Source organism: Pangasianodon hypophthalmus, chromosome 3 (genome assembly GCF_027358585.1).
Source record: "Pangasianodon hypophthalmus isolate fPanHyp1 chromosome 3, fPanHyp1.pri, whole genome shotgun sequence".
Lineage (NCBI taxonomy): Eukaryota > Metazoa > Chordata > Actinopteri > Siluriformes > Pangasiidae > Pangasianodon > Pangasianodon hypophthalmus.
The window spans coordinates 13807406-13879494 of record NC_069712.1 but is presented as its reverse complement, the minus strand read 5'-3'; the positions used below and the strand labels follow the sequence as shown (position 1 = coordinate 13879494).

Below are 72089 nucleotides of genomic sequence, written 5' to 3'. Positions count from 1 at the left end.
GAAGACGCATCCATACAAGATGAATCTGGCATCAGAATCGCAGGTATAGTTAATTATGGCTTGCACTAGTTAACATTCCATGGGATTGAAAAGAACTTTGACCAGGCCTGGACTTTCACAATGACCTGCGGTGAGAATGAGAGAGTCATAGAGAGCAGAGCCTTTTTACATAGCAAGGAAAGAAAAAAACAAACAAAGGCAGGGTACAAAGTGAAGTCATTATTTACATCCTAACAAACCATATCCATGGAGACAAAGGTTTATGAGCCAGACCAAGACGTAATCCAGAGTTTCTGCCAGTTCCTGCAGGCTAACCTAAAATTAAAGGTCATCGAGTGAGCAAATGCCGGAAGCATGCACTTTGTGGGAGAGTTAGTGATACTGGGAATGTTTTAAAAGTTAAATCATATGTCATGTTGAAGAGAACTTCATACAGTTTTGTAGATCTGATGTGCATGAAGGATGCATTTGCTTCTTGGCTTTCCTGAAAGCTTTATTCTTTTTTTTTTTTGGTGTATTATTAGACATACTCTAAGGCAGAGATATTGACTGAGTTATTAGATATATTAAGCCATTAGTAGACACATTATTATTCCATGCATTCTTATATTCTATGATTTTTATTTTGTAGAAGTTGTGGGTATGAAGACACATTTAATTTAGAGCTGTTAGAGACATTTAATGTTTCAGGTTCACACATAACCAAAAATGGATAAATAGTGTGTGTTAAGGTATTAATAATGAAAAAATTATCAGTTAAAGCATTTGCATTTCCCTTTCCTGGTCTGCTGGAAACTAAGAAACAAGAAACAAAACTATTTTTCCCTTTCTTTGTTATGGATTATTGACTTATTAAAGGATACACAGACATTTTTAAACATCATTTAGTGTGTATGCAGTTAAATCATAAAATAGTTTTTCAACCAGAAACAATGGGGGAATGCACTTTTTACATTGAACTATAATTTCGTGTTATGCTGTACCTAATGCAGTTGTCTTATCTTTATCATTTTCATGTTATTATATTTCATCTTCTTTTGAATGGATAAGTAGCTGTAGCAGAACCACTATTTATTTTTGGTTTGTCTTCATGTGGTTTCTAAGCCATGCAATTCATGTTGGTTGTACTTTCTCTTGGGACACTCTGACCTCTTCCTTCACTGTCTATAGGAGGTGAAACACATAGGTTCTGCTCACAACAGGAGTGCCCTCCCATTCAATTCGCCAGGTTCCAAGGTGGTTACAAGCCACTATAATAATCCAGCAGGCTTGTACTCTTCTGATAACATCAAGGACTTTAACAGCGCTGTTGGTGGTGCCAAGACCACTGTGACATCCAGCGAACCAAGTAATAAGTAAGAATTGCTCAGATTTAAGTCTCCGTGATCACATTTTTGACCACATTAGTAATAAGTTTAGTGGAAAAATTTCATGTCACTATTTTTATATAAATCTTTCTTTTTTTCCTTTTGTGTGTTGTTTTTCAGTGTCTCTGGTTACATTGCCAATTACACAATTTTTGCTCCATTTCAGTCCAGATCTCTCTAAACCTGTCCAGCCAAAACCATCAATTGCTGTTGACTCAGAGGTCTATAAAATGCTGAATGAGAACCAAGAGTCGTGTGAGCCTCCACGCCAGTCTGCATCATTCAAAGTCCTGCAGGAGATCCTTGAGACTGGTACTGCACCTTTTACACCACGTACCACCACTCACCATGTACCAAACACAGCCAGTGATTCATGTCATTTCTTGTACACAGATAATCTGTATACCACTGCTACTTTTTTGGGAAAGCAAACTTTTCTAGCTTTTCTTTTCTGAATCTTTGCACAGGTGATTCTGACAAACCCTCTGGGTTTAGAAGTGTGAAAGCACCCACTACAAAAATTGCTTCTTCTGTGGGCAGTACTGAGAAACTCTCCATCTGTGACAAATGTGGCTCAGGGATTGTGTAAGTTATCTCTTGTAAATTAAGATTGCGTTTGAGGGGAAAAATCATGTAATCTGAAATAAGAAGGATACTTAATGTTAAAAAAAAACAAAAACAAATCTCTTGCTTATGGTGTTATTGCCACCTAGTGGAAGGCTGTGGAACTCTCACCAGCTGTTTATCATTCAGTTTTCTACATGGCCTTGTTTCCTGGATATACAGTATCTTCTTCCCTCAATTTAATATTTTGTTTGATGTATGAAAATGCATGTAGTTTAAAGGTTAAATTGTCCTCTTTATTTTAGTTATTTGTTTTAACTTAATATCTTTATTCTTAAACATAGGGGCATGTTTGTCAAACTGCGAGATAAGTTCCGCCACCCTGAGTGCTACGTCTGCACTGACTGCGGCACAAATCTGAAACAGAAAGGACACTTTTTCGTCGATGAAAAGATTTACTGTGAGAAGCATGCACGTGAACGAGTGACGCCTCCTGAGGGTTATGATGTCGTCACTGTCTTCCCAAAATAGATGCTTCTCCAGTGATGCTTCAAAACTGCACATTTCCCTGTTGTGAGGAATTCTATACACATTATAAACACTTCATGTGGATAGTTTTTCATTGTGTTCTGGCAGAGTTAGCACCAAACAGTTACATCTTTCCAGTTAATACACTAGATTTGTCCATTCGAATATTTGCTTACTCATCGTATCAAGTAGACTATCCTCATGAAGTGCTTCTAATATAAGACATTCCAGTTTCATAGACATCCCATATGCGAGACGGTGAAACATAATTGCATTGGTGCTAGAATTCTGTCCAAGGCCTCGTGAAAATACTATTAAAAAGGACAAGGTGCCACATTGCCTAAATTTTGCACTTAGATATAAAGGAAAGTGTGAGTATGTTTCAGTGGTAAGCTCAGACATTTCTGGCACATTTACTGTAACTATAAAGGTTTTGACTTTTGGAACTGTCAAAGATTTAGGGACCAATGATTTCATCTCTCTGGAAAAGTGAAAAATCTCAGTTCTTCAGCTTTCTCTGGAAGCTCCATATATGAGCAATAATACCTGAACATTTCATAATCTCTAGTTTGGTTTCTTAAGGACTGTTTATTTCAAGTATTATGTCCTTGCTTCCAATAGCTTTTCTGTATCGGTGTAATAAATATGACTGTATCAAATACATTTTTTTAACGCCAACCTGTTTACCTTCTGCATAACTTGTTTAAACTCACAGCACAATGCATAAAATAAAATAATCCATGGACCCAACCTGTCTTGTCTCAACAGTTCAGGCCGGTGTGGGGAATGTTTTCTGGCACAGATTGAGATCTTTAATAGCAATCTCGCATCCTTTAAATGATAGAGCCTGTCTGAGTACTGCTGCTGAGTATGTGCGTCACTTTATGGCCACAACTTACCCATCTTATGTATGTCTAGCATGATAATGTGTTTTAATGTTATCTCGAACTAGTTCCATGATTATGACAATGAGTTCAGTGTACCTCCATGGCAACTTTGTAGAAAAAAGCAATTTGTAAATTACAGTAGAGAGTTATTATTAGGGAAAATATTAGCGTATCTAATATTTTACATCACATGGGCTATATGTGAACAAAAATATATAATTCTTTACTGAAAACTCTGAACTCTGGGTCTCCCTGACAATGGCTATATGTGATCTGGGAAGACACTCTCTCCTCTCTGTTTGAGACTTCATGTGTCTGACCGAGCTGCTCCAAGGAAATTCTTGTCCAGTCCATTTTGCCATCGTTCTGATCACTGGATTTCAAATCAAATGCAATGACTTTGTATAAACTATCTACTCCACCCTTAGTCTGACTGTTTTTTGACTTCTCTGTCACTCACACTTGCATCTTTATTTATTGTGCTGATCAGTGTGATCATTGATCATTGTACTTGGGGCAGTAGGACACAGGGGCATGGTGTCAATGAAAGCAAAGACAAGTAAAGTCACATTCCAGTGAGTTCTTTGGGAAGCTCTGGCTTGTTTTTTCTTACAAAATCATGAGCTTTCCTTTGCAATGGTTCCTCCCCATTGGTGACATGAAATTCATATTGTGACCCCAGAGTCCAGCAGTCAAATTCAGGATGACCCTCATGCCCTAGTTTCTCATGCACTGCAAATTTTGCAGAATTGTTGGGTATATATGATTGAAAGGGACTTCTTTTTTCTAAAAGCAACAAGACATTCATCAACAGGGCTTAGATTGCTGAACACATCTATCCCAAAAATCCCATATGGCATCCAGCTTAGCATGTTCCTTTCTACATATTTTTGCATCCCTGTTTTATAAGGGTATGTCATGGGTGAGGAAATGGAAAGTCTCACAAGTTGTTGTAGATGGAAATATTGCCCTACCAGTATCAGGATTCGAAAGACTTGCTGTTGATTCACTTTTAAACCTGTATACTCCTGCCAGAATTAGCAGTCCAAGGTAGGCTTGCAGGAGGGTCATAACTACATCGTTCAATTTTTATCTATACATCTGCCTCCCTTTTACGTTTGTCATCTCAAAAATGATGTTTTCGACTGGAGGTGAGACATACAACTCAAAAACTATGATGTGGTTGGCAGCATATCTGGTGAGACCTGGAAGCATTTTGATTGTATTTTCCACATTGTCCTGTCTTTCACATGGGGATAGAGACCAGGCCTTTTTTATTGTTATGAAGATGTCTAATATATGTACCTGAACCTCATGGGTTTCAGATCCTTCAAGCATCAACCTCAAAAAAACAACTCTCATTAGAGGAGGATCCCTCATAGTCACGTCCTCCACATACATCTTCATTACTTATACTGCTATAGAGGCAGGAGCCTCAGTAGCAGAAAATGTCTTACTGTCTGTAAAAAAAAAAAAGGCCAACTGCAGCAGAGAGAAAGAGAAATGACTCAGTGCAATGACACAATACAATGTACAAGAGAAAGAGGAATGACTCTGTACTCTCTTTTTATTCTGAGTGTGTCTGTGAGAGAGAGAGATAGAGAGAGACTGTCAGTTTTTCCATCAAGATAGAACATAAACTAAATTCACATGAACAATACTTGTGAAAGGGAGTATATATGTGCCATCTAGTGGCCAAAAACACCTGCGATGGAGTAGCCTATAAGTATGATTTTCTGTATAACCCTACAAAAATTATATTCATATCTCAATTATGTATTGATTCAAATTAGTAGACTTGTTTGTTTGTTTGCCTAATTAATATTGTGCTTCTGGGAATGCATCAACTTGACAACATCAACATGGCAGGTTGACTACCACAAATCACATTATAATGAGCAATAAGCATAACGTTGGTTAAGAAAGAAAATGAGGATGATCATAAAAAAATCAGAAAAGTGTTCTTTTGACAAACACAAAGACTCCCTTAGGTTTCACTGATTTTAAAGAGGTATGGATTGAATGATGAAAGGTTTCACTTTGTTTCTGTTTTCGTTTGACAGTTTCAGTCTCCTTGCTCTCAGAACTGTGTGGGAGGGAAAAAAGCTTCTTTTATGGTTACAAACTTATAAAGAATAAAGAATAAAGAAGTGAGAGTGTGATGCTCTAGTAGGGGATGGTGAGGTTAAACTCCTGATTGTATCTATTGACCTAATTACCCTAATTAGCCTCAATAGTTCTGTTATTCCATCAAAAGTGTTCACAGATAAACTGATTTTACTTTTCATCCTCATAACATCATGTGATTGTTAGTGTCCCAAAAATTATTTTTAATTTGACATTAGAAAGAGGAAGAATATCCCACTTTCTGCACTGGCTTTTTTACTTAAAAGAATCCTATCATTACACTTGGAGCAAAACAGAAGGTTATGTAGCTGTGGTTCTGATCCAAAGCTAATAATCAAATGCCCAGACACTTGGGGAATTCATTGCTTTCCTGTGGAGAAAGTGGTGCGCTTTGTGCGTCTCTCGGCTTTTACGCAGCGCCGCTGCGCTCACTTTCAATTCGCCACTGACGTTTTGAAGTTTAAATCACATAAACCACTGTATGAGACGTGGACAGAAGCAAACCACCTTGTCTTCACGTGCAAAAGAATCGATTTCTCATTGCTCTGCAGTACACACAGCATTAAACATTTACCATGTGACTGAGAGGCAAAAGATGATGCAGCAAGGAGCGCATCAGCAGTGAGAACCAGAGAGCAATGATGCGTTGATGACAGTGGCCAAATAAGTATTGTTTGTTGGGTTGCAAACTTGCTGATAATCTACTCTCTTAAAATATTTAAGAGTTCTTTAAGGGTTCTTTGGTTGTCCTTCTGGAGGAACCTTTAAATGTTCTATTTAAAACTCTGCAGCAAAGAGTCTTCCTATCAAAGGGGAAGAACCCTTAATCATCCAATAAGTTATCCAATGAGCAATGGGTGGCTGTCAGGCATTTTACAATTAGGCAAACTGTCTTGGTACAAGAGTTCTTTAAAGGTTTATTAAATAATTAATGAGTTCTTAGCCTCCTTTAAAAACATCTATTGTAGGGTTCTGCATACAACCCTTAAGGCTTCTGATTTTTTTGTTTGTTTGTTTTTTGTTTTTTAAGGAGTGTACAGTGAGTCTTGTGGTGAGATATGGTTTTGCACCATAATATACCCAAAATATGCATTTTCACAATAGATCAATATATTCACTGACGTTTGTTTTTCTTTTCTTTCCTTGAAAAATAATTACATTTCTCTGAGAGTGGGACAGGCCCTCTGTGTCTGTGATGCCCATGTCCACACTTGGGAGCGGTACAGAGCCCTCACTGGCTACTTCTTCTTTTGTATAGGCTATCCATGATATGACCTAACAGATATCAAACAGCCCGACCCTGCTGTGACTGAGTGGCCCCTAGATACCACTTTGTCAGATGCCTTTACTAGTATAGAAGACACCACACTCTGACTTGACATTCTGTATCCTGTAAAAATACAACACATTTTCTATGTAAAATTTCTTACAGTTGTTTTGCTCAAAAAAGTACATTCATAACAATGTCCAGATCTACAGCAGAGACCAAAAGTTTACATACACCTAGGCTAAAGATATTCAAACACATTTTATATTACCATACATTACTGTGTTAAGTCAACCAGGGTACCTACTTTATTTCCATAAAAGGTCATTTCAAAACAATAACTAAGAGGCAGATTTATTTCAGCTTTTATTTACTAAATCGGATTTTCAGTGAGTCAAAACTTTACATACATGTAGTTAGTATTTGATTGCCTTTTAGTTTTGCATACTTTGAATCAAATGCTTGGGGTAGGCTTCCACAAGCTTCTCACAATACTTGTCAATTCTTCCTGACAGAACTGGTGTAACTGAGTCAGGATTGTGGGCCTTGCTTGAACATGCATTTTCAGTTCATACAACACACTGAATGGGATTCAGGTTAGTGCTTTCTGATGAATGCTCCAATACTTTCACTTTGTTGTCTTTAAGTCATTTTGTTACAGTCATGGATGTATGCTTATGAGCATTGTCCTGCTGGAAGACTCAGTTGAAACCAAGTTTAAAATGTCCGGCTGATGTTTTGAGGTGTCTTCAGGCAATGATGATGTAGGTCTCTCTTAATCGTGGGTGTATATACGTTGGTACCTGATGCCTCCAACTCCTACACCAGTTCCTTTGCTGTCTTGGGGTTCAGTTGAACCTTTTGGATGAAAGTTTGTTCATGCCTAGGAGTTCATTTGTACCGCCTTCCTGAATGATGCAGTGTCTGTGTGTCTGTACTGTTTGTACAGATGCTTACAGTACTTTCAGTTGTTTGGAAATTGCTTCTAAGGCAGAAATGTGCTTGTGGAGGTCCACAATTTTTTTCTGAGATCTTGGATGAGTTACTTGGATTTTCCCATAGTAATCAAGGCCAAAATGGCATTGGCTCTAAATACAGCCACAGGTGAACTCTCAGTTAACTTCTAATTATGACAACTGACCAATCAGAAGCTTCTAAAAGTCATCACATCAGTTTCTGGAATCTTTCAGACTGTTTAAAGAGACAGTCAAATTAAAATAAATTACAAATACGGTATCATACTTAAATGTTAAAAGGGATACATTCTAAAACAAATTATACATCTTATATTGTGGGCAGTTGTATCAGTATCTTGTCCACTGTATGCAACACTGTGGTCCTAAGCTACTGACTATAATGTATAGCTATGTGCATCTATATGCAGTAGTTATGGAATATTTTATAATACACAGTGTTTTGAGCTATTAATTCCCTTACATTGTGTAAGAGTGTAAGAGTGTAAAGGGCAAACTTTAAATAAGATGTATGTGACGTCAAATAAAAAAGCATTATTATTTCACCTCAGAATTTATTGGAATGTGGATAGAAAATGTAGACACATCTAATCCTTGCAAAATGTTTTGGATGGGTATGTTTTCTCTCACAATATATCCATTAATTTGTCGTGGAATTATCTATTACAAGAATAAACACAACAAACTGAATATTACGCAGGAACCAATGCAGCACAAATGTTCATTTAAGGGTTGAAAAATTCCAGTCAAATCATTAGAGCTTCACAAAGTGCAGCTCCTAATGCTAGAGTTCTGTGAGTGTGAAAAAAGATCAACTGCTTTACTCATAAATGCATCATCTTTATCACATCCAAATGTCAGATGTTGTATAAAAGTGCAGTCAAACTCTTCCAGTAGCAGATCTGTGTAGTAGGTGTGCGCTCCGGGCCTGCTGGCTGAAGAGCTGCTTGCTGAAGAGCTGCTTGCTGAGCTGCAGTGTAGAGCGACGGAGCCGGATGCATGTGGATGCTCATCATTAATATCCAGACTCGGTGTGTGTCCCACGTGCTCGGTAATTCTGAGCGTTTCCGTCAGTGCCCAGATATAATTGTGCGCGAATCTTAAAGTCTCTATTTTTGTTAGCTTGGCGTCATCGGGGAAGGTGGGAAGCACTCTCCTCAGTGCGTCTAGGGCGGAATTTAAGTTGTGCATGCGATGCCTTTCCCTGTCGTTCGCTTTCGCCCTGCGATTTCCACACGCTGATAGCTTTGCCTTCAGGTGACTTCTTACTGATTTTCTTCTGCATGACGTGAGTGAATATGTATTGCTCCTTGGCGCTCTCCCCTCCTGGCCAGGTTCACTGACGGTCGTGATGACTGCTCTGTCTTTGGTCATGCTTAAAGGGAGTGAAGGTAAAACCCCTTTTGCGTGAACGTGAGATGCGCGTGCTCTGGTTCTCTCCACTGACGCGCGCGGCGACTTGGGGAACTCACTGTAAAGTTAAACAATGCGTCAATAGGATGGAAAAACAAACAAAACCCGGAACATCAAAATGAAAATCTGTGCAAACACAGCTCCATCTTACCTTATTAAGAGTAGCAAGTCTGCTTTAGTAAAGATTCTTATCACTGAACTGAGTGATGGACTCAGAGGGTACAGATCTTACCCTCTGTATATAAATGCACGTGGACAATAAGGACAAGACGCGCCCTCTGGTTCAGCTGTGATCCTTTTATCCAATCTGCACGTGTGGCTCGTGTATAGAGAGCGAGTGACCAATCAGACTTGTGCGAGCACTATCTTGTATTAGCCTACTAGCTTAGCTTTGTATTTTTGGAAGTCAGATCTTTTCTGACGCTGAAGTTCGCGTAATTTCAAGTTCATTTAATTGCAAACGTGCAAATACATTAGCCTTTACTGTAAAAATGATCAACAATGATATATTTTTTTTTGCTCAGAGTGTCAATAGTTTTCCAACATATATATTTAATGAAGATATATATCATACGAGCAGTAAAGCTGGCTTTAGGCTAATTATAGTCTCTAAGCATAATAGTCTCCAAATCAGAGCGCAATGGAGACCTGCGTTGTTTTACACTTTTGCTTTAGCATAAGTTATTATCTACATATATTAGCATTCAATGAATTAGCTTCTAATGGAAATGGTTGTACTTTAAGATTACCTGGACAACACATAAGTTTTATTTACGATTAACCACGTTCAAAACCTATTTTAAGATTTACTGTGGTCGTGCGCAAAAAACAGTTTCATTGTGCGCCTAGCCTGTTTTCTACGAAACAAAATAAGTTGCAGAAATATCTTTTGGTGAAGATGTTTTTAAAGAGATTGTGTCTATCAGCCATGCCATTGCTGATTAACACAATAAATACACTTCATTTCTAAATGGGTTGTATAAATTGGCGTGCGCCCTGTGGTCTCCAAATTGCTCCAAATTGTTTACTAAGGCCAGTGCGCAGTTTGTGTCTATTCGCAGTTGAGGATAAAAGAGCTTTAAATGTGAATGATTGGCCTAAGTTTACTCTCTCCTACAAGTCTTGATAAATCTTAGTTTATTGGAGAGACGTCAGTGTGTTACTGTGGACAAAAAATATTTGCCATTGTAGACGACATCTCCGCAAAAGCACTCATCTACAGTCTAACTAAATATGTATTTTGTAGGGTATCTGATAACCATATGCTTTCAATAAACTAGACAAATAAGTCAGGGAGATAGGGGATGTTGTCATGCTGTTATAAAAAGCCTTGAAATAATCCAAAGTAAACCAAATCTCACCGCTTTACAAATAGCAATTGATGCCAGATCCATGTTCGGATAACGCAGACAGGTGTGAGTTTGGGGCTGTCAGATTTGTCGTCCGATTTTTTATCAGTGTCGTGTAATATCCTGCTTGTTATGCAAAGTATGGGCAAACATAGGCGAGCAGTTGCTGTGGAAATCGGAGATATCGGCAAAGAGTTGGTCCGAACGCGATTTAACAATATTTAACAATAAACGAGAGTTACTCGAGAGCAGGTGATACCTGCCCTCAGCTCCTTGATTAATACTTCCTCAACTACTCCACTTTGCAATCTGTTGTAATTCTATATTAAATCTATTTATTATTATTTTAGCAAACAGAAGTACCAGGTGGGGCTTTATTTTCATCCTCAGCTTTTGTTTGAAGGAGGCCAATGAAGAGGCCAATGAAAGACTGAAAACTCGCTGACCAGCTTTTTGCCATCCATTTGTCCTAAACCGGCAGACAAGCTATTGAAATCTTCCCTCTTGTTCAGACACGGGAAAAGGCTGCATATAAAGAAGAAAAGGAAACTTCGCTCTGGAGGAAAAAAAACACACACAACTTAAAACATTTAATTGCAACCCGGATGCCATATGTACACCACTTGTACAAAAAAACTCAAACAATGTCAACTCCTTTGTGAGCTAAAACGTGCGCTTTTGGAGACGTGTGCGCTTTTGGAAAGGTGTGCGCATCGAGATCAGAATGACCTTGAGTACACTTCTTGGAAGAACTAATGCTAGTTTAATGTGCTGTCGAGCTTCCTTTTAGAGTCGCTCTATTGTACTATAACGCATATGCTTGTGATGACCGAATACACCAATTATGAGTGAATAGCTAAGAGCACTTTGGTAAACCTCTGTTTCGTTTAAGCACTCGGGGCTACACAGATTAATCAAGCTTTAACGCTGCAAATGATTGTTTATTCAAACCAGGGAGTTTCGAAATCGGGCCCCATTTGAGCAGCACATAGTACCTCTAATTAATTAGTATTTTCAAAATATTTATATTCTTATTGGGATTTGTTTTTCCATTTACAAATGTTATGCTACAGCATGCACTGGGAACACCGAGGAACTCAGGAATACACCATGGACGGAACTTAAAAACATAATTCTAAAAAGCAATTCACTTAAATCATTGATTACTTTTATTAATTTATGTTTTTCACTTTTAGCTTTCAATGTTAGTGGGGAAAATAAACAAATAGAATGCTTGGTACAGCAATCATTGTCGTCTTTTTAAAATAACAATAACAATAATAATAATAATAATAATAATAATAATAATAATAATAATAATAATAATAATAATAGGCTAATTAATATCAAATACTTTGCATTATGTTAGAAAAGAAAGTGCATAATCTTATTTACAACTTTACAAATTTATAGCCTATGCCAGGAACACTGAGTCTAAGGTAAGAATACATCCTGGATCACAGGGTACCATGCACACACACACACACACACAATGAACCCAAGAGGTGGCCAGACCACCTATCTGCATGGATTTGGGAGGTGGGAGGAAGCAGGAGAACCCAGTGGAAATCTATGTGGACATGGGGAGTACATGCACAGCACAGAAACTCAGTTACAGAGGTCATGAACTGGGGATCCTGCAGCTGTGAGGCAGCAGTTCTACCCTCACCATGCCACCAGGCTATTCTGTGATATTTCTCATTTCCAATTCTCATTGCACTGAGTGGTAATGTAATTCGCATACAGCCAGCTACAACATGCATAGTGTCCTGATTTTGTTTCTTTAACTCTGTACTATAGACCTACAAGGCCACAGCAAGTAGCTGATGAGAGCTTCTTATCACCAATCATCATCCTGCAAGCTTTCCACTGTAATGATCACACACTTGCCTCAAACTACACTGCATTTCATCAAATACCAGAGTGAATACCAGTTAAAACAGGCGTCAGACTCAAGGCCCGCCTGCCAAATACGACCTGCTCTCTTATTTCATTTGTGCCGAATAATACTAATATAGTCTACTACTGAACCCCGCTGGTGACATCACTACTTACAAAAATAATAACTCCTGGCCATAACTTAGTAACACGAGGGAACAAAATAAATAAACATATATATAATTGAAGTGCAGCCTGATATTAGTGTGGCGTGATCACTGCGTTGTGCCCGCGCGTATATGCGGGGTTTTACGGAAACCATCACGCGCTTGGGGAAAAGCTAATATAGACACTAATGAAGTTTACATGCCCAGTTTATTATTAATTACTGAACGTAACAGCTTTTTTCAAGAACAGAATGTTGCACAAGTGTGTTTAATTAAAATGATCGATTTTATATAAACAGTGAATCATATACAAACAAGGTCTCAGTTATATAATTTACAATAACTATTACTTTTATTAAATTAAGAAGCTAAAACTTGTTTTTAAATATGAAGTCCTATTTTAAAAATCTGCTTTTAGCTGCAGACCTGTAAAACAGCGACCTCACGTGTTCCTCACGCGCCACTGTACGACGCGCGAGATGCTCTGATCTCATCTCATCTCATCTCATACACACACACACACACACACACACACACACACACACACATATATATATATATATATATATATACACAGTACTGTGCAAAAGTCTTAGGCACCCTATTTTGTTTTTAGTACAAACTTTGTTATAGATTTTTATTTCATGACTTCTACATTATTGATTCAGTACAAAAATATTTTAGATTTCCAAACATTAGTTTTCCAGCACAAAATTAAATGTTACAGAAAAATGTTTGTATGTCAGTAAAGAAAGCAGCATATTACATAAGAGACACTTTTCAGACAAAAAACATAATGAAGGCTGCTGGGTTTTGCTGCAAAAATAAGAAGCAACTGCGACAGTCAAAGTCTCCAGAAGAACTGTGGCTGGTTCTGCAACATGCTCAGTAACACTTACAGCTCATTTCCTTATAAAACTGCACACACTGTACCTGAGACTACATTTTTTTTTAAAAGCAAAGGAATGTCACACCAAATATTGACTTTGTTTCATTTATTACTGTTAACTGCTCTTTATAGTATTTTTTATGTAGAAACATTTAATTCCATTATTTTTGAAGGCATCTTTGCTCTACAGCATTTCTTTGCATATGTCTAAGACTTTTGCACAGTACTGTATGTATGTATATATATATATATATATATATATATATATATATATATATATATATATATATATATGGAGTGCAGATACCAGTGTCCTGCACATTTTAGTGTTTTCCCTGCTCCCAACACACCTGGTTGAACTAGGCAGCTAATTAACAGCCTTTCCTGAGTTGAAGTGGGTGTGTTAGGGCAGGGAAAACACTAAAATGTGCAGGACAGGGGGTACTCCAGGACCAGGGTTGGGAACCTGCGCTCTAGAGGGACAAGAAGAAAGAAAGAAAGGAAGAGGGAAAGAAAGAAAGAAAGAACAAAAAATCTTTCCCAGCTTCGTTTTCCATAATGTGCAGAGTTTGCTGTAGAGTGTAAAATGACTGTAGAGTTTGCTTCATCTAGTCTGAAATACCCATTTGACTTTTTTTAGCAACTGCCTGCGATCTTCTTTACCATACTGTATTCATCACTGTATTTTCCACCACCCCGACTAGTCAACAACCTCACAGTGCTGACTAGCAAATGTATTATTCAAATCGAATAGTTTATACAACCCCTACTATACATTTGAAAAAAAAAAAAAAAACTAATTCAGTATTTAAAAATGTTGGTAATAGTGCATGCAATAGAATAGCTTCTGTAAGCCATTCTTTTTCCCAGAATCATCCTATCTTTGGTGTTAATAGAATAGATGATAGTAAAAAAAAAAAAAAAAAAAAAAAAAAGACTAGCTTATTTTATGGCCCTTGAAAAACTCACAAAAATGCTGATGTGGCTCAGGCCTACTTTGATTTTGACACTCCTAACTTAAAATGTATATACCAAATCAGTTGGGTTCAAAATCGTGACTATTAAAATACTTTATAATTTTTTATGGGTTAGTGATAACTGTAGGCCAGAAAGTGTGGATTATTGTTTGCAATGTTAGTCTTACAGCACTAGCAGGACATAAAGTCCCTAAACATGTTTGGACTGAGATTCTGTGGTTTCCCAGAGCCATTCCTCAAAAAAAAAAAAAATAGATGAATTGATTCACCAGAGAGCCAGTCATTCATGTTATAGCTATGTAAACACTATCACTTATCACTTTTCTCACATGATGGACAAGAACTCCTTCCATTCAGACAAACCATTCCATGTGTGTGTGTGTGTGTGTGTGTGAAAAGCAAAAAACAAGATTTTAAAAGACATGTTTTCTTATTACTCCAAATGTCCTAATCTGTTAATGGTCCTGTTGGCCCTAGTTATGTATGTCACTGTGATTTGATAAACATAGATATCTGCCATGGATGGTAAGAATCACTACAAGAAGCACGCTGCAAAACATGACATCTTGGCAAGCGAAAATATCTTGACTACAGTCAAATTTATGTAGTATTTCCTATTGCAAGATTATAATACATCAAATATATGATTATTTCTAGACAATTTCTACTAATTACAAACTTGAAATAGTCTTATTCTACTGGCAGATTTTTTTCTCATTTTAAGCATCTATTTCTAAAAATAAGTAAAATTATCAGGCAAAAGAATAAGAAAATTTAAATTGTGAAATGAGTAAAAACATATAAAAAAGACAGGATAATCTTATATTTCATCTCATAATAAAAAATTAGGAAACACCCATACTCAAGGTATTTTCACTTGTTACGATATCGTTTTTTGCTACGAAATGGCAAGGAAGTGAGAATAGTAGCAAGAATCCTTGGTAGTGAGAATCATATATATGGACAACATATGTGACAAATAGTCTAAAGAGTGCCATAGGGTGCGTACCAGGCACAACAAGGTACACTCGGCAAGATCACCTTCATGGAATGCTGCAAGATCAATCGATCAATCTAGCCAGGCAAGGGTGTATATGGTAACTGTCTCTCTCTGAAGGGGCACTGCTTTCAAGCTGCCCCGTTTCATGAGAAAAGCTTTGCAGTTCCAGCAGATGAGAGAGTGTGCCCCTCTTGTTGAGACAAAGACATGACTCTGTTGTGAAGTGCGCTGTTGCAGCCATAGGCTAATAACCCATTTATGAAAAACTTGTAGTTCCAGCAAGCCCAAAGGGACTACCACTGTAGCTTCCATCAACAATCCTATCAACCTTAACAGGAGCCGGTACCACACACAGTGACCTGGTAGAATCTGATTTGGCAAGCATAATAATGTCTGCCACACAGACATTATTATTATAATATAATGTTATAATAATATTATAATAAGAGTGTGGTGACAAGATGGCTATAATTGTCAGTATCTCTCAAAAACAAAGTGGCTCTTAAAAAAAGAGTGGCTCTCAAAAACAAGTGTGGTGCTAGAGCGAGGAAGAGGGTAGGACTTTGAATCTGAAGCCTATTAAAGGCAAACCCTAAAAAGCACCTGTTTTATGGGGTAATTGGCGTATTAACATAGCAGATCTTGCTACATGGCATGTAAATTAAATTAAATTAAATTAAATCTAATAACCTATTAATATGGATATGATAAAATATAGAAACTAATTCTACCCTCAGGTAGAAAGAAACAAGGAAGCACATTAAGTAAAACCCTTGTTTCTGGAGCCATGTGATCTACATTTATGATCATTTCTGTGTCCAAGAGAGAACAAACTTCTTGGGACAGAACAACACCTTCATTGGGGTCTGATATTAATCAGGCCCTGAGCCCCAAGAAGCCATGTAACATTGTCATTAACTTACTAATCTGATACAGTCACTGCATAATGAGCAATATTTCTGGATTTAAGCATCCTGTCACTAGCCCCTGCCCTTCAAGGGCATGCTCCATGGAACTCTTTAGTGGTGGTGTGCATTGTTTAAGGCCCACCACACGAGACTGAAGGGGGGGGGGGATAGGGTGCTGGGGGTCAAGCACCTGCTAGGGGCCTGAGGGCATGACTCTCTCTGCCTAGGATTTGCGTGAGGAAGACAGAATCTTTTCAGACGTTGGCATACTGAAGCAGATTGCGGTGATCTAATAGTGTTGCATGGATGGTCCATTTGGCCTTGCAGATTTCATGATTTTTAAACCTGTGCTTTCCTCTCCAGGGCCTTGTTGGCAGCAGGCCCAAAGGCTGACCTTGGTACCCAGGGCAGATTTCACACAGTTGTTTTGAACGCCCAGCAAAGCAGATTATATTAACCACACTTGGCGGTGTGTGGAAACCAGGGTGGCAGACAGTCGCCCCATATCCTGACCTATCCCCCCAGAGGAATCTACTTCCTTAGAATGGGTTGATTGTTTCAATGCCAGCAACAAAATGGCTAAAGTATTGTAAGTGTGTGGCACAAGCGATGCAACATCACATGTTCTTATTAGAATTAGACTGCCTTCGGCAGTTCATCCACTAGGTCATTATCAGCCCAGAAGAATCTGGACATGGCTGTAGACCTAGCTTCCTTGTTCTCAGCTTATGACTAGTCTTTGGTCTACAAAAAGGGTTCAGTTGAAAGACATTAGTCTTGGAGTTGTAATCCAGCTAATGTAGCAGGCTTAGTAGTGAACAGTGTATGGTACAGCCAAGGAAAACCACGCAACTACGCCTGCAGTGCTTCGCCACAGGCCTGCTGTTCGTTAGACGGCACAGTATGTGGAATTCTCTGAACATTTGAGGCTGACATAGAACCCGATCTGATGGGGAGAACGAAGGGTGACTGGAAAGAAACCTGACTCCAACAGTGAGTTAGCAGAATCCAGCTTAGCAGGCTTGGTAATGAAACCAGTCAACAGCTCTAGCAGCACATAGTATAGGGCAAATAAACCAAGAGCTAAGACAACAAATATTTTGCCAATTATAGATCTTTTATTTAGTTTATTAATACATTTAAAATCAGAACAAAGACATTTTAATCCAGTGAAAGGGTGAGTTCAGTCCAATTTTATTGCTGAGAGGAATAACAGGCTATACTTGTCTCAGGTGAATGACACAGATGAATGGAACCAGACCCTATTCTACAGACTTGTACCACCATTTATGAAGGCGTTGTATAGAAGTTTCAGCTCGAGTTTGTTCAAAACTCCACACAGAAGAGACTGCACATCTTGCAGCCACAGTTTCTGGAGGTTATATAGAGTCTGTACTCTGAGCACACAAACGGAGCCCCTGAAAGCAGCCAATCAGTGAAAAGAGCTCGTGCAGTCTTCCGGGATAACGTCACTCGCGACCAGAGTGATTCTGTAGCCTTGCAGATGGTCGAGACACTACACTGATCTTTAGCTCATGTTCTAGCGTGAGCTTGCGCTCCTGAGGAAATCCTGTGGATTATAGATCTGTGCAAAGCGGATCCGCGAACCGGTGTGCACTTCCGGAGGTCGAGCCCGTGATTGTTGTGTAGCTCAATCGCCCGTCGCTCTTTCTACAACGCAAACAAAAGACCTCACCAGTTGACTTTTCGCTAATACTGCATAGGCGTCTCTTCTCTCTCGAGCTGCCCTTGAGGAGCAACATGGACTACACTGTAAGTGCCATTTCAGCTCATTAGCTTCAAAACACCACATCTAAACAAACCTGAGTATGGATAATAACTTCTCTAATAACTAAATCATTTATTGTGGTTTGACTTGTCGACTTATATAGTCAAAGAAATGAGATATGCCTGGTGTTAAGTTCTTACAGAGCAGTGAAAAGAATCCTAATTTATTGCATGATCTAATAAGCTTGCAGCTGATAAGTCAGTGCCTGACACACTGCAGCTCATCAAGTGAAGCATAAGATCTGGCTTTTCACTTTGAGTAACAATCAAAATAAGTTTTTGTTATTGTTGGAGCTTCATCATGAGCCATCTCTTCCTAGCTGTCAACCAGACAATACACTTCTCACTGTACACTCTTAGGAAAAAAAAGGGTAGTAAACTGTACATTTCCTTGTTGATGGAGTGCTACAACTTTTGTACCTTTATTGTGTGTCATTTAACTTTAAAGGTGCATATAGTCAATCTTTAGTCTAAAAATTAATTATGGTCCTTTCATTTACTTTAAATTATGGTACACTATATCCACGTACATACATACATGTTTCATTAGAGTAGATTAGATTCAGCTTTGTCATTGTGCAGAGTACAAGTACAGAGCCAATGAAATGCAGGGTTTTTTTTTTTTTTTTTTTTTTTTTGTATATCTTTTTCGTATTGCTAGCAAGCTGGGGTCAGAGAACAGGGTCAGCCATGATTCGGCACCCCGGAGCAGATATGGTTAAGGGCCTTGCCCAAGTGCCCAACAGAGGCAGCTTGACAGTGCTGGGGCTTGAACCCCCGACCTTCTGATCAGTAATCCAGAGCCTTAACCGTTCGGACACCACTGCTCATATGCACTAGGTTTAAAGGTAACCTTGAGGGTACTACCCCAATGACAAGTAAAGGTAAAGTTTAGTATTATTTATTCTGAACATGTATTGTAGAGGTCCTCTATACAAACAAGTTGTTATAGCAGGAGCTATCCTAGTTCAGAAAGCCTGCATGTTAGTTGTGCAAAGGCTGCTAGGACCATTATATCAACATCACACTGTTTATTTGTGTTTTGTCATATTTTTATTCAATTTTAGTCATTTCTGCAGGTGTGGTGAGGGAAATTTCCCACTGAAACTCTTCATTGTGTGCTTCTCCATCAGGAAACTCCCTGTGTATGCCACAAACATACAGGAAGTGCTATTATGACCAGTATACAATGTAGTCAGTGGGCACATCTACTTTTACTTCACTGTTGCACAGTTTCACAGGCTAGGTCAGGCCCTCGTGATCTGTTATGAAATGCAGTGGTTTTGACCATCATGGTTTACAACACTGACTCGTGTCTACCATAATATATAGAAATGAACCAGCACTCTATCATGTAACTCAAATAGGAATAGACACAAAGGGCTTCTGTGATATTCTTGTTTTGAGCAAAGAAAAATTATAAAGTGTTCTTGTGTACATTAAGCCTGAAATTTTAGCTCATTCAAACAGGAACAAACCATGGTGTTAAATTAACAGTTTGTTCATTGTCTTCCTAGAAATATGATCTCCTTTAAGACTCAACAAAGACTTTCTTGCAAAGCTCCCCAAGCAAGGGTGAAATTAAGCAATGGTGTTTGTGTCTGTCACACAACAGGAGAAAATTTGGATCTTGTAAATTTTCCCAACTTGTGTAGTTGTCCAAAATACAAAATACATATGTGTGTATAAACTGTGTTACCTTTTTATTAGTTATACCAATACACTGATTAAAAAAATAGCATAACAAATTAGACATGTATAGTGTTTTTTTCATGTGTTGATCTTCATTATCTGATCTTCAGTATCTGATCTTCAGTATCAGGCAACGTCATGGTTGCCTATCCTGTGCGCAAATTAGACATGTATAGTGTTTTTTTCATGTGTTGATCTTCATTATCTGATCTTCAGTATCTGATCTTCAGTATCAGGCAACGTCATGGTTGCCTATCCTGTGCGCAAAGCAGACATGTATAGTGTCTTGAAAAACACTGCTGTTCTCTTTACCTTTTGGTTTATTACCAGTGACACTACAGTGTCTGAGCTGATATGTTTTGTGAACCAAAGGTTATGTGACAAATCTGCTTTTTTGGTATAGATAATTGTGTCTTACAAATATGGACATGTTTAATTGGATATTTTAAAAGCCTGTTTGAGGAAATGTTTTAGGAAATTGTGCCACAGCCAACCCAAAAACTAGCTCTGTGACTAGCTCTGTGACAGTATGTTAAATTTCACTACAGAAGGTCTCTGCCGGGTTTCATCTCCTCTGATGTTCAGTTCTGGCTTGAAGACTAAGAATGTTGATTTTGTGGGGAATGAATATTAAACCTACACATATAAACAGTTATCCAGGGACTTGTGGTTACCGCATGTTCATACGTTGCCTCTGTGTTATGTTAGGAGATTTCTTGAAGTCCCAATGGCAATTCATCTCAGCCAAGAGTTTCTGTTGTTTTCTGTGACCTGTTTAACTGCTTTCTAGTCAAACTTGTCATAGCTTGGAGTTTAAACTTCTGTTCACTGGGCGTGGTCTTGGGCAGGGACTACAACAACTTCAGGATTATTTATCCCTTATACAATCCCAATAGTAAAAATAATGTGTGATCTGAGAATGAATTCCATTTTTGTTGAGGAGTGTGTGAAAGTGCAGTGAAAGTGTTATGCTTCTGGATGGAGCAACCTCATCAGTACACATTTTTGTTTCCACTAGGAACACTAGCAACATAACAAGTTTTGAGTTAAGATACCTGGTGATTTTAGCTTGTTGGTTCACAACACCAAGTATCTAGAACAGTACAGTACAGTAAGTAGACTGCTGAACAAGTCATTCCTGTAATAATTTTTAAGTGGTATTGTAATTACACATAAGTTATTACTAATCTTTGAATTTGATCAAATATCTTAGCAAGGGCAAGTCAACCATGGTTATTCAAGATAGCACTACTTGCTGACACTTTGAATCAGCGATTATAAAAGTGGGGTTATCTAAGATGTTATCCAGTGAACCTTCAGCCTAACCTACCAGCATTATCTAGCAGAAGGTGTGTAAAAAATATATATATATAAAAGTGTTTATCACAAAGTGCAGCCTTTATGAAGGCCTTCAGGTCTACATTTGTCATGTAAAGTAAATATAAATATATATTTTTAATGATATAGTCAGTAAATTCTTATTCTTAAAAAAACAAAAGCACAAAGTTAGCTGTGAAAAATAGCTGCTGGATTTTCATAACTGCTCTTGCATAATTGTTTGCAGGGAGTTTTGCAAGCATATGCTGTATGATTCTGTTTCAGTTGGATATTGCACTGCCTGTGCAGTCGGTCATAGGTCCTTGATAACTGATAAGAAACAGTAAAAGTGTCTAATAGGACAATGTCAGGATTCCACTGGACTGTCTACTATTGTTAGAACTTGAGCAAGAGGACCTGAACATTATCTTGTTACTGTTTTACATATGTAGTCTTTACAATGATAAATACACTACATGGCCAAAAGTTTGTGGACACCTGACCATCACACCCATATGTGGTTCATCCCCAAACTGTTGCCACAAAGTTGGAAGCACACAATTGTTTAGGATGTCTTTGTATGCTGTAGCATTACAATTCCCTTCACTGGAACTAAGAGGCCCAAACCTGTTCCAGCATGACAATGCCCCTGTGCACAAAGCGAGCCCCATGAAAACATGGTGTGTTAAGTTTGGAGTGGAAGATCTCAAGTAGTCTGCACAGAGGCCTGACCTCAACCCCACTGAACACCTTTGGGATAAACTGAAATGCAGACTGCACCCCAGGCCTCCTCACCCAACATCAGTGTCTGACCTTACTAAGGCTCTTGTGGCTGAATGAGAACAAATCCCCACAGCCATGCTCCAAAATCTAGTGGAAAGCCTTTTCAGAAAAGTGGAGATTATTATAACAGCAAGGAGCAACTAATTCTGGAATGGGATGTTCAACAAGCACATATGGGTGTGATGGTCAGGTGTCCACAAACTGTTGGCCATATAGTGTTTGTAAATGATACATAATCCACTAAGGTAAGTGATGTTAAAAAAGTATAATCATAGCAAGAGAACTTGTTTCTTGACCTCTCAGGTGCTGCCCACTACCCTGGTTTTAAATTTTGCACTCCTTGTTTAAAATTGGTTGTATGTAAACAAGGAATGAAAGCAGACAAAATGTTTTAAAGCGTTCACTCATTCATCTTCAGTAACAGGTTTATCCTGGTCAGGGTCATGGTGGATCCAGATCCGGAGCTTATCCCGGGAACATTGGGTGATTATACTCTGGATGGGACACCAGTCCATCACAAGGCACCATGCACACACGCACATTCACACCTAGTGGCAATTTGGCGTAACCAACCCACCAGCCTACATGTTTCAGACAGTGGGAGGAGACTGGCGAAGCCAGAGGAAACCCATATGGACACAGGGAGAACAGTCAAAATTCTGCACAGAGAGTAACTCGGGAACTCAGGATCAAACCTGGGATTCTGGAGCTGTGAGGGGACACCGCTACCCGTTGTACCACTGTGCTGCTCCTGATTCACTGCTCCTGAATCTTAACTGACTGTATTGCTCATTCTGTTCTCAGAGTGCTTTGGAGGTGTATAAGGAGATGCTTCTGCTGTACTGTGAGGAGTTTAAGCACTACGTTAACTCAATGTGTGCTGGTTTGGAGCCATGGCAGATTATTGCATCAACATTGGTGTCTACCCTTGCTGCAATATGGCTCAAAGGCTTCCTGTTTCAGAAGGAGAGTAAGTAAATCTGTGAGGTCAACTCAGTCACTTGCTAGTGAAATTGTCCATGAAGGCTTCTAAGATAATTATATAAGACTAATCTGATAAATTAGTGTAGCATTTTTCATCACTCAGTAGTCTAGACTTTCAACAGGTGGTGAAAGCCAGCACTTATCTGGATTATATTTACATAATTATGAGTAATTTCTCTGGTCTCTATAATCACCATAATACGCTTCATTTTCAGCCTTTTCACTATGTTGTAATTGACAGATAAGCTTGCCATGTAACATATTTATTAAAGTTATTTAATGAAATAATTTTAATAAGGGGACTTTTTAAAATAAAAAAAGCTAATGTGGTTGTTGCACTAAGGGGCTGTTGAAATGGTTATTGTATTTATTGTAATATCTATAATAGTATATCTGCATACAGATATTCAGGCCTGGTACTGTAGTATTAAAAATTAGGACTCTACACTTTTTATGTTGTTTTTTGTGGTGTTCAAGCATATCTGTCCCTAAAATATGTCACGTTCTGCTGTTTGTCTGTTGGTCTGCAGGTCTGCTGTCTAGAACCAAGAAGCAGTGCTTTCGACTCATCAGAAAAATCCCATTTGTCGGCGCATCTGTAAGTGCTTTGTGGTTCTCTTTTTTGCCTGCTTCCCTAAAAGAAGTTTCAACGTTTTCCTTGTTGTTGCTCTAACTCATTCTGACTCATCCCCATCAGTATGTAGCACAAGTGAAACTCTTTGACACAGTTTATATCATGACACTGTGATATCAGGATGTAATCTGGGTCATCAGCTGCTTCGAAATGTTCTGTATCTATTTGAAAATTTGGTTGTTTTTTCCTCTCCTTAGCTTAGTAGAAAACAGAGAATGTAACTTCATAATCACATACAAGTTTAACTGTACTATCTTTAAAGAATTTGTAAATTTGTTGAAGTTCAGGGATATCAGTTCCTCATAGTTACATATACTCTTAATTGTTGAACATCCTGTTCCATAGTTAGTGCCCCCTTTGCTACTATAACAGCCTCCACTCTTTTAAGAAGGCTTTCCACTAGATTTTGGAGCGTGGTTGCTGGAATTTCTGCCCATTCAGCAAGAGCATTAGTGAGGTTGGCCACTGATGTTAGGCGAGAAGGACTGGTGCACAGTTGCTGTTCCAATTCATCCCAGAGGTGTTCAGTAGGGTTGAGGTCAGGGCTCTGTGCAGGCCACTTGAGTTCTTCCACACTAACTTTGGCAAACCATGTCTTTATGGACCACACTTTGTGCACAGAAGCACTGTCATGCTGGAACAGGTCTGGGCCCCTTAATTTCAGTGAAGGGAAATTGTAATGCTACAACATACAGAGACATTCTAGACAATTGTGTGCTTCCAACTTTGTGGCAATAGTTTGGGGAAGAACCACATATGGGTGTGATGTTCAGGTGTTCACATACTTTTGACCATATGGTGTATATTAATTCCACAAATTTAATATCCCTGTTCACCTCCAAGCCACTCTGAATGGATCAGCATGTGGGTGGATTATTTACTGGTGTTAATTTTTTTTCTGTCCCTTTGAAGATTCAGAACCAGCTGAACAAGGCACTTGATGACATGTCAATGAGCCTGTGCACGCTGAAGGAAGGAATGAGCTACACAAAGTGCCTGCCAGCACAGGGCCTCACACAGAAACAAGTCCTAGACAGCATCAGAGAGTACCAGACACTGAGTGAGTCACTTCAAGGGTGTTCTGTGTTGGGCTGTATGCAAACTATTGATAGAACACTGTACTTAAATGCATAATATCTTAAGCCAGGTTTACACTGTACAGTTGCCAGCCACAGACAACAATCGAACATCATAAAAGAATTCATTGGTCATAGGTCTAGAGCTTAGAACTCTTGGAACACATAATATGACATGTTCACTGCTGGCCAATTTAGTGCCATTACCGCCAAAGACAGCCCATGACAAAGTTTTGGCAGTGCCAGAAATTAATTTTTATTAAATTCTTTAACTGTGACAATCCTCATCTAAGAGCCACTAACAGGAGGACGGTAGGATGACGCAAAAACAAATGGGACTGCGACAAATACAGTAGTAGCAGTGGCGAAATGTAAAAACAAACATGCTCACTTTGAAGAATGTTTCAGTTTGTGCAAGCCCATTTTTGATTGATGACATAAGCAGAACCTTCACATGCAGGTCTATCATTAGAGGATCTTCATCATATAATATGACATTTTATAAGATTTTATCTGGATCATCTCATACATGACAAGTAAAAATATTAAAAGACTGCGTTAATCACACAGTGTACAACCAGCTTTAAGTATACATCTGTATTTTTTGTTGTGCGTGTGTGTGTGTATATGTTTGCATGTGTGTGTGTGTATATGTGTGTGTGTGTGTGTGCTTTATGTTGCTGAGAATTCATTTTCATTTTAAACACAATTTCTTATTGTATCCCCTTTACAGAAACTTTCCCAGTGACTCAGAGGATTACTCAGTGGATCCTCACAAATGACTATGAGCATGTTTTTTGTTTCAGATGAAGTGAAGTGGTCCAAAGGCAAGGTTTCAGGGACAGTCTACTGGGGAGATGAAAAGCTCACAGATCTTCTGGTGAAGGTGCTGGGTTGCTTAACTAACTTTGATTCCTTTGTGGTTACAAACTGCTAAATCACTGATTCCAGGCAGGATTTGATCAAATTCCATCTCGTTCAAGCTTTAACACGGGGTTTATGGGTAATATTGGAATATGTTGTTGATGGGCCTCTTTATTCTCTATCACCAGGTGTATGGTGAGTTTGCTTGGAGTAATCCCCTCCACCCAGACATCTTCCCTGGAGTGCGAAAGATGGAGGCAGAGGTGGTGCGGATGACATGTTCTCTCTTCAGTGGTGGGCCTGAGTCATGTGGCACAGTAAGCTCATTTTCATGACTCATTAATGACAAACTTGACAAACCATTTTTTGATTTGTAGCCAAACTCTCAACTCCAGACTCATACAGTTATGTGCAAAAGTTTGTACTCCTCCTTGGTTTCTGGATGGAAAAATGACACTCAACACCAACCTCTTACAGTTCATCTAAAAAAACAAAACCATGTTTGCTTATTTTTTTCTATTGTAAACCCATTACAATATGATTTAAATAACATATATGCAATTCACATTATTGCTCAAAGGTTTGTATCCTCATTGACATGCTCTAGACAATTTATTTGAATGTGTCAAAAAGAGTCAAAATGTCTTCCTTAATGCATTGAAGATTCAAACAGGCTCAAACTCTAAAGCAGTTAGTAGTCAAGTTATGAGTCAATAGGATCAGGAAAACAGCTTTCACAAGACCTAAATAGACAGAAAATATTGACCTTTCACAGAACTGCAGAGGGATATAAACAGATACCAAGATTACTGTGAAAGCCCTAATTTGGCAATGGAAGGAGCTAGACACAGAAACACCACCGGAAAGTAGAAGAAAAATAACTTAAAAAAAAAAAAAAAAAAAACTCTGCCCATTCATAAAAAGCAGGAGAGCTGAAAATGGGAGCTATATGAAAATGTTAATCTTGAGGCAGAAATATTCTGTCAAATACTTTTTCCAGGGAAAACAACACCTTTACAAAAAGTAGCTTGTATATTAAATTCCAAGACTTCATTTGTACTGTCACTTTCAAAATCACACATGCAGATATGGATGGTTCCAAAGTTTCTTTTAGCGAATTCTCAGCTAAAATATAGCCATTTTAATAAATATGAAAAACCCATATGTATGTCATTTCACAGCACACATGTGAACATGTAATAAACCTGCCTTGCATGGCTTGTATGTTTATCTAGGTCACCTCTGGTGGAACTGAGAGCATTTTGATGGCCTGTAAGGCATACAGAGACCTGGCTTATGAGAGAGGAATCAAATATCCAGAGATGTATGTGGGTTTTTTTAGTTGCCAACAATCTGGTATTTTCCCAAAGTTGTGTTTTTGTTTGATCCTGCATAGCACATTTTTAATAAATTCATACTGTTTGTTCTATAAATGTGTGGCAGCTTGGGGAAACCCTTCACATGGTGATATTTTGACATTTTTATACTATATGAAATTCTGAAAACTTTTTTTAACGTAGTCTTGAAGTAAATTTTATGGATGAACCATAGCCTCATTTTTGACTCTCCACTCTGCTGATAACTGTTCTGTTGTACATCTGTGCTGAAATTCGCTGACTACTTCAATGTGGTTTTTTTCTGTTGGCTAAAGTTCCCATTTTAGCATTCAAGAATAACAACTTTCTTTGCTGCCATCTCTGCAGCTCTGCAGTGTAAGCCAGGCAATAACACTTAGCTAGCAAGTTAGCAATTAAAAGAATTTAGTAATTGCAAAAAATAAATAAATGAATAAAATCAGTTTAGGCATACAGACCCGCATTAGTTAGACTGCCTTCTTACCTAATGTGATCTCTGCAGACCAAAATCATCAGCAAGGTAAAGCAATTAAATCATTGCTACATTGTGTTGTGGTGAAATTTATTTACGGTTTCTTAAAGTATAGGTGTCAGTGCATCTTGTAGGCATAAAAACCCAATTTTCTTCGTTTTTGGACGTTTTCCAGAGCTCACCTATAGCTACATCTGACAGATTTTCCCAGGCTGCCACACAAATAGTGCCTTGTCAGATGTGGTGATTTCTAAGTATACAAATCCTACAGAACTGTTGGAAAGTAAAAAGGTTTTATCCTAACTACGTCTATGTTGTGCTAAATGTCCTTGTTAAAGAATTGCACCAGTAAGCGCCCATGCAGCATTTGACAAGGCAGCACACTACTTTGGAATGAAACTGATTCATATACCTTTGGATAAGAAGACCATGAAAGTCGATGTGAAGGTACAGTTTGAAGTATACATACAATAAACATATAGACTCCAAGGGTCTATGATCAATAATCATTTGATTATTTTTGCTGTATTTCAATCCAGGCCATGAAGAGAGCCATCTCTAAGAACACAGCCATGCTGGTGTGCTCTGCTCCTCAGTTCCCTCATGGGATCATAGACCCCATTGTGGAAGTAGGGAAGGTAAAAATATGTCTTATTTTCAGATATTGCTTCATATTTGCAATGAGACACGCTCATATGTTTGTGAATTATTTATTAGTACCATTTTTTTTAGTTGGCAGAAAAGTACAACATTCCCTTCCATGTGGATGCCTGCCTGGGTGGGTTCCTTATAGTGTTCATGGAAAAGGCCGGGTTCAAGCTGGAGCCATTTGACTTCCGAGTTAAAAGCGTTACAAGCATTTCAGCAGACACACATAAGGTCAGAAGTTGAAAATGAGAGAAAATTTGTATTATGTTGATTTCGAGGATTAGAGGATGCTAACCAGTTATTCATTATTCTTGTTTGAAACGTTATAGAATGTAAGCCTAATAATAATTTACATAACTCAAAAGCCAAAATGAGAAATGTATAACAATGTCCTAGTTAACATGTAACATGATTTTTAGCATACTTTTTGGCTTTTGATAGAATTTGCCTAACATGTTACTAAAGTTTAGGTTTGATTTATTCTTTATAGTATGGCTATGCACCCAAAGGCTCCTCAGTGGTGGTCTACAGAGACAAGAAATATCGCCACTACCAGTACTTTGTAGCCCCTGATTGGCAGGGAGGAATTTACGCATCTCCCTCAATAGCTGGTTCTCGGCCTGGTGGTATCATCGCTGCCTGTTGGGCCACCATGATGCATATGGGAGAGAGTGGCTACGTGGAGGCCACCAAGAAGGTTGTTCAAACAGCCCGCATCATTGCAGCGGGGTAAGACAGACAGGATAAAGCCACGTTATTGTCTCATGTGTCATCCTTGCATCATTGCATTATGAACTGATTTCGCACTGGTTTTCTTTCTTAGCATCCGTAAAGTGGAGGGACTGTTTGTGTTTGGAAACCCAGAAGTCTCCGTGGTGGCCTTAGGCTCCAACGTATTCGATATCTTCCGTTTATCCAATGCACTCACATCAAAGGGCTGGAATCTCAACACTCTTCAGTTCCCGTCTAGGTAAAACCACTGAGATAACCTCTTGGAATAATGTTGTTGTCTGTGAGGTTAACAAACTTGTTTGTTTGTGTATATCTTACCTCTGTTTGTCTGTTCACAGCATCCATATTTGTGTAACTATGCTGCACACACAGCCTGGTGTTGCAGAGCAATTCATCAAAGATGTGAGGGAGGAAGTAGCAAAAATCATGAAAAATCCAAAGGAGAAGACCACTGGAATGGTGAGTTTAAACATCATATGTTTATAAGGTTTTTACCAAATAGTATTGTCATTCATCCTAGACACTAAAACAGGTAGTGATTGTGGTAGGATGCAAAGTTTAACTGGTTCTGGAATACAATTTCTAAAGTCCATAAGTAGAACCTAATGCAGAACCACATATCTTAATGAACACACAGTAACATGTGATGTTCCTCATAAAAACTCCCATCTTTATTCAAGACTCATAAAAAGCTAATTCTGAGAAAATTGTTGACCTTTTGAAAAGAACCCAATAAAGTGCCTCTGGTTAAAGAATGAAAGAAATGCCAGATGGTGTTGAATAATTACAGGGCATTGGTGCAGCATTTTCTTTTCACCCATCTGACTAGCTTAATCAGGCTCCAGTGTCTTATTTTGGATCCCACAGAGCTCTTGAATTTTTGTTTCTGACTGATCATGTGTTGATTAATTTTATTAACAGCACAGATCTAACAATAGTTCAGCTACAAGGCAAATCATAGGTTTATATTCATGTGCTTATTCAAAATACTTTATTCTTCTATGTTTAAAAAACTTGTGTAATTGTTTATATAGTGAAGTTTTGACACATTTATTTAGACATTTATTTGGAATGAGTCTCCAGTGTCAGTGCTTTGTAACCGTCAGAGATATGGCAGTTCCTTTAAATTTTCAGATTTAAAAAGGTTTCAGGATGGAGGGCTTTGCACTGTGCATTTTGTCATCAAGACAAGACACATTTTTTGTTTTATTAATTTCAAGAAAGGGGAAAAAAGAGAGGCTGGTGAGGAACGTCTGTTCATAGCTGTTCCAACATACAATATATGGCCAAAAGTTTGTGGACACCTGACCATTACACCCATATGTGCTTACTGAACTGATTTAGTTCCCCTTTGCAGTAATAATAACCGCCACTGTTCTGGGAAGGCTTACCACTAGATTTTGGAACGTGGCTATGGCCACAAGGGCATTAGTAAGGTGCAGTCATCATTCCAGTTTATCCCAAAGGTGTTCAGTGGGGCTATAGTCAGGGCTCTGTGCAGACCACTTGAGTTCTTCCACTCGAGACAGGCAAACCATGTCTTCGTGGAGCTCACTTTGTGCACAGTGACACTGTCATGCTGGAACAGGTTTGCGCCCCGTCATTCCACTGGAGGGAAATCTTAATGCTACAGCATCCAAAGACATTCTGTACAATTGTGTGCTTCCAACTTTGTGGCAATAGTTTGGGGAGGACCCACATATGGGTGTGATGGTCAGGTGTCTACAAATGTTTGGCCATATAGTGTAAGTGATAACAGGAACTAACTTCACCAATGTTCCACAACATTAAATGTAACTATGAAAGAATAAAAAGTGTGGCATGTTGTTCTATTATAAATAAAATATTTTTTACTGTCAGAAAATTGTTGTGGTGTAAGAGGAATAAAACATTTTGTGCCACATGGATTATTTACCTTTAACAGCACACCTCATTGTGTATTATTCCTTACTTAATTCTATAAATAGGGCACGTTTTCTATTTTTCACTGATCACAAATTGAAATCTGTGCTTAGGGAGCAATCTATGGCATGGCCCAGTCCATCCCTGATCGGTCAATGGTGACTGAGGTATCACGCGGCTTCCTGGACTGCCTCTACAGCACCGATGTTAAAAAGGTCCAAAAAAACCACTACGCCAGCAAGAAGAACCACATGAATGGGAATTCTAAAACTCACTGAGTCTGGCGTGACTGCTGGGGTCTGTGCCTGCAGCTGCCCATGGGCTGCTCATCACATTTACATACAGACTTTTTTTTGTCCGTCATTTCAATCACTCATTTACTTATTTCTAGTTAACGCACAAGCCATATAACCCCATTCACTTTGGGCATTTCCTTCAAGGTGATGATTCACTGTAGATAAATCTGTCCATTAAGTCTGTGGTATCAATGTCAGTGCAGAAGGTTCAGGGACTGTTAGTTTTTTCAAAAAAAGCGTGTTTATATCATCAATTTCTGTTATATGGGTCTATTGACACTTCTCCTCATGTATTTCACATTCCTCTGGCCATACTGTTGGAGGTTAATACTCCAGCTGAGCTCTCAGGTTATCACTGATTGAATCACTCATTGAGATTTAAGTACAATTACCCAATTCAGTAAAAACTCCCAAACCTTTTAATTGCAAACTAAACAGAACTGTAATATTTTCAGAGTACAGTTGTCACAGATAGTAGCCTCATGCAAGCAGAGTAGTAAGTTTTAAGTTAAGAAGCTTTTAATTTGGAGTCCGTTCTTTGTGCTGGTGCTGATCCCAATCAGATAACTGTGCAACTTTATTAATGTTACCGAGTAACATGAAAATGGACGGAGCAATATTTTAGTTTTTCTTTTAATAAATATTTCCAACAAATATTTTCCAATTTATTTCCAATAAATATTTATCATGTAATGAAACTTGAAGTACTACTCAGGTGTACCTGAATAACAAAAAATCTTTTTGGTTTTTGATAATATTAGAATTTATAATAATTTCTAATTTAATAGGTTGTTTAAAAAATTGTACATTACAACTGAAAACAAATTAGATGATTTAAAAAAATCATGTCTTAATTCTAAAATCTCCTGAATATGATTTACTGGTAGTTCTGAGATGGATCCTCCCCCACATTATGTCTACCTCAGAATTTGTTCCAACTGTTATACATTTAATCCTTAATGAACTTTTCTTCTTTATAATCACAATTATTGGAATAAATATTCACATCCCACATATTACTTTATTCAATCTACTGGCCACTTAATACAATGAGAAATTGTTTGAACTCCTTGGGAAATGGTTGGGATGGGGATATATTTTTTAAGATATGTGTAATAAACAATTATATTGTTAAAGTTTGTGAACTGTAAAAAGGGAAAGGAGCTTTTGGATCAGTAGTGAGATGACAATGACACGGTACCACTGAATCATGACTGCAGACCTCATTGGCTATTTAATTCTGTATGTATTCATAATGTTTGTGACCACTATGTGTGTTTTTACATTATGCATCACTAATATAGGGTCTCATATTTCAATAAATGTAATAATTATTTTTAAGTGTACTTATTGTTTTTTGTTTTTAAATGTTGTCACAGGGCTATAACTGTTCTTAACATCATCATAACATTTAAGTTTGTACCGTTGATGTGTAAAGTTCCACTACTTCTACCTGGAACAGCAAGAATATTTTTAAATCTTATTTTCATATCCAGTATTTTATAATCAAATCAGTTGTCCCGTTGCCTCCACAGAAACAATGAGCCTGGCAATATTACTACCTAAAAGTGAGGCACCTTCATTGTTGAAAGCTGGAGTATCCATTGACCTTCAGGGTTATGATTTTCTGTAGCTAATGACCCACACTGTTCATGTGTATGTCTTTTGGCAGGCTCTAGTGCTAGGGCAGTGTTTAGATCAGCCTCAGGGAGAGGGCCTTTTCCACACCATACCATATCCACTTACCATACTACCCTGTTCCTGCAAAAAATAAAGTTGTATTTTGAAAATGCATCTGTTTGTTGTTCCATCATTTCCTTACTTTAATTTTATTTAAATGTTTTAACTTTTATTTAAATGTTAGATTTTCAGTACGTTGCATCTGTTTATATTACGCTGAAATAAGCATGGGTAAGACTCCGCATGGAAAATAATAATAATAATAATAATAATAATAATAATAATAATAAGCCTCTCTGTTGAGTGAATGTTGCAGATCCATGTGTCTCCACTAGGGCTGGGCAATATGCCAGTATGATATTGATTTGTGACATAATATATCACCATTATAATTCCAGGAGCTATTGCATGAAACCTTGCATGAAGTCTTTTTATAACAATTATAAACTCTGATTGGAAGTAGCAGATTAGATTAAAATTTTTGTACATTTTTGCCCTCATGTTCAGAGTTTTAATAAATATTTTTGTATACATCTAATAAACATATCATTGAACTTCAGGGTTTTTTTAATGTAACACTGTTCTTTTGGCGGTTTGTATTTCATGATGAAAATCGAGCATCATACATCTTCTGGTCTTCAGGTATAATGTTTTTGTCATATCGCCCACCCCTGGTCTCCTCTTAATCTAGAACTGGAACCATTAGCATCTTAAAGAATCTTGTGAGTTGCTGAGCCACATTTATAGATCAGATCCACATTAAGGTGCATGTGGGCAGGTGTTGAATTGGAAGAGCGCGCAGGGGAGCCGAGCTGTATGTGAATGACAAGTGGAGCTGAGCTGACAGATATAAATCACAGCATTGCATACTGTTACTGATGATATGATACAGTTTCACACTGATTTATAGAGAAATGTTTCAAAAAGGTTGTAAGATACTGTATATTGTACAAAAAATACATTATAAAATATACATATACATATGATTTTAAGCTGAATGTGTTCATTTTGCTAGTTTAAAAGCTTTATTGCATCATATATCTTTGCCAAAAAGATTGGAAGGCCTGACCACCTGACTATGGTTAGTTAAATTAAGCCCTTAGCACAGAAACAGAAATATTTCCACATTGAAGTAGAGCTCCTATTCCTTGATTTCTAATTTAATCCCTGCATGTGGGTGACGGCTGCACCCAGTAAACAGTTCAAACTCTATTACTCTCTCATGCCATCTGCTTTGCATATTTTTTGTGTAGAAAGTATGAGAAAAGATTGGGCAAACTATTGTGTGTGCAGATATGCAGTATAAATTCACAATCACTGGGTCAAAAGCTCTGCTTTATTTTGGAAACAGTGGAAGGCTTCACAATTGTTGAGACACTCTACCAATTTGTAAGGACAGCAATACCCTCTGCACGCTGAATAAAAAATAAAGGCACAATATTTTTCAGAACAGAAGATACTGGGTTACAGCCAGAAGACCCGAGACCATCCTGTACAGATAGCTCTATTATCACCATAGGATTATTAATTTACAGATAGTGTATCCTGTGTTTTTACTGACTGTGTAACAGGCTATTAAAGATTTTCAATTTGGGTTTGGATTAGTTTGTATCTGGAAACACCACCCAATAAATGCATTTAATTCAGCAATGTGAGACCTAAGGGGCCTGGTCTGTTTCTGAAACAGAAACAGAAAGAGAGTCATCTTCACAACACTGAGACTTGATCAATGAAAGTAGCAAGAGTAATGTCGCGCTTAGACAGTCCTCCACACTCGTGTGTGCTGAGAGTGATGTGAACCTGGCAAAGAGAAAGAGGGGGTGGTGTTACTGACAAACTGTTAAATGAATTTTCATTGCTCATGATGAGCATGAAAATGCTTAATTTAATAGTACTCATATACCTTATTGTAAACATTGAACCACTCGGGATGATGGTCCATTTTCTCAGCCTGTAGTGCTACTCTAGACATGAACCCAAAGGCCTAGGAGAGAATGTCATTCATATTATTCGTCTAGAATGATGCCATTTGTGTGAAAAGATTTTGATGTTTTACACGCAGCACATACACTGTGCTCTCAATGCCAATGAGAGAAGAGTAGTAACTAGTTTTATGTGGATGCTCACCTGGTTAAAGTCTTTGAAAACAAACTCTTTATAGAGGGCATCCCTGCCCACCACTTCAGCCCACTGTGCGTTGCGGAGCATCGGGAGGAGCTGCTCTCTCTCGTCCAAAGTCAGAACCTGAATCTTACCAGCCTGTGTAGTTACAACAGACACATTAAGCTGTGCTTTAGTTAGTCCTTCACTCCCGTATGATTAGACTTAGACGCACCAAGATACAAAAAGACTAATAAAAAATTTTCTTACGTGTTTATTTATGTAGCAGGCAGTGTCATGTTGGTGTCTTTAAACTCAGGCCAATATACTCTAGCACAAGGATATGTTTGTTTGTTTTTTTTTCAAGAAGGACCCCAATAACTTCTGCAAACCATTCTAGATAAGAACTTTGGTCAAATGTCATAAATGTAATTTTCATTCATTCATCTTCAGTAATCGCTTTATCTTGGTCAGGGGTGAGGTGGATCCTGAGCCTATCCCAGGAACACTTGGCATGAGGCGGGAATACACCCTGGATGGAATGCCAGTCCATCACAGGGCACCATGCACACACACATTCACACTTATTCACATCTGTGGGCAATTTATCTTAGCCAATCCACCTAACCAGAGAAAACAGGAAACCAGAAAACCTCAAGGAAACCCTCAGGGACATGGGGAGAACATGTAAAAATCCACATAGACAGTAACCTGAGCTCAAGATTGAACCTGGGATCCCAGAGCTGCGAGGCTACCTGCTGCATTACTGTGTTGCCATAAATGTAATATATTTGATATATAATTAGACAATGAATTCTAAAACAATTACAGTAAAAACAATAACGGCCACTTTATCCATTTTACCTGAGGTTACACACCAAACTAATTTCAAACCATACAGTATGTTGTCTCTAATGACATGTTATGTGCATGGCATATATTATTACAAAATATATGTTAATAAATATAAATAAAGAGTTACATTCTATATTACTAAAAAATACATTTACATGACTAAACATTTTACATTACTAAAACTTAAACAGCAATGCAAGAGTTACAGGTATTCAGCAGGGGGACGTTTCGTAAAGGCGCTCTGTGATTGGTTGCAGTGGAGGCCATCTGGATGCAATGATGACTTGCTTTCCAGTTTTAGGAGCTTTCACCATGTTTCACTGGAGGTCACATTGAGTTATTTAACCCTTTCCCTTTCAAATGCCTTACAGGAGGCCCACAAGATCTCGAGTTTAACACTTAATCCTACTTTCAAAGGGTACAGCAAGAAAGCAGATTAATGTTTTGTTTTGTTTTTTCTTTTAAGATAAAAGCTTTCTGAAAAATTACCCACAGTAGAAAAATATCTCAGAATTAGAATTAGGCTTCCATGATGAAGTAGTTAATATCTATCATGGATTTTGCATTCATGATAATAATTAATGATATGTTTGCAGGGTCAAACCTGGTGGTATACATAATGTATGACCAAATCAAGCCACTTTAACTGATTCCTATAGTTAAAAGAGCATTGATGCATCATGACCAATTATATCATGACTTAGTAAACATGATGTAATCAGTGGCATTTTCTCTGTAATGAAGTAGACTGTGCTACTCTGTGAGTGAATGAGTAGCATCAGCACTTTCCTGTGTGTGTGTGTGTATGAAGCGTGTTGCGCTTCACAGCAAACTGTGACACAATGAAGCTGATAACACCGTCACCCATCAATCAACACGTCTCTTAGCAACAAGATAACCTGTGACGTATTTCAGGCGTCCTGCACCTAAAGACATGAGCGCTGATCACACACATGTGCAACTCATGAAAAATTAGACACACAAAGCATGTCTGAAAATGTTATACTGTGAGAGCAGCATGTGATAGACAGGCTGGAAAACCTTACTGTACACTTTTTGATAGAAAGTAAATCAATTCTGCATACACAGCCTAGCAGAGACACAACAGCAACAGGTGGAACACATCGTTTCCTGTTTAGTTTCACTAAAAAAGCGCCAAACAGCACACTATAAGCAATGCATAGCTTAATATAATAACTGAAGTTGTAGGATAATAAGTGTCAGCGATGTACTTACCATGTTTTCTCTGAGCAGTACTGCTTTCCTGCCTCTCTGTCTCTCCTGCTCTGAATTAAACACGTCCCCATACCCGTATTTCCACAAACCCCGCCTCCTGAGCTACGATTGGCTAACATACGATATTTACACGCAGCCTCTCATGTCCATTCGCCACTTACGACTAACTCGACAACAGGAGGCGGGGCTTATCACAATACAGATAGGGAAAATAAACAGTTACTAACAAGCACAAGCAGCAAGTAGCTTACAGTCCAGCTGCAGCGCCGCACGCCGACGATGAAAAGAGCGCTCAGGCAGGGCGGAAGAAGCCTAGCTGATGCATCCTCTCTGCAAACCAAATAACTGAACTCTACGCAAAGGTCCTTGAAGGGACGCGGCAGCCATTTGCAGGTTTGTTCCAAAGTGTAGTACTGAAAAACGACGACTTATAAACAGTCATTACTGGAGGCGTAGACGTAGATGCCTCTGTGAATTAAACTAGAGACGTCAACCGTGCCGCCATCTTGGAGAGGCCAAATTTAGCTCATTGACTTGAATTCAAATTAAGATTTTCTCCAAAATGCACAATCAGCAGCAATTGAGACTAGAACTAGAAACCAGAGAACAATGCATGCCTCCTTATTCCTATTAGATAAGTTATGCCTTCTTTCAGTACAGTTTTCTCACATAATTATGATCCTGGGCTAGTTAGAGTGTTTTTGACCAGAGACATCATCAAACTGTGCTGGATCTCAAGGACTAAATAAACTTTTCTGTAGAGTAAATGTCTTTACTTCTTCACCTTCACATCATGCTCTGAATCTGTTGTATATAAATAGGACAGCCCTGAAAAATACAGGGCCTGTTTTTCTTTGATATTTTAACTGATATTTGTCCAGTTTGCAGTAGACCTGACTAGCTGTAAGTGGATTGAATGTTTGAATTACACTACAGCTTTGAAAATGACAATATTCCTTCAGGTCTATTCAGCAGGTGATCCACAGAACAAATGCAGTCCTTTACAAAGTTTCAAATGACCTGAATTATATAAATATATAATTAATTTATTCATTCGTTGTTATTATATGCACAGTAATTGAACATTAAAAGTTTGGCGAGTATGCCACACATTCTTTAAGTTGACTAAATTAGATACAGAGCAGGCCTTGGTTTGTGTGTAACTTATGTCTTATAAACTATAATGTTACTGCCATTAAAATACATGCATATCTTTGCTGTCTCCATTGTAGTGTTATAGAGAACAACACCTAAAACTGAATGTCATAGGATGACCCTTAGACACCACCCATGGAAATGTTTATTCTACCATATATGTAATATAGGAGACCTTAAGCCCTTGGTTTAAAAAAAAGAGTCTATTTAAAGAAACCACATGTTTGTAATAGGTCAGTACTTGTATTATGTCATATATTTTATTGCATTTGGCATGGATTGGACTTTCAAAGCAGTGAAGAGGGTTTGGGAAGTTTTGGTATTGAAATGTTTATGTGAAATCCAACATACTCGGGAATGGGGGTAATGTAAAGGTTCTGCCTTGACTTATAGAATATATAAACTTGTCTGATGTGCAGACTAGTTAAAACTATTAGAATTGTCAGGTCCTGATTGATTTAATAGAATGCCACAGCATACAGTCATTTTGGTTTTTAGGTGAAGTTTTTAATGAAGATTGTATTTTGCTCTGACTCGCCTTTACTGGCTCTGACTCTCACTTGCCTTTAACAGCAGTGATTTAATGTGTTTCTATATTAAGTGGAACAGGACAGGATTTGCTGTCAAAGACATATAGAACGTTGAGAGTTTCTATTGTGATAGTTTCTGTTATGTCTTGGTCTTGGAAAGCAAGATAATTTGCTTCATCAGGGAACAGTTATATTGTCTTCATGATCAAGCATGAAATGACATGCAGGGAGTATTCAAGCCAGGGGAAGGTGCTCAGATGAAAAAAAAAATTGAATCTACACTGTTGTCTGTGTCTTGACGGTCTAGCAGTGTGGTGGTGTATAGATTCTAAGCTTATTTTATTATATATCACATGAATAGTATACACAAGCAAGGAAGGAAGAATATGTATTCATTTAGGAGATGCTTTTATCTAAAGTGTTTTACTACTGAGACAGGACACAATTAATGCAACTGAGCAGTTGAAGGTTAGGAGCCTCTATCACAAACCTCTGAGCAATTACTAGCTCAAAATCTTAAACACTGAACCTTTACAACTCTTTTAAATTCATTGTCTAAAATATTCAGTTATAGTGAAAGGGGGGTCTGACAAGCACTCAGAGCTCCTGCACCTGCACGTACATGTGTGTTTGGTTGACGTGATACTAAGACAGGATGTGAAAGCTGACTCATATGCTAAAAGCATGAGAGCTGGCAGCCCTGTTTAAAATCAGAAATGACTGGAACAGTGCCATAACCATCTTGGGAAATATCCAACACACCCCTGTGCCCTTTGAACTCTTTGTTTATATCTTTTGTAGCCTACAATAAATGAGTTCATTAGAGAAGCAGGTTTTCAGCTGACTATGGAGATCTGCAGCCTGAGACACATTTTCTATATTATTCTTCTCACAACAGGACAGTGTGAGATGATCATAAACACAGGTAGCATACAATTTAGGAATTTGAAAATGAATTATTTGTGACATTTAAATTGTTCTGGAATTTCAGTGCGTTGTAAGTTTTAATTTATGGTTGTTATGCTGGAGAGCTATATGTTTTTCCATATATGTTTTATCATAGCACCAAGAACTTTATCTGTAAGATTGTCAAGAAAAGATGTTCTGCTAGTGGTCTGAGCATGCACCATGTTTTGGAGAGTTGTGTTAGTCCTGTAGATGTCAACATGGCTCACATTTATTTTTAACAACTGCTCCTTTTTTGCCATAAATTACAAAAGGCTAGAACTCATTTTTTATTTCTTCAGGACAGGATTACTAAAATACACTATATTACCAAAAGTATTCGGTCACCTGCCTTGACTCACATATGAACTTAAGTGCCATCCCATTCCTAACCCATAGGGTTCAATATGATGTCGGTCCACCTTTTGCAGCTATTACAGCTTCAACTCTTCTGGGAAGGCTGTCCACAAGGTTGAGGAGTGTGTTTATAGGAATTTTTGACCATTCTTCCAAAAGCGCATTGGTGAGGTCACACACTGATGTTGGTCGAGAAGGCCTGGCTCTCAGTCTCCGCTCTAATTCATCCCAAAGGTGTTCTATCGGGTTCAGGTCAGGACTCTGTGCAGGCCAGTCAAGTTCATCCACACCAGACTCTGTCATCCATGTCTTTATGGACCTTGCTTTGTGCACTGGTGCACAGTCATGTTGGAAGAGGAAGGGGCCCGCTCCAAACTGTTCCCACAAGGTTGGGAGCATGGAATTGTCCAAAATGTTTTGGTATCCTGAAGCATTCAAAGTTCCTTTCACTGGAACTAAGGGGCCAAGCCCAACTCCTGAAAAACAACCCCACACCATAATTCCTCCTCCACCAAATTTCACACTCAGCACAATGCAGTCCGAAATGTACCGTTCTCCTGGCAACCTCCAAACCCAGACTCGTCCATCAGATTGCCAGATGGAAAAGCGTGATTCATCACTCCAGAGAACGCGTCTCCACTGCTCTAGAGTCCAGTGGTGGCGTGCTTTACACCACTGCATCCGACGCTTTGCATTGCACTTGGTGATGTGTGGCTTGGATGCAGCTGCTCGGCCATGGAAACCCATTCCATGAAGCTCTCTGTGTACTGTACTTGGGCTAATCTGAAGGTCACATGAAGTTTGGAGCTCTGTAGCAATTGACTGTGAAGAAAGTCGACGACCTCTTTGCACTATGCGCTTCAGCATCCGCTGACCCCTCTCCGTCAGTTTACGTGGCCTACCACTTCGTGGCTGAGTTGCTGTTGTTCCCAAACTCTTCCATTTTGTTATGATAAAGCTGACAGTTGACTGTGGAATATTTAGGAGCGAGGAAATTTCACGACTGGATTTGTTGCACAGGTGGCATCCTATGACAGTTCCACGCTGGAATTCACTGAGCTCCTGAGAGCGGCCCATTCTTTCACAAATGTTTGTAAAAACAGTCTGCATGCCTAAGTGCTTGATTTTATACACCTGTGGCCAGGCCAAGTGATTAGGACACCTGATTCTGATCATTTGGATGGGTGACCGAATACTTTTGGTAATATAGTGTAGTTACAGACGGTGAGCAGAGGGTGAAATATGTATTTACTTCCTTCTAATTGTCATTGTCAGTGCAGAGTTGTTTAGCTTATATTGACCGTTATGAAAAGCGATGAGTGTACCCTGCATAAAAAAAGCCTTGAACATAAAACAACAGGACAAAAATATAGTTGATGACTAGACATAATCATTTCATGACTCTAGACACTTCTCTGTGGACACAGTGGCATAATACAGTGATATAATATGTTCTTTAGCCATATCAAAACAGCTGTCATGTGCGTGGGTAAAATTTACCCGCTGGCGGTTTTAGGTATACAGTGACCACTGGCGGTTCTAGTGTTAAAGATGAAAAAGTATCAGTGAAATTTTTTTTTTTATCAGTGAATTTCTCTTAGTTCTTCAATATCAGAGGTAATTTGCCATATGAGTATTTGTATTGAGCTTTGTTATGTTAGTCGTAATATTAACAACAAATTTATTCCCCCAATTCACTTAAATTATTAATAAAACTGTACATGTTGTTAAGTATATTCTATATAGGCCAACATGATTATTGTAAGGAAAATTCAACTTATCTGGATCTTTTTATAGCACTGTCACCTTTAACTTGTAGAAGCTACACTGAAAATGGATGAAGCGTTACTAACAGTCCGTAATCAGATGTCCTACGGGCTTCAAGTTCTCTACACCTCAGATTACTGCTATCAGGTAGTTAGAAATTGTATTACTCAGTTTTCATAATGATCTATATATCAATTTGCTTAATTAATAAATTAAAATAACAGCAATAATAAGAAGAAGAAAACGAAGCACTAATAGCTTGTACAGTTTTTGTTGCTGTACCAGCTCATGATACACTGCAAAGCACTTCTTAAAGTAGCTCTGGACTTATCTGCCAAATTCTGTAAATGGAAATAATAAGTAATAGTAATAAAGTAATAGTAATAATAGTCATAATACAATATTTAATGCCTAGAACAGTAAAAAAAAAAAAAGGAAAAACAAAAGACAGGGATATTAAATATTATATAGCATAACCCCATAACATTAAGGATATTACATCTACCTTTTACTAGCTAGTACAAGTCTGTGGCTGATTAATTTGTATAGAAATAATATGCACACAATGTCTGCAGTGTCTGTACCAACCTTTGGCTAGCATGGAAGTTGGACCAGGAAATGTGTCTGTGGTGCTGAGCACACCTTTCACTCTAACTCTGAAAGCCTCACCTGTGAATGCCACTAACACATTGTGCAGGTAAGACGTAAAGTTACACTATAGCTGTACACTAATATCCAGTCTGTTTCCAATTCACGTCTAAATATTTCCTGTTTGAACTGCAATGGATTAAAATTGAAATTATGCACCTTTTGTTCTTGAGTGCAAGATCCTTTTCCATTTGGATGGATTACTTAACATCAACATCCCTGTCTATAAATCACTGTCCATATGGACAGGTTCATTCCATTTATGTGGGCTGAAGCATCTTGACATGGACTGAATATACAGCCTTAACAGCAGAAGACTCCATTTGCAATCTCTCAACCTACACAGACCACAGTGTGTCAGCATTTGACCTGACTCTAGGTCCTGAGTGCTGGCCTTTGGAGGATATCTCACATGCTATTGATCTTGCTGCCATTCGGGGTTAACAGGAGCAGACATTCAAAATAAAGAAAAGAGCCATTAAGACATCAACACTACACATATCTACAGAAACTCAACCTGGGATGTTAAGCACAAAGATTCAGTAGCCGTATTTATATAGAATCCTGGCCTAAGAGTCCCCAGAACTGCAGCATTCCATGTGGGGTTGTTATTAAAAGGGTGGTGGGGATATTAAACAGGTATCTGGTTGCAAAAGATGAGGTGCTGTGCCTTTACTGCATGGCCCCGGGCTGGGGTCTAGTCTTGTGCTTCTTAAAGATCAATAGTGAGGTCCCTTTCCAGATGGAGCCACTATCGATTGACCCTCCCCCTCCAATGAACATGGCGGCTGGTATGTCATCCCCAGAGCGATCAATGCATGCTTGTAACACACATTTCTGGAATGAAACAGGAGATGGTAGAATGTGGTCAAGAAGTGCATTTCTAACTTTCAGGCTCTAGATGGCTCCCTCAAGCCTCATGAATGCTGAGACTTATCTCTACACCATACAATAAAATAAAAGCTTTCCTTACTTGCCATCTTAAGGTTCAGAGGTTAATAAGTGAGTTTATGACTAACATTTGCAATTCCTGTATACATAATATGTTAAATAACATGTTACATGCCATGCTTATGCCATAATGGCATAAGACAATTTACTGTAAAAAATTACTGTATAAATTATAGTAGTTGCTGAATAATATGCTTTAAGTTGAATGACTGAACAATAGCCTGTGAGTTGAATGGATTAAACAGTGTCAGATTGTTAAACTTACAATTTAAAGGACTTATTTGTTTTTAATGATTTATTTCTTAAGACAGACCAAAGTTTGTTTCATAATATGGTACACTATATAGCCATAATTATGTGGACACCTGACCATCACAGCCATATGTCAGTCTTCCCCAAACTGTTGCCGCAAATTTGGAAGTACAATTATGTAGAATGTCTTTGAGTCAATTAAGATTTCCCTTCACTGGAAGTATTCCCACAGACAAGTTCCAAAACTCTAATGGAAAGACTTCCCTGAAAAATGAAGGCTGTTATGGCAGCAAAAAGGGGGAATGGGATGTTTAACATGCACATGGATGTGATTGGTTAGGTGTCCACATACTTTTGGCCATATACTGTATATATATAGGACATTTAGTATTATTAATAATGATATATAATGACTTATGCAATTCATTATATGCATGTCTATAAGACATAATTATTTATTGACAATATTTTAAATGTTATGTCTATGAGTCATGGAAAATGTTACGACAGTGTATACTATGTAAAAAATGCACATACCCATATATCTGAAATATTTCAACACAGATGTAACCAGATTTAAAATGTAATAAATTCTAATATAGTGTAATTTTTGATTTGTCACTTATCACAGTCATAGTAAAATTCTGGATGTCATTTATCATAGTTCACACACCAGAAGACACATTTGTCTCATTTGAGCGCAACTATCCGTCTTCCTCATAGTTATTATTAACATTTCCTTTTCCAACATTCCAGCATAAGCTATCTATTTGAAGAGGCAGGACATTATTCTCTTTGGGTCACACCTAGAGATGCACTTGATGTAACCTGCCATATTTCTCTGGATAAGTTTCCACATAGCACTTACCAACGTAAGTATGAACTACTTGAATTATTGTATAAAAGAATGTAAACGTATGTCTTCTTTTTGTCAGTTAATTTTATATCCGTATAATTAGCCCATGGGCTTCTACTGCGGGAACATTGGTCTCTCCTTCTCCTATGCCAATACACACATCACCTCAGATTATATGATTTACATGTCTGTAGTTGTATAACAGATGTACAATAACATATAAACACATCTTACAGTAACCCTTTAACCATTGCTACCTATGATTTAATCAAATCAAAGATTCTCTTTGACCTGTATAAACCTTGATTGAGTCAGCAGAATGGAAACATGTATCTTGTGATCCAGACTTTCTACATAGAAGTGCTTTTTTTGCATCCCAGGGGCCGGATCCCTGCAATATTGATTCAATAAGCTGCCCCTTTCTTCAAAAACAGCTCAAAGAAAAGCTTTTCTGCCATGTTTGTTTTGGAAAATGCCCCATGAGAGGAGCATTGTGGGAAATACATTAGAGGAGCAAGGAGGATTAAGACATAATGGGATTTTGAAAGCACCATGCTCCATAATGCAGAGTCTATTTTACAATAGTGCAGATTATGTTGTAGATCAGACTTTAAGGGTAAGTAACCATTATCTGCTAGATATATGGCCAGTGTTGCTAAACTCTGGGCCACATGATGAGCTTCCATTAGCTGCACTGTCCGGTGATTATATGCAGGCTCCAGTGGGCTCTCACAGCTTAAGTAATCGGCCTGGTGATCAGCAGGCTGGAGGCAGAGAGCACAGGAAGAAGCTGACCATTGCACATTGGGGCTTGAACAGAACTATGCCAGACCCATAGACTATTTTTATCAGTGTTATTAACAGAGGCTTAGTCATTCATGTATTTATTCATTCATCTTCAGTAACCGCTTTATCCTGGTCAGGGGCACTCAGAGGTTTAGCTAATGAACATATGTACTTTCAGTGTCATTGGACACCATTATGCTTACACTAAATATTAAAATGGAACTTCTGTGTTTTTTTCAAAGTCACCATAATTTGTTGAAGTAAACAGTCAAGGAGAGTGTACAGACCTGAATATTTTTGCAATAATTTTAATAAGAACGAGTCATCTTTTATATGTAATGTCAATAATATGTTAGTATATTTGTAATACCATAAAAGCCTGTCATGGCTTCGAGGATTGGCATGTTTGTAGCATGCATTAATTGTAGTCAGAACGAAACAAAAGTGGCCAGAAGATTTATTTTATACCAAAAATTTTATTTTATTGTATATACAAAAACAAAAAAAACATTAAAGATCTCTGACACACCAGCAGATGTATTCATAACCATTTCTTGTAAAGACTTTCTGTGAAATAGCTATTAGAGGCTTTAAATGCTTTCTATTACTGTCATTGTGATCAATTTTTGATAAGTTTCATTAGAGGAATTATTCAAATGCCTATTTAAGTGTTATTGTCTTATTCTTCAGAATCAGTACATGACTTGTGTAGCGTTGTGAACAGACATTACAAGTGCTTCATTTGGTCTTTGTCAGGCCATATAGACTTTACTAAAAAAATTCTGTGAAAGTCACAAAATGATGTCAGTGATCTTCTTTAAAAAATACATTAATTAACTAATAAAAACACTCTTGGCAAAATAATCTTTAGGATTTTCGTTAATATATGAGGACATTGTTTATTTGCAACCCTATCACTGGGTAGACGATTAATTTCTATCTATTTGTAGACACACTGAAATAGTTATAGTTTAAACATGCAGTTAGTGTCGATTAATTTCCTGGTCATGGTATAGTAGTCCTTCAACTCAGTCATCCCGACAGAGCTTCAGAACATCACTGCTTTTGTGTCATGGTGTGTATTTACTTGCTGATTGAACGGCCATTTCAGTGTTTGTTTTTCCACACAAACGCCTCCCCTTGTACCTTTGGTGGTTGCCAGTGTTTCACTTTTTCTTCTGGAACCTTTATCATAGATGATACCTTCTGGCAGACTATGTCATGTGTTCCATCATGCACTGAAAAAAATTCCCCTCCACACTCTGTTACTGGTGATCCAGGGTTTTGGTTGCACAGATTGATTTTGCAGTGACAAGTTGTTTTTTGTGCTATGCAACGGGAAACTATTGGGCTCTTGAGAGTCTCCCTGCGATACAGAGTGATTGAGTTTCAACCCTGCCCGTAAGAATCATGAAATCATGTAGGCATGTAAATGTAAGGCTCAAAGGCATGTCACTTTTTTTTCACTCCAAATAGTTAGGTAGAAATTAAATTTAAAAACTGGTGTTTTAATGGTACTTTCATGTGTCTAAGTGGTTTTGAGTAGGAGGAATCAGTGCCAAAACCTAGCTGAAAAATACACTGTGGCACAGTGGTGAATATAAGGTCTTTTGCATCCTGAATTAGAATATTGTTGTTTTTCTAGTATTGATTCATGTATGGTCCAACAGACCCCCAACACACAAGATTCCTTTTAAACCACAACTTGAAATGATTTCTTCCCATTAATATTGAATCCTAATAAACTACATATTTAATAACAAGTTTAACTTGTACATTATTAGCAGCAGCACTAAACCAGGGATTGAAAAAGTTTGGAGAAATTATACTTAAGTGAAAGTATAGATAATATGTTAAAATCTTTCTCAATTAAAAGCGGAAGTATCCAACCAAAAATGTACTCATGTGAAAGAAAAAAGGTTGCTACTTTTAAATGTACTCAAGCATTGAAAAGGTAAAAGTAAATGCTTTTAACTGATGAAATTAGCTTGAAATTAAAACTGTAACAAGGTATATTTGTTTTAAAGCACCTGCACCGTTTTGACTGAAAACATCATTCAGTCTTTGTAATGTGGTCACATGCATGACTAATGCTACGTAGTTTGTTAATATCCAATATTTACAATTAGCTAGAATTTAGTTGCTGTCTAGCCAAGTTATGTTAGCTACTGGAATCGATGCTAGTCTAAACTGTAATTAGTAAAGAATATAGACCAACCTAGTTAACTATCACCAGTTATAGTTAGCAAATTATCAAAACTTACCTCAGCATGTTTTTTTCAAATTAGATAGAGTTCTAGGAAGATGCTATATTTTGTGAGTCTTTATTTACTCCAGCATATTGAAACATTTTACTGAGGTAGAGCCAGAGGCGTTCCTCCTCAAGTTTGATACTGTAGTCTGGTGGTATATCCATTACTTCATATGCACAAAGATAACTATAGTGCTAACTACATTAATTAGCATGAGAAGGTCACCGCAGGTGACAGATTGGCATGATTGTTGATAGTTTATTTTTTAATTTTTATTGTTATGAACATAGGCTGCTAAACTGAAATGACTGGATGCTTATCTGAGCCCATTCAGGTGATGTACAGTGGGGTCCAAAAGTCTGAGATCACTAGTGAAAATACTTATATATTGCATTCATTTATAATCTAATACAACAATTTTCATCAAGTAATATTATTGAAAACAACTTGAGTGAAAAGTAGAATCTTTGAAATATTTCTTTGTACTTTGTGTATCTCCTTTCTGCTTTAATGACAGTGTGCACTTTAGCTGGCATGGACTCCCCAGGTTTGTGCAAAAACTTATGATCCATTTTAGATCAAATCCATCAGAGTGTCGTCTGAATACATATAGAAGAGAGAGTTTCAACTGAAGAGATTAGGCATGAGGAAAATCTGACCATTTGTACAAAGCAGTTAACATGGTCAATATCACAAATTTGCATACATTTAAATAGGGATCTAGATATAGTGCAGAATCTTGAATATTAAATATTCAAGATATTGAACTTTTACTTTCTTTGTTTTAAATATTGCAGAATTCTAAAACCTTCTGTTTATTTACAATTGTAAATAAAAAAAAATCCCAGATTTTCAATGTGGTCTCAGACTTTTGGACCCCACTATATAGCATACAGTCACTGGTTGGATGAGAGAAGAAGAGACTTTTCTGATTTATAATGAGTACTTTGGAGGTCTAAATAAAAATCTAAGAAGTAAAAAAGTAAGTTTATTTCTTGTAATTAAGAGTATAAATATTGCATTTCAATAATAATCAAGTGAATTATAAATATAAGTATGTAATGAAGTATAGTTACTCAGGTATTTTCCACTCATGCGTTGAACATACTATAAAAATCTTTGTAAATGTAATAATAAATGTATGTTAAACATAGGAAGCCAGTCTATTGTGTTTTTATAAAATAATCACATTAGCCAAATATTTCAACTTTTGAAACTGAGACAATCAATATTTATTTATTTATTTTCACAGCTTTGTGGGTAGCTGCTCTTGTTCTAGTCCTTTTGGCCTTAATTTGGGCCTCTGTACCTTTTCTGTCCAGGTAACACCTTTTTATCAACACTCTTAGTTCAAACACTACTGAATCAATCAAAGCAACATAAATATAAGTGTATCGTCTTAATTATTAGACTCATCATCATAATCAATTCCAGCTAATATTCTTCTCTTATGTTATCCTAATTATACCAGATTTTTGAGTCTGATAAGGTACTAAGGTTGAAGTACCTTGGAGAATTTTGCACTACAATTCCATACAATTTGAATACAATTTAACTTAGTGAATTGAATAAATTGTATTGAATAATAGATTTTGTTGCTTGTACAATTTCTTACAATGGGTGTGCAGTATTGTTTACTATGTTGATTCCTAATCAGGCAATGGCATGTCTGGGCTACTCTGAGCTGCTGTTATGACTTTATTATCTAGGAAAACTTTAACTATCAGTGTATGAGTGCATGACACAGATGCTAGTAGTGAGACATGCTGTAATGTATCATTGATTATAGATTCCTTGTAAATAATAATCAGAAGATTTACATTATGATTTGGAGTCCTTAGCATGATATGTATACTATACAATCATATTAAATAATTTATTTCATGTATTATAGATGTAGCTGCACATTAAGGCTCAAAAATCTAATTTGCTGCTGTGGGGCTAAATACTCTATGGAAAGGGTAAGTGTGGTAAGAGACTCATTAGCTAAGACATAGCACTACTGGTTAAATGCAGAGCAAAAAAATACAATTACTGTCTACTATCAAGTATATTAGAAAATAAATACCAGATGTCAGGTACATTATTTGATGTCTCTTGTGATTTTGTCTGTTCAATTCAGAATGAGCTCTAGTTTGATTTGGCTGGTCTAAGACTCCTAGTTTGATTAGCCTGGTCTGTAGCACTACATTCAGCGTTTGAAAGAGCCAGAGCAGGAAGATGTTTGTGCTAATTCTTTTGTGATGGATCTCTCTGCCAGCACAAAGCCATATGGGAAATGGGAACCTCTTCCTTGTGAAATGAGAGAAACTGCTCATGCTCACCAAACATATTCATCTAGTCCACTATTTTAACAAAGGCAACAGTTTTGACTACAGACATGCAGACTATTGCACGTTTGCTCAAATGTTTATTCAATATATGTCATATTTTACAGCCTGTATTTTCTTTGTAGAGACGTCCTGAGCTGATTCAGTAATAATAATATTCATTGTGTTGTTTGCTATATTAAAAGTTGTATATATACTGTAGTCACTATTCTCATGCAGTACATACTGTATTTGTTCTGCTGATATTTGTTGTTTGCTTGTTGTGTAGGAAGAGGCCACAAATCGAGCCAGCATGGACCAAAGCCAATCAAAATCATCCCGTTTGAAATCATTAGACACATTTCGGGGGTATGTTCTATAAAATGACTGTATAATTCTTTTGATATTAAGCAGTCACCTACTATTAGATCATTTATTCATACAGATTGCTATCAATACTGTATGTTAATTGTTTTCTCATCAAAACTGTGTTTGCTAAGAGAATCTATTGGATCTCTTCAACCAAGATAGCTGAAAGGTCACAGTCTGGACACATGCTCACTTGAGCCATTGTTATCTAGCAGTAGCTCGAGGCATCATCTCTAATGTCTTATGCGTCTGTGGTAGGGAACAGTGGATTGCTGTTGGCTAGGGGTGATGCGATTTAATCTGGAGGCCAGCAGGATGTAATAGTGGCTGGAGGGCAGACACAAAGCATGTCTCTCTTGAAACAGGAAACTGCCGTGGCTTTGACCTCCCTTTTGCCTAAAATGTGATGTAATAATACTGGCAGCATATCAGCACATATTTAACAGCCTGTGATTTTAGAGCTGGATAGGATATGAGTTGTCAGATCAGTACCTGAGTAAAAGAGATCATAAGTCATTTAGCTGGAAATATCTGCCAACAGTCATTAATGGTAATTTATTTTCCTGACAATATCAAACCAAATTTGAATCAAATTTCATGTTGCTGGTGCTTTTGGATCCAGCCTTCCTTATATAGATTAAAGCAGGGTTTTAAAAGCAGGGTATTTTGCTTTTTAATGAAAGAAACCAGCCTTTCTCTATATTGTTTGACAAACCATTAAAGATTAAGACAATTTTCTTAACAATTCTGTTGTAAAATACTACGACAGTTTCACTAACAAAATAATTTTTTGTTAAGCAGATATGGTTTTTTTTATAGCATTAACAAAATACAGATATGTGTATTTTTTGTTCTTTTCAAAAGGTAATTTGCTATTTAATGTTCCAGTAAGTTCTGCCATGTGGAGTGCTTATAAAACCAGATGTTTTAATCTATCTACACCTGCTTTGGCTTTCTGAAATGCAGCAGCCCATTTTCTTATTAAGCCTAATGGTTTTCTTTGTGTCATGCCAGGCTCTGTTTTTGTCGCTAGTGTGTCTGTAATGCCTGTGTAGTTACACATTAACTATACATGCAACTATAATGTAACAGCTGTTACAGATGGGCATCTTATGTAAAAACCCTCAGTTTTATTAACATCAGTTTTGGCTTGTGGATCCTGACACTTGACAGCTGTAACAGGATATTCTCCAGTTCTTCTGCCATTGCATTGTGGGTACTGCCAAAATATGTTCCAGGCTTTTTTGTGGCTTTTTTTGTGAGATAGAGTGTCTTGTTAGAATACTGTAATGATACACTTGTGTACTTGCAAGGGCCAGAACTTGATACACATTTGTATTTACATAAGCTGTATTTCGGTAATCCATCTCTAACAGCGCATACAAGTTACAACAGTTGCAGGTACGTATATATATATATATACTGTATATATTATAAGTAACTACATATGTATATTCATTCATTCATTTCTTCATGCCCTTGCATTGTGACTACTGTGGAATGTTAGTGTAATGATTTCGCAACATGAGTTCTGCATCAAAAATTGCCTTGGGTGATTTAAACACATCATTTCACTTCATGTTCCAAAGCACCAAACGTATAGCTTAACAACCTGAAAAGAGAAAGTGAGAAAGAGAGAAAGAAAGATTTTTGCATTGTGGAGACCTATAAGCTAAGTCATTGTGTTCCCTGTTAAGGTTTTATATTATTTATGTTTATGTATCATATTCAGAAGCCAAAGAGCAAATTATTTGTGGTTATAACATTTATATATAGAAGATTCTGCTATTCATATTCTGGGGAATCAAGAGGTTTAGTGGTGTCTACATCTACAACTGTTAAATATTTTTGGCTAAGACCTCAGACTTTGCCTCAAATTTTTTCCCTTCAAGGCTGATTAATATATCGCCTGTCTAGCAATAAGTTAAAACTTTCTGCTGAAGACATAAGCATCTGTCATCCGAGCAGAGAAGCACTGCAGTCAATTTGCCAGCTGCCATTGACATGATGTTGATATAGTACAGTATAAATGGAGACTTTGCTGCCATTTTAATTTTTTAAAAAGGATCTGGGTTCTAATCTTGGCAGTGGAAAGCCTGTTGCCAGTTTTCTCATAATTGTGATTAACTGGTTCACTTAGTTTATACTAGATATCAGAGAAACAAGATTAGAATGTTTGTATATCATATTCACTTTTTAAAAAATCTGATTTAAGGGTAGCAACTGTTAACATGTAGAAAATCACATTTTTTGTTAATTAGCAGAATGTGTGAGATACAGGGGGGGCATGGTGGCGTAGTGATTAGCACATTTGCCTCACACCTCTGGGGTTTGAGTCCCGCCTCTGCCCTGTGTGTGCAAAGTTTTAGGGAACTCCAGTTTACTCCCCCAGTACAAAGACATGTGATGTAGGCTGACTGGCATTTCCAAATTGTCTGTTGTGTGTGAATGGGTGTGTGCATGTGTGTGCGATTGTGCCCTGCCTTGTGCCCCCTGTCCAGGGTGTCCCCTGCCTTGTGCCCCAAGTTCCCTGGGTTAGGCTCCAGGCTCCCCTGCGACCCTGTGTAGGATAAGCGGTACAGAAATGGATGGATGGATGGGTTTGAGATGCAGATGTGTTGTAGCTGCATGACACATGATAACTACACACATTTTAATTGCAAAATGAATATAAAGTTCGTACAGCCAGAAAGGCTAAGAGCCTGATATAATATCTAATGCAACCAGGCAATATTATATTACTAAATTCAGAATGCACATATAAAATCAAAAATTAAAATGATTGATTACAGAAAAAGTAACACATTTAAATATTCATAGATAAAATAATGATTAATTAGCAAATAAAAATCCAAATATTTCTCTCACTGAAATGCTGTGAGATGCTTTTCCACATCCCCACTTTAGTCCCACTGTAGATGTAGGTGGTGAGACATTTTGTTTTATGTTTTTATCTGAAACAAATTACCGTGACGTAGAATAGAGAATTAATATTTGAAACTAAGTCATTAAGGCTGGCAGTCCTGAGAATTTGAGTCCATGTCCTTATAGTCATTAGCACAGAACCTTAATCACTGAGCTACTACTGCCTAAAATCCTACTCCATTTTCAGCCACTTTGCTAGTTTGTGTTTTTGACTTATGAAATATGCTACTTTACTGGTATTGATTGTAATACTTAGCATTCCAAGCTACAGTCTTATTAAATGTGCTAATGTTCCCACTTAAGCTTACCATACACTCACAAATGTGCTTCAAAATACATCCAACTGCATTTTGTTTCAGCTTTATTTCACCTGTATGTCATTTCTGAAACTTGCCTTAAATTATAGGTATTCTTAGCATAAATGAGACACAGGCAGGCAAAGTTAATTGTTTAATCTATCAGAAGTGATTTTCTTCAACATAAAGCGTAACATTGTGTCAGACACCAAGAAGCTTTAATTAAGATGATAGGCTCCTATATTGCTGAAATCTGCTTGAGTCTCATCTGGAAAACGACTTAACCTTTGTCTTTGTTACTATGGTTACTAATGGATGGAGTCACAAATTGTGAGAGAGCTTGTATGTGTGTGTCCACATGTGAGAGAGTGAGAGAAAGAAACCGAGAAAGAGAGAGAGAGAGAGTTCTGCCATACTTAATTGTCCTCTTTGGAGGATGGCATGCGATTAAAATCTTGTATCAGCAGGTTAGGCCTAAAAGGGGCAGTAATGGTCTCTGTTCTGAACTCTTAATTGAATTTCATAAGGAAAAACAAGGGAGGGCCAGTACAGATACAGTAAGCTTAATCCCTGAGTCTATTCTGGGGCTTTTCTCTGATCTCTTTGTGGTACTTAAAAAGGGTCTGATGGACAAATTCCAGAGAGAACAAACCACAGGAACCATAATCTTGACACTGAAAGTCTTACACTTGAGATATAATTGGTTGTGTTGTAATGGTGGATATAATGTCTTCAAGTATACAGAGAATATGCATGTAAACAAGACATACATTTTTGCAGGGAAGAAGCATAGAAAAGAATGCTGCTAATTTACTGTAGTGTTCACTACACTGCCACTTGGGCAGCAGGTACTAAGCTACATGTCTTTAATAAATTACAGCAGAGAGGTTTAGTCAGCATTTCTGAGTGAGGAGATTCAGAGGGCAAGCATTCATTTCCTGAGTGATTCATAATACGTAGATTGCATTACCTTGCAGTGCATTTTTCACACAATATGTAAAACATAAGCTTCTACCCTTAGCCTTCAGATCTGACATATGACAGTGTCTTGTTTATTACTTTCTATCGACAGGTGAACATTATGCTTGTTTCATATTGTTGTAGACATTTCTGAAAGACTGAAATTCTTTCACCTACTGTGTTTTGCTTGATTTTTGTTGGAAGCATTGATACATGTTTGTGCATTACATCACTTTCAGTTTAAGCCACAATCAAGCAATTCAGACCAACAAAGTGGCAGACAGGGAGTTGTCTGCACTAAAAGCGGTAAAAGCAGCGGTTCGGAGCGGTTTGTTTTTCTTTGAAAAATTCATAGATGGTAGAAGACAATAATCAAATTTGAAAGTCTGTAAATGTATTGATTTTGCATAGATAACAGATAATAGCTAGAAAAACCTCACATTTTGGCTCACAGTGGTGCTATCATATTTAAAAAATGAAGCATCTGAAATGGGGTTAACTTTGGCACCAACCCCATTTTAGAGGCTTCAGTTTTCATCATAGATATGATGTAAACACATTGTTATAAACCTTTCTACATCTGCCCTAAAGAGGATTAATGCTCATAGACTCATAGACATATACCAGGTGTCCCAAAAGTCTCCATACATAGGGGAAATTAACATTTTTTATCAAAATGTCTTTCAAATTTTCATACTTAGTGTATATATATGTGTATATATATATATATACATACATACATATATATACACTAAGTATGAAATATATATATATATATATATATATACATATATATATATATATATATATATATATATATATATATATATATATATATATATAATTTTTTTCCCCCCAGAAAGCCTTTAAGAATGCTGTTGACAAAATAAGAACGTATTGAAATCATTCTCATGGCTGGATTGGGAAGCTGTCACAAGGTTGTGATGGACTTTAACAGGAAACATGGCAAGCAAATCACACACGACACTGCTGCCAAACCCATTAACAAATTCAGAAAGACTGGAAGTGTTGCGGACCAACCGAGAAGTGGATATCGAACATCCACTGACGAAGGCACAACCGATATAGTGCCGGCATACGTAGTCCCCTATGTATGGAGATTTTTGGGACACCCTGTATAGATATACGTAGTCAGAAGGACTTTATTTGGACAGTCTGATTTAGATACTCTTAAAATGGTCACAAATCTTTCAACAATATTTTTCATCTTCAGTAACCGCTTTATCCTGGACAGGGTCATAGTGGATCCAAAGCCAATCTTGGTAACACTGGGTGCAAGGTGGGAGTATTCACCCCAAATGGGATGCCAGTTCATGCACACAGGACAGGGCACCATGCATACACGCATTTACACCTACAAACAATTTAGCTTAGCTTGGACTGGATTTGAAAGTGTAATAGCAATAGATTCAAGTTGAATATTTACTGAAAATCAAAAGCCAAAATCTGGACTATCCAAAAGCAAAAGGGACATTTTTTATAGTGTCTATAATGTTTTACAGTGTCTAAAATGGGCTATGCCCAGCCATAAATATTTATATTTTATTAAATGCAAGTGCTGGAACATATACAGTGGATATAAAAAGTCCACATACCCTGTATAAATTGCAGGTTTTTGTGATTAAAAAAAATTAAACCAAGGTAACTCATGTCCCATTTCGTTTTTTTAACCTTTAATGTGATATAGCAACCAGCAAAATCCAAGTGAAAAACAAATAAAAAAGTGTGCACACCCCATAACTAACACTTTTTTGAAGCACCTTTTGCTTGTAATACAGCACTCAGTCTTTTTGGGTAAGCATCTAACAACTTAGCACATATTGATTTGGAAATATTTTCACCCTTGCTCTAGATCCCTCAAACCGTGAGGGGATCACCTGTGCACGCCCTCTTCAAATCAAATCAAATCAAATCAACAGGTTTTCGATAGGATTTAGACCCGGGATCTGACTGGGCAATTCCAAAACATCGATCTTCTTCTTCTTAAGCCGTTCCTTTGTTGATTTGGATTTCTGCTTTGGATCATTATTGTGCTAGAATGTGAAATTTTTCTTCATCTTCAGCTGTCTAACAGAGCCTGCAGGTTTTATTCCAAAATAGATTAGCCATCCTACCCCATAGCCCATACATGTGAAAAACATAAGAGATTGTTGTCAGATGCGGAAACCAGAAGTTGCTAGATATTCCTGCAGCTCCTTTAATGTTGCTGTAGGTCTCTTGGTAGCCTCCCTGATAAGTTTTCGTCTTGTCCTTTTGTGAGTTTTGGAGGCATCCTGTTCTTGGTATGAATGTCACTGTGGTGCCCCATCTTCTCTGCTTCTTGATGATGAAAGTCACAGTGTTCCACGGTACATCTAATATTTTGAAAATTCTTTTGTACCCTTTCTTTTGTGAGATCCTTTCAACAGTAAGATCCTTTACATGCATTATACAAGCTCTTTGCAGACCATGGCTTCAGCAATCAGATGAAACCAAGAAGATGCCAAAAAAATTCTATATAAAGAGCTGATCTTTATTTGGGGTTAATCAGAATCACTTCACTGAGGACAGGTGCATGATAATCACATTTGAACATGAGTTTGATTGTGATTGTTTAATTCTGAGCACAGTCACATTCCCCATTATAAAAGCGTGTGCATACTTGTTTTGCCAGGATATTGTTTTTCCTTTTTGTTTCCTAAAATGTTTCAGTTTGTTTTTCACTTGAATTTTTTTAGTTGATTTATCACATAGGAGGGAGAAGACATGGTTTATCTTGGATTCTTTCTTTTTTTTTTTTGCATTACAAAACCCTGCTAATTTAACAGAGGTGTATAGACTTTTTATATCATTTTTATATAATGTAGGCCTAAATGTAATTTCAAATTAATTAGAACATGAAGCTGAAAATATGTACTCCTCTTTATAGTCACATATTGCAGTTATAAGTTATAATCTGTTTTTTTTGTTTGTTTGTTTTTGTGTTGATATGCTATAGCTTCTCTATAACCATCATGGTGTTTGTGAACTATGGAGGTGGAGGATACTGGTTCTTTCAGCATGCACCATGGAATGGTTAAGTATTATGAGAAAGTATGATATTATAGGTAGATGAATAATATGTGCATGTGTGTCAAGCCTAGCTGTATACATTTGTATACTCATAAACTCATTACTCATTAAAATCTTATTTCCATTCTCGATTCCATCTAGACTATCTTTCATCTTTGTCCTTTTATGCATTGTGAGGACTTTAGCTATTCAAAAGCACTGCGGCGATGATGTACACTATTCAAAAGTACTGCGTGATGATGTACACTATTCAAAAGTACTGCGTGATGATGTACACTATTCAAAAGCACTGCAGTGTTGGTGCACGCTATTTAAAAGCACTGCAGTGTTGGTGCACGCTATTTAAAAGCACTGCAGTGTTGGTGCACGCTATTTAAAAGCACTGCAGTGATAACATACAGTATTTAAAAGTGCAGTAGTGATGGTGTATCCTTTGTAAAAGTGCTGTAGTAATGGTACACACTATTTAAAAGCACTGCAGGATTGTGCACACTATTTAAAAGCACTGTAGTGATGGTGTACGTTATTTAAAAGCACTGCAGTGGTGATGTTCACTATTTAAAAGCATTGTAGTGATGGCGTACAATTTTGTCAAAGTACTGTAGTGATGGTTTACACTATTTAAAAGCAATTCAGATTTATGCTGTTGAACTCCAAAGCCAATATGATTCTACAATCATGGCTTGGGTTTCAATTTGGCCTGATTTCCTGACCTGTAGTAATTGTTATACTTACTAGGACTCCCCATGTCATTGATACTTCCCTTTATCTAGTGATTTATCCAATGAAGTCATGGTTTCCCTCAGAATTAATAAACACAGTTCACTGAGTGGAGACAAAATTGAAAAAATGTTTTATATCGGGCTGATTATTATCACGGTCATCTTCCTCTTCTCTTCCTTATACCTTTCTTCCTACTTCTCCTCCTCCACCTGTTTCATCGCATTTTCTTTATCAGTGGCTGTCCACTTCTAATCAAAGGTTTGTCCTGAAGATAAACATCACTGATCGTCCTCACAGGAGGCAGCCTGGGATGCATGTTTAATTTTTAATGGGGATCATTGCAAAGTGCATCTGCAGGAGTAGTTACAGATGAACTCCTCCCTATGTACATTTTAGCATTAACAGCACCAACATCCTATGAGTAACACCATTCAGTTAGAATAGTTAGAAGTGATAATATGGATATCTGGATTACTGTTTGATGCCTCTAGACAGTTTGTCTGATTGTAATTCAATTAGTAACAGGATGATACATGCTCTTCCCAGAATTCCATCATTTGCTTTATTCACATTTCCCCAAACTGTGAGTGAGTTCAATCTTTGTTTATGCATGTTTGCTTGTGTGTGTGTGTGTGTGTGTGTGTGTGTGTGTGTGTTTCTTTGTGTTTCACAGGCCTTACCATAGCTGATCTTGTGATGCCCTGGTAAGCTTCCAGCAAGTACTTAATAAATCAATACAGAATGATTACTTTCCATTTTCTGATTATATGGAAGATGTGGAATAAGGTCCAGAAGCTAAATCTCTCTTCAAAATGATTCAGTTCCAGAACTTTTTTCACACTGCAGTATGGTACACACACCACCCATTAATCCATCTTTCTCCACCGGTACATTAAGCCTGAAACACTGAAATAAAGGCTAGTTTCTGGGTGCAGGAAAACCAAGCAATTCACCATGCACTAATTTAAATGTGTTAAATGAAGAATAAGAAATGGCACTTCTAGCATTTCAGGTTACTGTATGTTGCAAGACTTTTGTGGCTTTCATCCACTTCAACTAACATACAAAATATTGAATATCAACACTGGATTAACATGCAGGAGAGTAAAAAGAAAGCTATGTAATAGCATTATCCTGTTGCCAATCCTGAAGCAGGACAGCTTTTGTGGTATTAAGTGGATGCAGTCAATATAAAGAATAAATTCTGTTCTTTTTGGCCAGGTTTGTATTCATTATTGGGACATCTGTAATGTTGGCATTTAGCTCCATGCGAAGGAAAGGTGTGACAAGACTCCAACTTTTGCGCAAGCTGAGCTGGAGAACAGTGGTGCTGATGCTTATTGGGTTCTGCTTCATTAACTACAGCCCCAGAGATGGTTTATGTGAGTAACATATAAAATCATAATCCAATACACTCACCAAGCACTTTATTACGAACACCTGTACACCTTCACATTCATGCAATTATTCAATCAGCCATTCATATGGTAGCAGTGTGTTGCCTAAAATCATGCAGATAGTGCAGGTCAGTTAATGTTCAAATCAAACATCAGGATGGGGAAAAAATGTGATCTCAGTGACTTTGACTGGCATGGTGGTTGGTGCCAGATGACCTGGTTTGAGTATTCCCAAAACGGCTGATCTTTTGGGATTTACACAGAATGATGCAAAAATAATTTCCCTGGACCTTGCTGATGAGAGAAGTCAAAGGAGAATGGGCAGCCTGGTTCAAGCTGTTAGGAAGGCTATGGCAACTCAAATAATCACTCTTTACAACCATCGTTAGCAGAAAAACATCTCAGAAAGCACAATACATTGTCGCTTGAGGCTACAACAGCAGAAGACCACATCAGGTTCCTCTCATGTTAGTGGAGCATAATTTAGCATAATTTAATGCATCAGCTCCCAGCACACTTCCATCAAATAATCATACAGAAATATACAGTCCCTGAATCACCCTGATTCAGTCCAGGTGTGGAATAGTTAAAGGTCCCTGAGGAGCCCTTTTCCTGTGATATAGCATACCGTAAATGTCAAGCTCCCAAACACTGTATAATACATATAGTGTAAATGTCACAGTTTCAGATTGTCTTAAAATACCTTCATGCAAGGCAGCAAGCTCGAATGCAGGGCATTGTGTAGTGTAACACTGATGTGTACAAGACTCCCAGTTTAACATTAGGGGTCTAATGTAATTTCTGCAGACTGTGTGATACATATGTTCAGCAAAATAGAGTGAACAAGAGAACATCTTTCAGTATTAAAATAAAGTTGGTTAACATGTATAGAACAGGATCTAACAGGACCAGTGTGACAATGTTAGACCCCTTACTACATTAAGTAAGTAAGAAAAGCAGTCAGGTTGCTGCTTGTACATTAGCTGCACTAATGTAGCTGTTTGTGTAGATGTATCTGTAACTAGGTTAAACAAAATATTGTTATACTTTCCAGTGGCGATCATACCAAGGGACCACTAACAGGGGTGCACAGTGCAAAAGCAAAGCCTGCTTTAATGCTCAATTAAGAGCGATAGAGTTTCACAGTGCCAGCTGGATATTTTTCTATGGAACTTTGTGTAATTGAATTATAGCTTTTACCATAAACAGCAGAATTCACCCACTTTTATCAGATGATCACCTGAATAGTCACTTTTATCTAATGCCTGAATACTTGATGTAAATTAAGAATATTCAAGCTGTTGCTTTAGATTTAAACATCACATGAGCATAGTATGGGGTTGCTGATCCAGTGGTTTGTTTTCCTGACAGACCCAGTTCAGTCAAAGATGCACGGCTAGGGGCTTGATTTACAGAAAAGCAATAATGGTAGCATAAGCATTATTACAGAACAGCGGCCCAGTGGACGTTCATCAAGTTGCTGACAGTTACATATCTCCCAGCCAATAACAGGGAGCATGTTCTATAGCAGAGATGTACTTGTCTGATCGCTTCCTGGCTATATCTATCGAATAAATATATCAACATAAAAATGTTGTCTGTGTTCCCAAATGTATTGCCTGCCCTAGATGAAATAATATTGTAGATAAACTAGATATCAAATGCATTATAATGGGAATGTGCCATTCTGGGCATTTCCTTTGTGTTAATAATAATAATAATAATAATAATAATAATAATAATAACACTTTCAAAGACACATAATGCTGCCTGTACCTTCCACCTCTTAATCGACTCTAGATCTCTTGATACAGTAAGATGGGATAAAGTGGAAAGTACATTTCCTTCAAAAAGCACGGCTGCGTGTTTTAACTAAAAGGCACCATCAGTCACTTCCTCTCTTGCTACAGTGAGGTGGAGTGTTTCCGCTTTTTATTTGATTTGTTGGATCGATGATTGGGATTATATTGTTTCACACGGTCCTCCTCTATGTGCCACAAAGAGGTTTTCAATTAACTAAATGCACAGATTAGCATCAATCTTCTTGTCTGTGTCCGTTCCTCAGCACCCCTCAACCTCAGATAAGTGTGATTAGTTTCCGCCAGGCAGGTCACACCTCTGTACTGACAGACAGTATTCTGTCAGTGGATTGGCTGTGCTAAATTGCCCTAGGTGGGAATGTAAATGTGTGTGCACACATCTGTGCATTGGTGTTTTTCTGCATTGACCCTTTCTTCTGCCTTCCTGCTGTGACCCTAACCAGGATAAAGTGATCAATGAAAATGAATGAATGAAAAAAAAAGAAATCGTCTATCACATATAGAGGATTTTTTTATTAATTTAAGATGTTAAATCAATTTTAAAAGAATGGTGAGAAGGTTTAGAGATTAAGGGAGACAGAATCATGCATTCTCAAACCTTAAAAATACAACTTGTACTGATTAAGCACACGTTTTAATTTTTTTTTTTTATAAAATGATGAATCAACGTAAAAGTTATAAATATATTTTCTTATCATTTTTAAAACTAATTCAACATTTTCTCATTTAGATATTTTATTTTTGAATTTCTCAAAAAGTTTTAAAGTGCATATATTTTTGCATGTAAGTGTCATGGTCCTGGCTGCGGATACCTGGAGTGCTTCAGCGTCTGGCTTTCACCTACTTTATCCTGTCACTGATGCAGATGTTCTCTCCCTACCGAGAGATCCCACCAAGTCAGGTGCGCCAGCATGTGTAGTTATGAACTTTCTCACTCACACTTTAGAATTTTGAGAGTTATCAGTGTTTTGAAGCAAAGACTCAACACTAAAACTTTAGTGCTGAGAACATTATGCTAAGAGATGAAATGTCATTCAGTTTTATTACTGACTTTTGCAGGTTCGCTGGTGGAGCCCTGTTCAGGATGTGGTGCTCTATTGGCCCGAGTGGATTTTCATTTTGCTGCTGGAGACGGTGTGGCTATGTGTCACCTTCCTGCTGCCTGTGCCCCACTGCCCCACGTGAGTTGCAGACACTCCACAGCAGAACGCGTGCATAAATCCCCAATGCCATAAACCATTTGTGAGCATAATGCATTTGTGACACATGTTTAATCTACATCCGTGAGCTTGATCCTAATGTAATATGATCATGATATTATTCGTATATCACATTAATATTATGAACTGGGTGGCAGGTACGTCACTATCACTGTTCATCAAAGTGTAGTGCCTTTTTAAGCAAGCGTGTCTTGAATAATGCTTTTGTATTTTGTATGGACATAAAGGTATATACAGTTATGGCTTGATTTGTGTGTGTGTAAGAGAGAGAGAGAGGGAATGCATGCAGGCAGGCTGGTGTTTTGTGCAGCTCTTATGAGACACTCCTGATGATTTATGAGTGTGTGGCAAATGCTTCAGAGGGAATAATTAGCCAATCTCAGTCTGTCATGTGCACTAAAAGGAGGCAGAGGCAGAGGATCCATCTTCCTCTATTTTCCTTTATGTTTTTCTCTTTTGTTTTTTTGTTCACCAATTTATTTATGCTATTTTTTCCCATCCCATATTCTTTCTTTTATACACGTTCTCATTCTGTCTGACCCTATAAAAGCATTGACACACATGCAGACAGCTTGTATCTTCAGCAATGGATACACATTTTCTGCATCTCATTTTTGTCAAGAATATAATACATAAATATACAGTCGCTACTCTTCAAGTAACAGTGCTTAATTGAGAAAATGACTACATTCACTTTTAGTGTGGTCAGGCACTGAAATCATATACTTGCTTCCTACAGTGGGTATTTAGGAGCTGGAGGTATAGGAGATAATGCTCTTTACCCAAACTGCACAGGAGGGGCTGCTGCATATATAGATAGATGGTTATTAGGACACAATATCTACTGGCATCCAACTTGCAAGGTAAGAAAAAGAGCCCACGAAAAAGGAGGACACCTAGATCTACTCTGTATGCTGTAGACTTGATAGAATTTCAAAAGTTTATTTTTACTTTTATTATTTTATATTTTCATTCTCACAGGCCATGTATCATACAACTCAGCCTTTTGACCCAGAAGGAGTCCTAGGTACCATTAATTCTATTGTCATGGGATTCATTGGCATGCAAGTAAGTAACATTGACAGATTTGTTATAGAAACTACAAGAAACAGAATCTGTATCTTAAATTACATATTGTACATATGTACTTAATCTTCCCAATTTGCAAGTATACACTGCACAGTGGTAGCGCCTCCTTTTTGCACAAGTCTGTCCCAGTATGCATTACTAAACCAAAGGGGAGGGCTTGCAGAGTTTGTATTGAATTTGTACAGAGTTTGTATTGAGTTTGTCTTCATAAAATATAACTGTTAAATGTAATGAACTGTGTATTAAAATGATGAAATGAAACACTTTGTTTAAGTTAGCTAGCTAATATCAGGTAGCACTGTACGCAGCCCAGCACTATTGTTTTCACCACATTTGTTTTTAATGTCATTTCCTTTAATCAGTATATTAGTATATGAATTTAATGTTTACAAACCAATTTTTTTTTGTACATGCAAATCTTCTTGGTCAGTACATACTATTTACTTTTTAAATGTTAGGTCCTACTCTGCCATTGAAACACCTTTATTAGTTTAGCACTGAATTGCTTTCTCTTCTGTAAAGACTTGGTCAATATTTGTGAATACAATCTTCAGTTTCCCGTTTGTACACCACCACATGAAAGAGCCTAATATTGTTTTTACAGGTGACCGGGGCTGGACTAGTTCCGCTGACGCACAGCTGCTTCCTCTCAGGGACACAGAGCAGTGTGTAGTGTAGTATAGAGTCCTATACTATAGTGCTGTCTATCAGAGGACCAGGACTTTTCTCACCCCTTGGTTGTGGCATTGCTCTTGAGGGGTGAGAACTTGCCGTGCAAACCTGGACACATTGCTCTCTTCCCTGAGGGCGGAGATGAAAAACAGTTAGAGGCAAGCCCGTCAATCAACATGCCTTAGAGAACACGGCAGGTGTCGGCCCTTGGCGCTTATGTCCGTCCGCTAGCGCGTCCTCAGCTGAGCCACATTCGTCATCACTGGCTTAATCAGTAAGCGTGGAGAGCAGTGAAACCCGACCTCAGTGTCAGGGACATAACCAGCACATCCGCTAGCAGCCTTATGCAAATGGAGCATTCAGTGAGCCTTGTAGTCCAGCATGATATGGGATTCTGGTTTTAGTGGAATTTAAATTTACATTGCGTGTGCTTTAGTGTGCGCCAAACAAAAAGTGTATTAACTGTATATCAGTTGATGTTCTGCCATTAGATTCTAGTGAAAGGTTTAATGAGTTCACAGCAGAATCCACAGCATTGAATTAACACCTAAATGGTTCATTTGTATCCTCCTGGACTTACATAAATGCTGTAGGTGTTCACTGAAATCTGGGATTATTGCTGTGTAGAAAAAAACCCTACATTACAGTACAATATCTATCAGCATTTATTTAAGGTATAGGTGATAAGCTATAATGTGCCTTTTATTTCTCCAGGCAGGAAAGATTTTCCTCTTCTACCGCAAATTGAACAACAAGATCATCATACGGTTCTCAGTCTGGGCTGTCATCCTGGTATGTTGTTGACATTATAAAATCAACAATACATCTTTCTTTGCAGTACACAAAAATGATAAAACACTATAATGTGCTCTACAATAGTACAATATTTCAGCTTCTAATTTAAAAACGAAAAAAATTTCACAAGTTTGGGATGCATTGTGCAAGGCTGAGTTTATACCTTTTATAAGCTTTCCTTCCTTCCTTCTTTTTTTTTTTTTGCAATGCTGTATTCAACTTTTTGATAGACAATAGCATAGCATTGTAGTAAGCTTTAAATTTCCAAAGAAAATTGTTAAAAAAAATTTTTTTTTTTAATGATATACCAGTATAAATTTTGAAACTAGTCATAGGTTAAGTACATGCAGCACTTTACAAAAGAGGAAAAGGGTTGGAAAGGCTATTATATCTCTACAGGAAGATGAGAAATATACCCAATAAACTGTACTATGAGACCTTTGTGGCATACAAGTGTTATATTGCATGTAGTTGCAGACAGTTAATGAAATAGGTAGGCGTCATATGATCTGTCTCTACATGCACGGAATGGGTTCCCAGGCAGAGACTGGTATCCGAGCTCTCTCGGGACTGGACCGGATGACTCGCGTAGCTTGTGGATCTCTAGCATATTAACTGTTAATGTAACATATTAATTACACAGCATGTAAAGAAGACAATCCAATCACTTACTATTTTATTGTTCCCAACATTGCACGCTTACTCAGATAATGAACTGTTATGCTACATGTCAGTTGGATATACATTATAATGAATACAGTTGAATTACAACCAAACTGTTGTGCCCTAACAATTAAGATACTCAAGAACATAAACTTATTGCAGATAGGGCACATACTGAGATTTACTTTGCTTATTAAAAATAGTTAGATGGACTTAATTATGGGAAGAGGATTGGGGCTTTGGAAATGAAAGCTCCATTTGGGTGGTCTGGATGGAGAAGGGGACATAAGCCAGGGTGGTGGTGTGGTGTGGGAGGGCATTTAAAACTCTGTCCCCTGGGGGTTATGTGAGATGTCCTCTTCTCAGAGAGCCTCTTGGACAAAGAAGAGAGCAGGGTTCACACAGTAATATATAGCTGTAATTTGGTTCATTTAGAGGCATCTGGGCATATTACCATGTGTACACAAGGTTTTGGCTTTCTCATGCGGATTGTACTTATTTGTTATTTCAAATACTCAAGTTTGAAATCAGTAAATGCGCAGTACATTTTTGTGTGCAACCGAGTCTCTAATTAAGGGCCATGGAATATTGGAATGGAATATTGGGTTGTATGTTGCAGGAAAATCCTGCTGCTGACTTGTTTTGGGGGTCTGGTAGCAGAGTTTCTGGAATGGCCTCTCCAGAGAGCACATGTGCTGATTGAAGGCTTTTGTCTGGCAGACTCGAGACATTAAGCTCAACAGCACAATGACCAGAGGGAACCTCAGCCAGTAGCATTCTTTGTGTTTTAGTTATATGAACACTATCAAATTGGATTTGTATGAAGTACAGGAACCAATGAAATCTGTATTTTTATTATTCTGTAATTGTTTTACCATCTTTAGCAAAGACATTTTAGCTATACAAAATTCTTTTCACCAGTATTTCTGAATCTTTGTCATTCATTGTACTGTTGTGTTTTTACCTGCTTATCAGATTCAACTGAAAAAAAAAATGCTTTGATAAATAGCTGATGAAATGAGGCAGGTGTGAAAGAATGTGAATCACTTACAGTAACTTCATAGGGACTGCCAGGAAGGTGATAGTGAAACACTGTCTCTAAGGTTCAGCAAAGTTGTTTTGACCAGACCCTTGCCTGGTGCTCTCTGAGGACCATTGTTAATCAGTCTCAGGAGTTAGCAAACCTGAATTTTTCTGGAGACATTATTTTCTTTGTGCTGCAACAGTACAAACAACAGTAGGTCCAAAATTCAAATATTAAGTAATAGATATTTCATCAGATAATTCCTCAGGATTGTAGAGTACGAGACGCAGTATTATTTGTGGCTGTAAATGAAACAAGATTGATTTTGTGATGTAAGACAGAGCAGTAAATCATGATTCAAAAGGTACATGTGATTTTGAAATATACTTTTGTCATTTATTCATGAACATTCTATAGGAAGGAATAGTGTCCTTCCAAGGATCTATCACTGTTATCTTGCGAAATAAGGATGCACAAGTAATTGTTATTCATTACATTTATTGTAATTAATACATTATTGCATTACTTTTCTTTTTTTTCTATTACTTTTCTATTATTTACATATTTTCTTTACATTAATACCTTTTTAAATAAGAAGGTAGAATATGTCTTTTTCACTTTTCGTGGAAAGATACATTAAGGGAGAGAGCACATGTTGTGATCCCAGTGTTAGAAGATGCCTGATACCAGTATTTTCAGTATTTTAAATTTTATTATCCTCAGCTCCAATGACAAATTGGCCCATTACAGACTCCATGTTGAATCACACTGGCCATTATGGCAGAGGAATATTGCTCACGGTGCTGAAATAAAGGAAGGGAGATCTGTTACACTTCACCTGGAGGCACAGCATGATAAAATAAACTAGCCAACAGTAAAACATTATGTTGATAAAACGAAGTTAAAGCGTTATATTCCACTTTTCATGTCTGCTGAAGGCTCTATCGAGGAAACGTATGGCTCTATTGAGGAAACGTAAGGCTCAAGGTTCGCCTCAGGATTGTCTTTGCAATGTCTTCACCATTCAGGACAGAGAGGATTTTCATAGTTTGTGGCAATAAATGTCTAGATTTATACATATTCAGCACGAAGTAGTGGTACTGTTAGAATGTTCTTGTTATGGGCTATGAGGAGTAGGATCTAGAAAGAACTTTTGAGGAGTTTAATGTGAAATACATCCTTTACTACACTCCAGGCTAGATTGAAAATGGCCAGTCACAGAAAAATATGAATTGAAATATTTATTGACACAGAGAGCTTAGGAGCCAGTACGTACGCAATAACTTCAGCAAGCACCAGAACAACAATCGGTTATCACTGCCATCTCTGGAGAGCACTACGATTTAAGAGGACAAGCTGCAGGTTGAACAGTCAGTTCTATGGTTAATGCACTCTTGACACAAGGGGTTATATTCTGGTTAAGCAAGCATAATTGTCTCCCACCACATCAACAACATAATAAACCATACTCTAAGAGAGTGAAGCTGGCAGCTGTGATGTGAGTCTTGTGGCATGAGATGATCTTTTGAGGCTGTTGTGCCCCTATGTCCACATAAACAATACCCTTGAGTTAATTAGAGTTCAACGATCAGTGGTTGGCCGTGTGAGATTAAAATTGAGCGATTGCCCCACATAGCAGTGATAGTCCTTCATCCTGCCTACATAGCCTGGAGACTCAATCTAAAGCCGGCCAAGCTATTTCCACATCATTGATTCTGTCATCTATACAAATGATGGATATTCCTCTAACGAGCAGGTTTGGATGCCGATATGTCCTCCCCTGCCAAAGCAAAATACTTCTGTCCAAGTCATTGTCTGCTTTAGAAGAATATACTTATACGTTTTAATGATTGCAGTTTTTCAGAGAGCATAGACATGAAGATTTGAGTGTAACAGAGTAAGTATATGTGTAGTAACAAAGGATGTAAAACATCTAGCCTAAAGCATGTTATACGTAAGATGATATTGCATTAAAAGTCCTTCTTGGCCTAGGAAAGATACTGGTATGTTGTATTGTGTCCAGGTCTGTAAGACTTGGCTAGACTCACATCTTAGAAGCTCAGCTAATCTGCTTGAATCTTTATTGTGCTGCTCTAGATCTGCAGTGTCTGAGAGTGCTTGCTTTATGGCTCAGCATTGATTTGAAATCTGTTTCATTTTGACCCTCAGGGAATCTTGGCGGCCATCCTTTCTAAGTGCACACGAGACTCTGGATTTATACCTGTCAATAAAAACCTTTGGTAAGTGCTTCCTGACCCCCTAAATCCAACCACTTATCTCCACAGTAAAGAAGGGATGAGTCTACAGTAGGCACAAATCAGAGGCTGCTAAAACACACATTTACTTACCGCTAACTGTGGACTGGCCTGTAAATAATCACCCTTTCACTTGGAAGAATGAGGCATGCCAGGTGATACATCCTCTAACAAGATCACTCTTCCTTACAGCCAGGAAAAAGAGAGCAGCTTTACACTCCCAACTCTCCATCATGTCCAAAGACTACCTCTCACTAGCACTCATATGAGGCATAGGTAAATGTGCAGGCATGATGATAGTCAGCACTGAATTTGACATCATGATGAACTATTTATGTTATGTTGAATAGATATTTGTCCAAATTCCATATATGTTACTGTCCAGAATAACATTTATTATACAACTGTTATTAACTGTGCGATTCATATTTTTTTTCTATTATAAATATAATGAATTAAAGGACATTCTATGTGTGTGTGTGTGTGTGTGTGTGTGTGTGTGTGTGTGTGTGTGGAGCATGTTTTTGTCTTTGAGATTTCCTTCCATCTATACACATCTAAACCAATTACCTACCTGAGTTTTATAGACAGTTCATAATATGCAGCTTATTGAGCCCCTGAGAATGTCTGTCTTGATTCCTAAAAGTAATTAACCATGAGCCAAGAGTCAGTTTTGGCTCCGCTTCAGCTGACATAACAGATGCCTGCTGGAGCACCCTGGGATGCAGCCATTTTACATTAGATGAAAATTCCATCCAGCATCCTAGTACTTAGGAACTGACAGGAATGTGATTTGTTGGCAGACCTCTAGATTTTTTGAGCAGGTGCCAAAGATTCACTTTGGATGCTAATGTTTTTCTTTGGCATAATCTCAGGACAGATTCGGTGCATTGTAAATTATTTATCTGTTTCTCTTGTATTATGTTGTCTTTACCATTGTTGTTTGTTCAGTCAATTGCAGCCCTGTAGAGTATACTGTAAAATACTGTATGTCCTCTGTATGCTGTATGTCCTTTGTGCATATGTGAAAAGTTTATTACAGTTCAATGTTATTAAAATTCTGCCATTCAGATGAACAAAATCTGTAATTTTACTGTCTATTGCAAGCAGGAACCTGATAGGCTTTCTGTCAGGTTCCTGCTCTAAATGTAAACAGAAGCTAAATCAAAGGTTTTTTTTAATATATATATATATATATATATATATATATATATATATGTAGCACTAACAATAAACAGCCAAAAAAATCACATCTACACTCTTCAGCTAAACTGTTCAAGGGTTTATTAAGGGTTTGTTGGCTAAGAAGTACACCCCGTTCTACATTTAATTTTTCTACATCTTTTCTAGGATTCTACATTTAATCTTTTTTTTGTTTCACTCATTTTCTAGGTCTCTGTCCTATGTGGCCTGCATGGGCTCCATGTCCTTTGTGCTGCTGGGTGTGATGTATTTTGTTGTGGACATCAAGGGATGGTGGGGTGGCCAACCTTTCATTTACCCCGGTGCGAACAAGCAGAAAACTCATGCATAATCTTTTTTTCACATTAAAATGCACTTGTCTCCTCATACTTTACTCTAGTAGTTCTTTATATGAAGTGTTTTTAATACTTTAATATAATACTTTAATAACTTTGATGCACATGTACCTACATAGTTTTTAATGTACAAACTAATTTATTAATTTAGTGTGAACTGGTTTTCAGGAATGAACTCCATCTTGGTATACGTGGGCCATTCTCTGCTGGGTTTTTACTTTCCTTTCAGCTGGGAGATGCGCTACCAGGACAGTCACTGGGAGCCACTATTCCAGAGCCTGTGGGGAACTGCACTCTGGATCTTTATCACCTATCTGCTCTACCACAAACGATTTTTCCTCAAAATCTAAATTTGTCTTTGTGAGCATTTAAATTGGGTAGATGATGCAACATTGTCTTTTTATTCAAATTAATGCTTCTCTATTAGCCCTGATGTATTAGTTTAGTCCACAAAACTGAATGTAGAATATTCCAGTACTCAATTAGTAAAAAGGTATCTGTACGGAAACCTGCATGTCTGATTTACTGTCTTCTGCAGACACCTGGGATATTTTTATTTGCTGTCAGTTGCATAAGACTGAATGTAGTGATTAAATTAACAGGGCTGAAGTAGTACTTAACAAATTAGAATGAGTGATTCTGCCACTTCAGGGGTGACCATTTTGAAGCAGTTGCCATAGTCACCCCCCTTCAGGGCTGTAAGACAGAGAGTGAGTACCATCTGCTCTTCAGCTGACAGTCTTTTAATAGGGGTCAAGCTGGACTGCTCACCAAGGAGTAGCTCTAATAAGGGCAACACTTTTCAGACTCACTAATGCAAAATCAGGGAAATTACACTGCTGGCTTTAAGGTTTGTTCGCAAGTGGACCTTCATCAAATAAGGCAAAGTCAGTACAAGCTTCATTTATTAACTCTGATAAAAGAAATTTGAATAATAGATGTTTAACAGCATCTCCAATCTCTCTCCCAGCTGTGAGTGGTTATCAAGGGAGCGTTAGGCAGAATGGAAAGATTTAATTTCTCTGCATGAGAGTTCTCAGAAGCAGCTTTACATGGAACACTCTCAGAAGTCCTCTCATTAACAAACTGCATTATGTCTGGTCTCATGAAAAAAGAGGAAGTTACTAAACAGACATTATATGATAAGACGTAAGACTATCAAGGCCCAATTTTTTACATATCTGTAGTAATCTGAAAGGTTTTAACCCTTTGAATTATCTTTCACTACTGTTATGAAAATTCAATCAAAGGCTTTCTTCTCTGTCAGTTTAGGAGAAAGCTTTTCATTTGGGTCTGATCAAATTATCTATAGTAGGCCTAAAATGGAAGTTGATTAAATAATATGGGAAATGGACTAATAAGCATTCATATACTACAGATCATAATGGGAATGTGTTTCTTATTATGTGTAATTTTAGCTACCATGCTACGAGCTGAAAATCTGAAAAGCTAAAATCACCGAGTCAATCACAATACAGTCTTTAATTGTATTGTAAAATCTTTAATTGTATTGTGCATTAGGCATTATGTATTTTAAAAGATTAACTGTCTTGTTTATTAGGATTAGAAAATAGATGGAACACCAAACCAGATACACTAATAGCATTAATGTTTAAGCATATACTATCACTAGTTATGTATGTAGTTGTGGTTCTCTGAAAGGTGTCCAGGTAATATTTACCACCAGAGGTGGTAAAATTTGCATGCAGACAAGCCAGTGATGCCAATGAGTTGCAGAGGTAGGTAAAAGCAGT

The 72089-nt window shown here is 37.6% G+C and overlaps 4 protein-coding genes across 12 annotated transcripts in view; 3 read left to right on the top strand and 1 right to left on the bottom strand.

Moving 5' to 3' along the window:
• Positions 1–3209, top strand: part of pdlim1 (PDZ and LIM domain 1 (elfin)) — a 5206-nt gene extending 1997 nt beyond the window's left edge. Inside the window, exons 3-7 of the mRNA XM_026944855.3 lie at positions 1–43; positions 1171–1355; positions 1534–1679; positions 1835–1952; positions 2276–3209. The exon at positions 1–43 is cut by the window's left edge and continues 42 nt beyond it. Of these exons, the coding sequence (XP_026800656.1) occupies positions 1–43; positions 1171–1355; positions 1534–1679; positions 1835–1952; positions 2276–2462 (679 nt within the window). The 3' untranslated portion in view covers positions 2463–3209. The remainder of the gene's footprint in view (positions 44–1170; positions 1356–1533; positions 1680–1834; positions 1953–2275) is intronic.
• Positions 3210–17811: 14602 nt separating this feature from the next.
• Positions 17812–32632, top strand: sgpl1 (sphingosine-1-phosphate lyase 1). Its single transcript, XM_026935679.3, has 14 exons — positions 17812–18068; positions 22680–22845; positions 23390–23457; positions 24406–24553; positions 25376–25455; positions 25622–25750; positions 26669–26757; positions 27599–27707; positions 27800–27898; positions 27993–28139; positions 28399–28637; positions 28732–28878; positions 28979–29099; positions 30656–32632. The coding sequence occupies exons 1-14, from the start codon at positions 18057–18059 to the stop codon at positions 30818–30820; spliced, it is 1719 nt and encodes a 572-aa protein (XP_026791480.2). The 5' UTR covers positions 17812–18056; the 3' UTR covers positions 30821–32632.
• Positions 32633–33832: 1200 nt separating this feature from the next.
• On the bottom strand, positions 33833–36856 carry pcbd1 (pterin-4 alpha-carbinolamine dehydratase/dimerization cofactor of hepatocyte nuclear factor 1 alpha). The gene is made up of 4 exons (XM_026935703.3): positions 36710–36856; positions 34646–34777; positions 34422–34502; positions 33833–34318 (listed from the first exon to the last, which is right to left on the bottom strand). The coding sequence occupies exons 1-4, from the start codon at positions 36710–36712 to the stop codon at positions 34226–34228; spliced, it is 309 nt and encodes a 102-aa protein (XP_026791504.1). The 5' UTR covers positions 36713–36856; the 3' UTR covers positions 33833–34225.
• An 87-nt stretch (positions 36857–36943) lies between these two features.
• si:dkey-192p21.6 (uncharacterized protein LOC565246 homolog) lies at positions 36944–70843 on the top strand. 9 transcript variants are annotated; one of them, XM_053232518.1, is made up of 18 exons: positions 36944–37102; positions 41516–41610; positions 42039–42160; positions 44071–44186; positions 48461–48530; positions 49103–49178; positions 49807–49886; positions 57066–57142; positions 58536–58566; positions 59084–59244; positions 61868–61980; positions 62139–62260; positions 63039–63162; positions 63281–63367; positions 64775–64852; positions 68712–68782; positions 70190–70302; positions 70504–70843. In XM_053232518.1, exons 2-18 carry the CDS (start codon positions 41530–41532, stop codon positions 70683–70685), a joined length of 1704 nt encoding a protein of 567 aa, XP_053088493.1. In that variant the 5' UTR covers positions 36944–37102; positions 41516–41529; the 3' UTR covers positions 70686–70843. The 9 variants fall into 9 exon arrangements, with proteins under 9 accessions (XP_053088493.1, XP_053088496.1, XP_053088494.1 ...); XM_053232519.1 differs by having other exon boundaries at positions 36946–37102; positions 41494–41610; XM_053232516.1 differs by lacking the exon at positions 36944–37102 and adding an exon at positions 38873–39319 and having other exon boundaries at positions 59126–59244.
• The last annotated feature ends 1246 nt before the right edge of the window (positions 70844–72089 follow it).

Bases quoted from the DNA above. Each gene is read 5' to 3' on its own strand.
- sgpl1 (XM_026935679.3), top strand. The intron at 27,708-27,799 runs GTACAGTTTGAA...ATTTCAATCCAG, and splicing joins CCATGAAAGTCGATGTGAAG to GCCATGAAGAGAGCCATCTC. The intron at 27,899-27,992 runs GTAAAAATATGT...CATTTTTTTTAG, and splicing joins CCATTGTGGAAGTAGGGAAG to TTGGCAGAAAAGTACAACAT.
- pcbd1 (XM_026935703.3), bottom strand. The intron at 34,503-34,645 runs GTGAGCATCCAC...ATTCTCTCCTAG, and splicing joins TTTTCAAAGACTTTAACCAG to GCCTTTGGGTTCATGTCTAG. The intron at 34,319-34,421 runs GTATATGAGTAC...TCTCTTTGCCAG, and splicing joins GGTTCAATGTTTACAATAAG to GTTCACATCACTCTCAGCAC.
- si:dkey-192p21.6 (XM_053232515.1), top strand. From the start codon at position 39,241: ATGGAGATCTGCAGCCTGAGACACATTTTCTATATTATTCTTCTCACA. The intron at 42,161-44,070 runs GTAAGACGTAAA...CCAACATTCCAG, and splicing joins GCCACTAACACATTGTGCAG to CATAAGCTATCTATTTGAAG. The intron at 70,303-70,503 runs GTGCGAACAAGC...ACTGGTTTTCAG, and splicing joins CCAACCTTTCATTTACCCCG to GAATGAACTCCATCTTGGTA.